Here is a 72089-nt window from a genome sequence, read left to right on the forward strand (position 1 = left end):
GAAAAACAACTTGCAGACTGCATGAAGACCGAGTTCGGGCTTGTAAAGGGAAAGCACAGATATTCTATCTGCTCCATAAAAGACTAGGCAGTGGAGTTTGCAGCACAAATCCTAGCAAGAAAAATAATGTGGAAGTGTCGCACGAATGAAGTTCCCGCGCTGGTCATTTTCATTAGCAGTGTAGTGTGTGAATGGGGTCCAGTATAACTCAGCCCACTATTTATGTAGAGAGTTTTTGGCAAACTTTCACGAGGCGTAGGAGAAGATTCAATCATTACACTATGCGTGGATCTTATTGCTAATCGTTTTGGTGGCATGGAGGCTTCTGAAGGATAGTTAGTTCCCTCCACTGAATGAGGCCCTCCCAGAGGCAACAAAGTTCGCTTCGCTGTGGAAAACAAAAGATGCGGAACAGAGTAAAAAATCCAAGGTATTTTGGGTATTCATGGAGATGAACATCTGCATGGTTGTAAACTAGAGGCCAAGGTTATATCCCACCTTATTCGAGCAGCTAAGAGCCTTCACCAAATTTAAGGTAGACTTTCACAATGTCTGGATTTGTGCGAGGAGAGACCCTCAAAAGGTATGGCACAAGCTGTTTTACTTAGTAGCCGACACAGATATACAGGAGGATGTGGGTGTATGGCTAGCAGAGTGGCACGAGCCTACCCAGTTGGATGTTAGGACAAGCAAAGTAGGAGAGAGCTCCTTTGCGCAGACCTCTGCTATGAAAAAGAAGAAATAAAAATAATAGGTAGTCACTGGGAGAAGGTTGCCTAGTAGAAGAAAAAAGAAGCTATTGCTACGACAGCTGCAGAGAAAGAGTGAGCTATGAAGGAGCACATTGCTAAAGAGCAGATTGAGAAGGAAAAACAAGATACCGAAGCAAGCAACCAATCAGCTTCACAACACACTGATGAACAAGAGATATCTGCGCAGGGAGGCAATGGGGGTGAGGAGGTGTCCACCCCCTTTAAATTCCAGAAGTGCACCCAAGAGACAAAAATAGGTCCGCGAAAGAAGCCAAAATAAGATAAACAATCATAGGTGGACCCTCTTGTTCTCACAGAGGTTGATTTAGATGAGATCGGTGACAAGGTTTACGATAACAAATCTGAGCTATGGTCGCACTTTGAGTAGCAATACATGCAAACACTAGGGAGTGTCCAGAAGGATCTGCAAAAGCTACAGATCCAGGCCGGTTGGATCCAGGCAAGCATTGGGAAAGAGAGCGCAGTGCAAGCGAGCCTGACTCAAGTGAGCGTGAGTGTTCCAGAAGTGGAACGGATGATGGAACTAAGGATCATTCCTTTACCAGAAGGATCCTTATGAGCACATAACCAGGAAGACCGCAAAACACTAGAAAAGATCAAGGCTATTGGGATCAATGTGGTCGTGCTGCCGCTCTAGGTCCTCCATGCATTGCATCATGGGATCTCGGATGAGTTGCAGATCAGGGAGTGATGAGCGCCAGTATTGCAGCAAGGATGCTGCAACTCTTGGGCTACCATCTTTACTTATCAACTCGGGGTCCATACAAACTTAGAGGTGACAGTGTTGTATGCACAAGTAAAAGTGATGGTTCTACCTGTTGTCACTATTCAGCTAGCGAGAGACCACTAGGGTTCCAAGCCAGACTTCTATAGAGTTAGAAGAATCTTGATTCTTTGATGGAAGAAAGGAAAATCTACTCTAAAAGAGTTACTCTACTGTAGTAATGGAAAAAAAACCAACATGTAATGCTAAACCACATCATACCCTAATTAACCATTTAAGAAGCTATGCTAAGCAGAGATGCTAAATCAACAATAAAAAAATGCTACTATCTAAGCTGCAGAAGTAAAAAGCATCAAACAATACTAATGTGCAAGTAACGAAACTAAACTAACTCTGTTTTCACTTTTTTGGTCTTTTTAGGCAAAATCAAGCATGCAAACTAATTGTTCTTGTGGATGTGACAGGTGAATTGAAGGTGTTTGAGGATAGAAGGTTTATGGAGTGGTTGGATGGTGTGGAGGGGTCCTAGGAGGATTTTTTGTGACTTCCTAGAGGTTTCCCATCAATTCGGCCTCAAAACAGGTCGTTTCAGGAAAACCTACAGGATGTACTAGAAACCTACAGGATGATCCTGTAGGAATTACAAGAAACCTACAAGATACAACCGAGAGCTAATTGTGAGGTGTTGGAGGTGTTAGGAAGCTTAGTAAAGGTGTTTTATGGGTGGAATGGAGTGTTAGAAGGTCTAGGAGCACTTAGGAGTCAATATCCAAGATAAGAGATGGCTAGATTCGCTCAATGTGTTTAGGAGAATTTCAATGAAAAATGATGAAAAACTAGTGAGGGTGATGGTGAAACAAGGGATGGCTAAGGTGGATGAAGTGGAAGGTGGCTGTTGGTTGTGAAGTCTTGGTCTCCTCCTGAAGCACCTGCTCTGCTTAAAACATGTGTGTCTTCCAAAAACTATGCAACAAGATACATTTTCATAAACTAGAAAAGCATGAATCAATTGCCTATATTATGCATGAAGAAAGTTGTTGAAGGGAATGAAAGCATGAGTGAGATCTTATTGCAAAAATGGAGATGGAAAAAGATGACAATGAAATCTACCTTGCGACATTAACCAAATACTGAATTAAAGACAACAAACTCCAAAGCTCATAAAAGAACTAGAAATCTGTGTTTTTGGGGCTGCTGGAGGGTCCCTTCCTCAAGTCATGGTCCTAGAGGGAGGAAGTGAGGCCAAGACACCTGCTCACAACCTTGTGGTGATCCTTTTTCTCCTTGCTAACCTGCTACCGAAAGAAGGCACAAATGGAAGCAAACTATCACACAACCAATCTAATCTACACTACTTGTAATGTAGAAGCATCTAATAAGCAAACTAACAACTAAACTATGAATCTACACTAAGCATACATGTACAATAAAGAGGAGCCTAGGCTGCTAGGGTTGGGCCCTAACCCAAGAGCTTTAGCACTCTATGTTAACTCAGTGTTGGCTCAAAACAAAACTCATTCTTATTACCAAAACAACAGATTACATCAAAAGAACTGTCACAAGTCTTGCAGCTCGAAAATAGAGTAGAGTTTTACAATAAAAATCCGAATCCTACTAAGGTCCTAGGCCTCTCTACTTATACATATGAAGTCTCTAATGACTTCCTTAAAATTAGGGAGGCTCGACTCCCAAACTTGAGATAAACTGGTGCTTTGTCTTTTACTTGCTCAGCTTCCTTCTAGTCCTCATGATTTGGCTATTTGCACTCTGAGCTGATGGAGGAATATTCGAATGGAGGGGTAGTAAATGAGGAGGATTTACCTCCTATAATCCCTCTCCCTTGTCCCATTCAATTTTTGACCTTGGTCTTTGCCAAAATTCCTTGCTTTTCTCCTTTAATCTTGCATTAAATTCACATTAGACCACAAAGCAAAATATCCAACTCTAACTCATCTCATAAACAAAATATAATCAAAAGTATGCAATAAGATATGAGAATAGTTGGTTTGACTAAACTAGGAGGTGAATTAAGGCCTGTATAATTACCCAATGATGAGGTTCATCAGGGAGCAGCGTGCCCTTGCAGTCCTCGGTGAGTATAAAGTCAACAATGCACAGATGTACGAGGAGAAGACATAGATGTTGAAGGAGAAAGAGGAGATGCAAACGTGAAACACAAACCTAGAGTCAGTAATTGAACAGGCCTGTCAAACAGTTCTTGAATTACATATCCTACACGATGCACAAGCTGAGATGAAAGACATAAAGTTAGCTGCTGCGGTGTGTGATGCTAAAGAGGAGGTTGGGCGAGTCACTTTTGAGTTCCAGATGAAGATAACCAAACTCTAGCTCAAGCTTCAACCAACTACACCACTAGAAGTTCGAGAATAAAGAGGTGCAACTATAAAAGAATCACTGGGTCAACTAGATGTCGCAGTTCATGTTTGCGACTAGCTATTCAATCAGGCAATGGGATTATGGGATACATTGCAGGAGGACCCTAAGCTGCAATAGTTGAACACAAAGATTTGGGAAGCACAACTTAAATATGATGAAATCAGTACGACTGCGTGGACGTTGGCACTAATCTAGCGCTTCACGCACTTGTAGGAAGGAAAGGTGATTTAGATGCAGATCCAAGAGTTACAGAAAAAGCATTCCCTGCTAAGAGACTAACTTCAGCCTTGGACAGAGGAAGCCAACCAACTTTCACAGAATATTCATGAAAAGTTGAAGGCCATGCAACAGACCCAGCGGACTACGCAACTCGCAGTGGAGGGGCCAACCATAGAGAAATTGGTCCAAGAGGTACAACAAGCAACATAACATAGTACCACAAAGCTTCAAACATTGACCAAGGCATTCAACGATCTCCGCCAGAAAGTGGAACAACCAGTCGAGTGACTCGAGGGTGAGTCACGATCTTTGTGTTGGGGGCTTGTTGGGATGAGGTCCCCAGGGGTAGAATTGAATTAATTTAGTCAATTTTTGTAAAGAATTTTATAAAGAATGTAAAGTCTTCGCAAAATAAAGATGTGAAGTGCGTAGCTAGTCAAGAGTCACAGGGGATTTAGCCCCTTGTTTAGGTAAGTGATAGGCAGTTTTGAAGACTCACCCATGAGCTGGGGGCCATGGTATTATATCAGAAAAAATTATAAATAGTGAGTCATAGAGAGTCTTAGAAATAACTTTTGATAGATAAGAATAGAGAGATGAATGGATGAATGATATTATAAAGGTTTGATTGACAGGAAGGTTTGTTCCTATTAGTAGCGAAGGAAAGGCTCCACAGTTGAGTGCGCGGAAGCCTAGAAGAGTCCACAACTGAGTGCGTGGACCCCTGTAGTTGAGTGCACAGGGTAGTTGAAGTATGTAGTGAAATAATTCTTATTAATAAAGACTAATTTTGGGTTGGAAATATTTGCATCTGTGTTTTATATGTTTATCTTACTTTAAATATTGTTCCCATGAGTTAATGTGTTTCCTCTGTGCGAATAGGGTTAATTGAATATGTTTATGCTTAGTAAAGATATTGAATGATATTCGCGAAGTTGTAGATCTAAACTAAGATAGTTATCGGAAGAGAAGATAGGTCTGCACGACGACAGATCTAGGCCACAGAAACCCTAGAAAGCATGCTTATGTGCGCGAAAGTAGCGAGGCTATATTCTTAGGGTCTGAATAATGCAATTGAAGGGATTTGCAAGGAATTGAAGGTATTTAAGGCCGGTTTTAGGGTTTAAGATCTATCAGAATGTCAAATCTGTGCGGAAGCAGATCTAAGGTAAAAAAACACATCACACTCATCTTTGGATGCAGAAACTTGGTTCTTGCATCCCCCAATACTACTTTGGGTGAGACTGAGACCTGTGGTACGCAGGTTGCTGCTAAAAGGGCCAGCAGTGTAGGGTTTTGTTGGTTGGCGCAACTAACTACGAACTTGGGTCACGAACCCTTAGGCCAAGAACCCTGATCTGTTTTATCTCAACAATTAATTCAAAAAATAGAAAATAATTCTCGCAAATAAATTATGAAATTGTTGTAAGTTAAATATGTTGATATTCTAACCCAATAAATGAATTTGTAGTAAAATAAAAATGAGAAATCAATGACATGAAACAACAAAAATACTTACCCACAACACTTTTCCTTCACTTTTATTAAATCTAGAAAAATATTGGATAAGAACCACAGATAAATTATCAATTGTTCGGGAAACCTATGACATGGTTCTCAAGGAAAATCCACTCAAAAAAAACTTGGCTCATCGCTGTAAAAATTGGTTTTCTCCCAAACTATGCCCCTACACTCTTGTATGGTCTATCTCACTTGCACATGTGATTTATGGCCTCCATCTACTTATGATGTGTGAGTTGTGGCCTCCTCTAAAGTACACATGAGTCACTACCAATAAATCAAACTCCTCCTTGCTATCTCAACCTCCCTCTCTCAATCTTATCCCTCTTAGTTCCTTGTTAATTTCCTCCTTTCCCTCAATCAACTCGATCCAACCTCTTGGGAAAATATCTCACTCAAGTGCTCAATCAATAAATTGTCTTTCACCTCATCATTACGCTTATTTAATGATTTCAATAGGTCAAATATCTAACCCTAAATTATCTCCTAAGTAATCAATGGCTAGGATTAAATCCTAAGATCACTAAAAATCAAATGTTGAAATTATATCATCTAAGTCACTTAAATAAAGTAACTTACCTATCATTAGCCTTAGTCCTCATAGTTATCAATATTAAATTATTAATTTTTTCCTAAGTTAAACTTACGAAAGAAACAAAAAATCACTTACACATTACACAAAAGAGGCAAATCTACGTCTTCTCCGTGCTAAGGAAAAAATCTAGAAGAAGACCTTCTGCAACTACAAAAGTCAACACTTCCTTCTAGCTGAGAATGGATTCTCCACCACCCCTAGTTTGTCCCTACAAAACATGAACTTCCCCTTCATTATAGGCTCAGTGAGAATGTATGCAACCTGCTCCCCTTGAGGTATGTATTGCAATCTCACAACACCTCTCTAGACCATGTCTCTAATGAAGCGACACCTGATCTCTATGTGCTTAGAATTATCATGAAACACTAGATTCTCATAAAGTTTGATGAAAATTTAGTTATCTCAGTGTATCATGGTAGGCCCGATCTCAAGATCAAATAAACTTGTGAGCATATTTCAAAGCCAAATGGCCTCACAACTCACTAGAATCACTTGCCATGTACTTCACCTCTACTGAGTTGTGCCATTGAAAGTTGTTTCATGTTGAACCACTAAACTCAAGCTAAAATAACACCCAAAAGTAGATTTCCTATCTACTGCACTCCCTTCCCAATCAAAATATGCATACCCCTACAGTTGTGCTCCACTAACATTGACACACCTCAATCCAAAATCCATTGTACCAAAAAGGTACCTCAACACATGCTTCATTTCCACCTAATGAACTTGCCTTGGCTCCACCATAATCTAGTTGAGTGTGTTCATTAAAAAGCATATATCTAGCCTAATATTAACTAGATACAGTAAGGACCCATTAAGTTTCCTGTGCAAAGTGGGATCCATAAAATCACTCTTAGAAGCATAAATATTCCTCAAATTAGTGTATACATGGGCCTGCAATCCTCCATCTTGAATATGTTTAGAATTTCAACTGTATAGTTTCCTCGCCCAAGGAAAATCTCTCCTGGATACTGCCACACATCCAATCCTAAAAAGTAGTGCATGAGCCCAATATCCTTCATCTTGAACTCCAAATCAAGGTCCTCCTTGCATATTGTAATGAAACTTTTTGATCCTATCAAGAATATATCATCAACATAAAGGACCAAGATGGGTGAATCACCCTCAACAAGTACATAGTGCAAGTTTGAGTCTACCTCACTCTTGGTGAGGCCCGATCCAAGAAGGTATCCATCTATCTTAGAGTACCTTGTGCAGGATTCTTGCTTAAGTCCTTAAAGGGCCTTATTCAATCTACATACAAGGGACTCCCTCCCATGCACCTCAAATCCCTAAGGTTTCTCAACATACACCTCTTCCTCAATCATCCCATTGAGGAAGGTAGTCTTCACATCCATTTGATATATCCTTCACCCCATCTTTGAAGCAATAGATATGACCACCCTCATAGATGCATATTTATAGATAGATGAAAAAGCCTCATCATAACCCACTCACTCCTTCTATGAGAATCATTTCGCATGAACCTTGCTTTATACTTCTCAAAGCTACCATCTACCTCATGCTTGATCTTCTAGATCCATCAAGAAGTGGCCACTGACTTCCTCTCTGGAATTGGCATTATGTACCACACATCATTCCGCATGATAATCCTCCACCATGGAATCCATCCAAAACTGTTGATATGTTTCCTCCTTAAAATTAGAAGGTTTGGAATTATTGATGTTACTCATCAAGGCCATGTAGCTAGAAAATATAGCTTGTGGTATACTTTTCCTAAACAGCGTACTAGGAGCCTCCACTTGCTCCTCTACATCTCTCAAAGTATGCTTGGTCCATATTGGATTCCCCCTGGTAGAACTAGAAGGAACATCTCACTCCTCCTACTGTACTAAAGGTTATGTCCTTACTGATAGTGTTACTGGTCCCTCCTCAACCTTTATAGCCTCTCACTCCTACTATGTTACCACAACTAGTTAAGTATCATGTGACCTCCTAAAGGTCCTACACTCCTCAAATTTTACATCTTTTTTGATGATGACTCTCATATATGCTAGAATGTAGACCTTGTAGGCCTTTGAGACCTCATTATAACCCATAAACATCACTCTCTCAGAAGAGGGCTCCATCTTATTCCTATTCTTTGATGGAATATGGACATAAATTGGAATACCAAATATAAGAAGGTGGATCACCTTCAGTCTCAATCTTGTAAAAGCCTCCTCAAGAGTATTGATCTCCACTTCCTTGTGAGGAATCTTGTGCTATAGGCATATTGTTGTATTGCAAGCCTCAACCCACAAGAACATAGGAAAGTCTTGATCATGGATCATTGCCTTGCTACTCCAACTATCATCTTATTCTTCCTCTCTGCAACCTCATTTTGTTGAGGGTTGTAATGCATTATGAGTTCTCTCTTGATTCCTACCTCCCTACATAAAACCTTGAATTCATTGGCAATATTATCACCCCTATTGTCTGATCTCAACACCTTGATCTTCTTCCAAGTCTAGTTCTCCATAAGAGATTTAAACTCTTGGAACCAACCAAATATCTCATCCTTTGTCTTCAGGAAGTAAATCCATGTCCTCTTGGAATAGTCATTTATGAAGGTCAAAAAATAACTAAACCATATGATCGACTCCACTAACATAGGACCCCATACATTTGAATGCACCAAGTCCAATACTCCCTTGGACCTAGTCTCACTATGAGGAGAGGTTACCTTGGCATGCTTTCCAATCACACACCTTCCCGCTCCAACTTGATCTCTAGAAAACCAGTGACCATCTCACGCAACAATGGTAAAGCCATATAGTGTAGATGTCCTATCCTCTTGTGACAAATCTCACTCTAGTTGCCATTGTCATGCACCAAGACCTTCACACGTTGTCCTCTAAACAGATATAGGTTTCTCTCCTTGATCCCTATCACAACCCTCACGCTATGAGTTACTCCTCTGGGCCTCACAAAAACTTCATCTCCCATGAAGTCAATCTCAAGTACCCTATCCACCATTGACAATATGAAGAGAAAGTTCTTCTCCAACCTAGGCATGTCTAACACCTCCTTAACTTCCACATGACTCCTCAAGTCCAGCTAGAACTATATGCTCCCAACGCCCTCCATTTCATATATCACATTATCTCCAAGCTCTACATGGATATATTGGTAAAGAGGTCTCAATATCCCATCATATGGAATCTCCACTATCCACAAGCCACACACCATGAGTGATGGTGCTAAAAAAGAAAGAGATCAAAGAAAACACCTTTTCAAACTTCTCAAAAATTTCATACATCTTGGTTTCTTCATTTTCCAAATTTTATTTTCTTCTTTTCCACCTGTCACTTGCATAAAATATTTAAATATAATTATTGATATTTACATCTTAGAAATATTTTCATTAATGTTGTCATTAAAGGAAAGATTTCCCGAGACAATAAAATAAAAATGAATTAATATGAGGAATATTAATTAAAGTATTTGCTAACTCATTTCTTTATTCAAGATTATAGTATTTTTCCTAAAATAATTTAAAAGCCATTAAAACAAAAAATAAGCATTAGAAAAATCCTCAATTTCATTTTGTTAAAAAATCGACAAAAATCCTAGTATCTAGAATGGAACTTTAATATTTTATTTTTCTATAGTCTTTGGCATATGAAATTTTTCCAAATATTTAATTTACAAAATATAGAGCTATTAAGAAATTAAATGAAAATATTAATAAATCCAATCAAATAAAAATTCCAACATCAAATCAATTTGTAATCACACAAAATGGATTTAAATAATAAATATGAGCTATTAAGTTTAACCTTTCCCCCCTTTTCTTTTTTGTAATCTCATGGCATTTTTTTAACAAAATTGTGTATTTTTTCTTTAACCAAATTTTTTAGTCATTTTATTGTTGATTAGGAAAATATAATTCACCAAAAATGTTCTTCATAATCCTAGCTTTCCAACAAGCCATTTTTTTGCTCAATTTGGTCATCTAAAACTCAAGATATAGCCCTTGGAAATTAACACTCAATACTCGTAGATTCCGCCCTAGTTTAATTATGGATCATTGATACGTGGGCTTATATCTCTATCCCACATGCATTGTGAGAAAGCATTATTTATTTTTTATAATGTTTTTGAAATTATTGGTATCTTTTCCTAAAAGACTAGAGTCAACTTCCTAGAAACTTATTAAAGTTCCCTCTATGTTTTAATAGAGATTGTACTCCTCTTTACACACTCAAATTTTCTTACCAACTCAAAATAATGAATCAAAGAATTCATCATATTCATGTGTGGGTGGGCCAAGTGATTAAAATAAAATGACAATTAATGAAAATGGAATTGTAATGATGTTCCACAATATACATCCATTCACACTTGATAAGGAAGGCACATTTCAAGCAAGTATACACATAAAGAAAATAAACGATATGGTCTAGGTATTTCACAGAGCTTTAAAATGATTTAATTCATTTAATAGCATAAAGAGTCATAGGATAAAATTCATGAGAACTCATGCCTAACATAATTCTATGAAACATCACATGTTAAGAACTCCTACAAAATAACTCTCTACGAGAGTCAAAATTAATATTATAGACTTGAAATTTAAGTTTGAACAAGGGTAGCTGCGAGGCAGCGAGTCCCTGCATCATGATAGAACAAGTCAACCAATGGGCTTGATCCATTACTCGGCAGGATATCTCTGTTTCTCGGTTCAAAACAATGTATTCGCCCCGGAATCAAACGTACTTCATGCCTTCTGTATGCTCTTCCGGATAAGACATAACGCTGAGCAGTGGAACTGATTGACCAGCCGGTATTGGTGGTCTGAAAAGGGAAGAACAAGCACTATTGATACTATTTGGTATAGCTTAATCTGAGACCCTTAGCATTTGGTTTCGTACATGAGCTTATACTAGTAATACAGGTGCTGTAAGATCAGTGTTAATACTAGTAATCACCAGTATAAACAGTGTCATATAAGTGTGTTACTTCACCACTTCGATTCCGATATTCAAGCAAGAGCTATAGATTCAATAAGCAGTACAGATTTTATTACTATGATGATTAGGACAGAATATACGTAATGGTTGTTCCACGTCAACCTCTATGAAAGTATAGCCTTGTTTAACCTTATCACTTGTAACTCGATTCAACTAGAAACTGGATACTACTGCTTCTGTTTCCATTGAGTGAAATGTGTAATAGTCGTAATTACTATGAATAAGCTAATGGTGTTTGCATAATATATACACCTGTTTATCACATGCTATTAGGTTGATTACAGGCATTGTTGAATTGATCCTCCTTATTCACGTGTTGTTAATGAGAACCATTGACCTTAGGTCTGCTTAACACACTCTTTGTAATCAATGATGCTTGATGTTATACGATTAGCGTAGATTGAGAGTGTATAAGCACAGTGTATTCCCCTAATTATCACACATAAGCTAATATGGGTAATGAATGCGGTATAACATGTAAAGCTGGAGTCCATTGGTTCAACTCTTATAACCATTGTAATCATAAGCACTAGTCAATAGCTGTAGAGTAACATGGAAACACACCAAAATGGAGAATCACAACAAGGCTTAATACAAATAGATAAACGGAACATAGATCTCACCACAACAGCGAAGAGCAAAAGGTAGGCAAAGCCTTAATGACAAAACTATTGCACATTGCAGTGGAACTGATTCACCAGCCGGTATTCTAAACAATAATTGTCAAGCAATGATCCATGAGCAATTTTGCAAATACCATTCTCCATAAATATGAGGAAAAGTCATTTTATTAGGATTTGGGATGCGTCGGGAGGAAAACAAAGAGCCTAAAATCAAACTAGCCTTAGTCTATTGAGAACAGATAACTGCAAATGTGCAGGACTGTAAGCATAATATGTGCCTGGTAGTTAATGACATTTGAAAATCTTATTTATGACATTTGTTTAATATTGCATGAAAGCACGAGATCACCCCTGTAGTCCATGCTTCAGGTAGGTAGGCATGAATGGTACAACACACAACTGATGATTATATTGGGGCAGAGAGTCATCCTCAATTCAAGACACGAATAATGTGAAAACCGTCGTGAAGCTTACATTAGACTATAACATGTGAAGAATACAAGACAAGCATGAATGCTAACAATTAGGACAGTAGGTTGGCATCCCAGCAGAGACGATAGAAGCATAAAAAATGCAAGTTGTACCACCATGGCGGACGCAAATGCATATTTGAAGTATCAGTCATACACCTGTAACAGAGAAGGAAGCGGGGAATTAAGACGATGCGTAAAATAATGCAAAAATAGGCTTGAGATTCAGAATTTTCTTGGTTTCTTTTTTCTTTGTCTTTCGACTTTTACGATGTCAATAATCAGAAGAGCCATGAGAACAAGTGCTAAGAGAAACAATGCCGCGAGTTGAGTAAGTTGGCTTATGCTAATGGATTCCATGTTATGTGAAGCGGGGAGATGTATGTGAATATCCAGGTGCAGAAGAGGTCAGTTTATAAAAGAGTTCAACGTGTTTGTAAGCTGGTTTTAAGTGTGAATGGAGCTGAAATATTTGAAGCTCGAATTGCGGGGGATATAATTCAATATGAGGAGCATTTATTGGAGCAGGGGAGTACTTAATGGTCGGCATAAAACGAAAAGCTTACGGTAAGTGAGCAATGGGTGCAATTAAGTGATCTATGTGACATGGGGAGCAAATGGCATATGGAGTGATGTATGTGGCGGCGGGGCAATCTTGGTGGTAGATTGGGTCCATCTAGGTGCAGAAGTAAGTACATATACAGATTGATTTGGAATGGACCTGAAATACTTGATGCAGGCCAGTATTTAATGATCAACATAAAACGAAAAGCTTATGTTAAGTGAGCGATCGGTGCAATTAAGTGATTGATGTGACATGGGGAGCAAATGGCATATCGAATGATGGATGTGGCGGAATTGATGTGACATGGGGAGCAAATGGCATATGGAATGATGGATGTGGCGGCAAAAGTAAATGCGAAATTAGGTGGCTTGTGTTTCACAATCTAATTTTGGCCAGTGTGCCCACAAGAGGAGCATTTTAACCAGCCAAATTTGTTGAGGATAGCCCCTTTGAGCCTGTTGAGTAAGGCAGAACATATGTCACAACTAGTCTTGAGTCTCGCAGAAATTTTCTGTTTGGCTTGCCTAAATCTGAATACAACAGAAACGAAAACAAAAATCCATCTGGCTGTCCACTGATAGCCACAAAGAACGAAAATCTCTTCTGTTTTCAACATTGCAAACGAAAGATTCTACCGAAGACTCTATACCCTGATGTCTGTTGATTCCATGGAAGTGCCATCAACAATTTCGCATATACTAAAAGTACCAGCTGAGAGCTCCAGTGCTTCTTTACATAGTTTACTCCAACACTTCTTAGATAGATGATCTGCCTGGGACAAAGTGGAGGATTTAAGGATGGGCTCTAAACAAGGAACCATGACCTTAGCTAAGATCTTATATATAGTATTGCAACAAGATATAGGTTTGAAATCCTCAAAAGGGCAACCAACCTGTTTCTTTAAAATGAGAGCGATGGAGAAGAAGTTATAATGGACAAGGTCTCACTTAGAATAATTCGAGAGAAAAAGAAAACATTAGCCATAACTGCAATGTAATTTTTTCCTAAGTAGCTCAGTTCATTCTAGCTTCAATACAATGTAAGCTAATTTACTAAATTGTTTTCCCCACATGATCTTCAGCAGCCGCTTTTAGATAAAACCCCACAACCAAAGTGGCTTTCTAATAATGGCCATATCAACATGGAACAAAATCCTCAACATGAGATATGCCATATTAATCAGTTGACTCCATATTCCAGAGCCAATGTTTGGAGCCTGATGAAATTCCATTGGCTCAACCCCTTGTTTGCCATGGGATACAAGAAGACTTTAGAGGTTGATGATGTACCAAATATTGCAGGCAAGGATACTGCTGAAGAGTCATATCGAGTACTTGAAACCAACTGGTGCTGCCAAAAGGTCGAGACAAATATACAGAACCCATCAATGCTAAAGGCCATTTTGTCATCTGTTTGGAAGGGAATGATAATCAATGCTTTGTTTGTAGCCATATTTAGCTGTGCAACATATATAGGTCCATATCTGATAAACTTGTTCGTAGAGTACTTGGGAGGAACAGAGCATTTTTCCTATGAAGGCTATGTGCTGGCCTCTGTTTTCTTTGGTGCAAAGATGATTGAGTCATTGGCCCAGAGACAATGGTATTTTGGAGCCCAGCAGCTTGGGATGCGGGTTAGATCAGGCCTCACAGCTCTTGTATATAGAAAGGGCTTGCGTCTGTCTAACAGATCTAGACAGAAGCATACTGTTGGTGAAATCATAAATTATATGAGTGTGGATGTGGAACGCATTGGAGCTTTTGCCTGGTACATGCATGATATCTGGCTTCTCCCTCTACAAGTCCTCCTTGCATTAGTAATTCTATACAAGAATCTTGGCATGGCATCTATTGCAGGGCTTGTAGCCACAGTTGGAGTCATGGTGGGCAATACACCTTTTGCTAAACTATAAGAGAAATATCAGGGTAAGATAATGTAGGCAAAAGATAGACGCATGAAGGCTACCTCGGAGATTTTAAAGAGCATGAGGTTACTGAAACTGCAAGCTTGGGAAACCATATATCTACGTAGGCTCCAAGAGCTGAGAAGGGTTGAACAGGGCTATCTACGAACCTTCGTGTCTGCTATTACATTTGGTACCTGCTTGCTAATGGGGGTTCCATTGACTGCAGGTAAAGTGCTTTCTGCCTTAGAAACTTTCCAAATCCTTCAGGAACCTATATATAATCTTCCGGAACTGGTTTCCATGATTGCTCAATGTAAAGTGTCATTAAACCGAATAGCTACTTTTGTTCAGGAAGAAGAGCTGCAATGCAATGCATTTGCAGGCAAGGATATTGGAGCTTTTGCCTGGTACATGCATGATATCAGCAGGGCTTGTAGCCACAGTTGAAGTCATGGTGGGCAATACACAATTGGAGTCATGGTGGGCAATACACCTTTTGCTAAACTACAAGAGAAATATCAGGGTAAGATAATGTAGGCAAAAGATAGACGCATGAAGGCTACCTCGGAGATTTTAAAGAGTATGAGGTTACTGAAACTGCAAGCTTGGGAAACCATATATCTACGTAGGCTCCAAGAGCTGAGAAGGGTTGAACAGGGCAGGCACTGTGAAGGTCAGTGGTACCATAGCTTATGTTCCATAGTCTCCATGGATTCAAAGTGGGAAAATTGAAGATAACATCTTATTCAGGAACAAGATGAATAAAACCAGGTATGAAGGTGTACTTGAAGCATGTGTTCTCAAGAAAGACCTAGAATTGTTTTCTCATGGGGATCAAACAGAGATTGGTGAAAGAGGCATCAATTCGAGTGGTGGACAAAAGCAAAGGCTGCAGCTTGCTCGAGCAATCTACCAGGATGCAGGTATCTATCTTCTCGATGACCCTTTTAGTGTTGTTGATGCACATACAAGGACTCAGCTCTTTAAAGTACTGCTTCTTACGATCTCCAATTTAGAAAGATTTAATGAATTTGTAGACTGTCAAAGTGAACTTTTATTTGAATGTATAGTCCAATGCCTCCTTAACTGACCATATAATATAACAGGAGTGCCTGCCTGGAGTTCTGGCATCAAAGACAGTGGTATATGTCACACATCAAGTTGAATTTTTATCTGTATCTGACCAACGATGACAAATAGAATCCCTTTTCCGTATTTGACTGATAGGACTCATCACAAGTAAAATTAGCTTCCTATCCACTAGGCTTCTCAGCCTCACAACAGGATCTGTCTAAGCTGTTTGGATTTACTATTAATATACAACAAGATACACAAGAACATTGAGCAATTCCATGATCATAATTTCCATATCTCCTTGTTTTGTTCACCATTATAAAAGAAATGAAGAGTTACAATTGAAAACAACCTTATTCTTTCAGAAGTTTCAAAAATTACCTGAAACTCAAAAGAGACCCTTCAGTACTGAAAATTTATCTTGACAAATATGAAAAGTTAAAATAAAGTTTAATGCGATAATAATTCTTTAAAAGTGTCATAGAGTCCTTAAAACTGGAAAACTACTGTAGTCACTGGACAATCCCATCAATATTTTTCTTGTACTACAATGGACTAAATTCAGCTTGATGAATGTAGCAAAATCAAAGGCTCCATTGTAGTCACATGAGAAACAAGGCCATGCAACAAACTGAACTTCCTTGATGTGAATCCGACCTTTATGACAGGTAACAAACTTCAGCAATGGTCAGCAAGTTCCCCGGGGGCTATCTCAGTGACTGTAACCCATGGCAAACATAACCTTCTTCACAGGCCTCAAAATATCAGGTTCAAAACTTGTAAGATTGATTCAAAACTTGGAGATGTATAGTTCAACCATGGTATATTAAAAATTCTTAATAGCAACTGTGGCATTGAACACAAATGCAAATCAAAAGTGATTCAGGTTTTTTTCCTGGCATGACTGCGACAGTGCCTCTACCCTGCACGTAAATGTACCATAAATGTTGTCAAGGAAGTAATGTATCTGACCTAAAAATAGAAGTTTGCATGCTCGTCCTGACAAAAACTGAAAATTATCATGCAAACAGAAAAAGTATTCAGACAACTGGTGGTAGAGTAGCTATTTGCTTTGGTCACTTATATTTAAAATTGCTATGCACACACTGTGACATTGTGCTGTAGTAGTTATTCATAACTGTACTAATAAAAGTTTCCCTAATTTTTAGGTAGTCTAATAGGAACAACTCTACACCCACTAGGGTTTGAACCTGGGCTCTTTGCATAACATCCCCCAATCCCAACTACTAAACCACAGCCCTCACAGATAAAGGGCACAAACAGAAGCAACACGCATTTTTTGTTTTTCCTGAGCTGATTTCACAACAAACTACTATCAGACCTGTCAATTGTCCAAATTCCGTGGCAATTTGTAGTATACAATATCATCTATGTCATTTGAAATGAATTATTATTGTTGAAATGAATTATTATTGAAAATTTAAAGTAGACATTGTAAACTTTACTCTTCAGCAGTCCCGAACTCAGATGGCAAAAACCTCTGTATCATCATGTAAAATACCATACCATACCCAACCCAACCCAACCGGATATCAAATTTTCCATTCATTAAAATATGGTAAGGAGATTATATTATCTATCAAGCAAACAAATCCAATGCATAGCTGTTTCAGAGCAGCTCTTGATACCTTAATAGTGCCAACCTCTTTGATAGCATTGATAATACTATACTGATCTGCTACCTGCGCTGCGCCTACTGTGGAGATCACTACATCCACCAACTTAATTGCCTTCAGTAGGCTTGGGTAATCGTCCAGAGATCCCTGTAGAAAATTGAATTTTCTAATGTGAAACTGATCATAGGATTAAATTTTGGTCATCATAACATGATTACTTGATAGAATAGCAGTGGGTTTGGAAACAATTAAGAGATTAATGAGATTACCTGGACTAGAGATATTCCTGAGGCCTTGAAGGACTCGAGGAGCTGGGCTTTCTCAGGATTAGAAGCCGTGGATTCTCTGACCAGAACAAATGTGGGATGGCCACTAGCAATACTGGCTTTCGCAATATAGCGACCAATGGAACCTGTTGCACCAATTATCAGAATCCTGCTGCTCGCCATATCGTTTTCCGATCAAAGGATTTTACTTTTGTGAGAATGCCAAGGTTGTGTGCTATTAATAGGCAGAGTGGCCTGTAACAATTTTGTTTTGAAAAGAAATTTTAGGAAATTTAGATTACAACAATTAATTCTCCAATTCAGAGTCAGATAAATTACTCCGGCAAGCTCTCAATCCAGTGGCAAGAAATGAAACTCCGATGTGTTTTGCAACCTTCTGTCTGACTAGCTACATGAGACATACAGAATAGAGGAGGCATCTGAAATGTGCATTTTTATCGTTTTCAACGTCTAGTTAATGCTTAAGCACCATTGTTGAATGCGATCAGTACGCTTCAATTTACAACACACAGCCTGCAAAAACAACAGAGCACACAGTTAAGAAATTAAATACTAAAATGTTGAAAAAACAGCCAAAATCAGTCCTTCAAGAGGAACCCAAACAACGGAGAAAGGGCTGACACACTTCTGTTATTTGAAGAATATTTATCAACCAGCAGCACAATGGAGAAATTAAAGTTGCAGAGAAAAAGTTTGAATCGTTAAAAGCGAAGGGCGAGAAAAAGTTTGAATCGTTAAAAGCAAAGGTTGAACGTAACAAAAGTTTGAATCGTTAAAAGCAATGGTTGAACATAACAAGCGACGTGGTTCAACATAACGTTTCATAATGCATGATTGAAACGTGGCTGAAGAGCAGGACAACCGTGACAGGTACCAGTGGCAGCTTGTATCATACACCTCCGCGGATCGATCCCATCGTAGGAGTTGTGAGCTTGTGTCCTGTAGGAGTCGTGGAGCTTGGGAGGAAAACTCCATGGGCCTTTCCCCACTACCCTCGCTTCCTCAAGATTCAACCTGGGATTTCTTCAATCCATTTACCTCGCGCTCACTCTCGCTCGATAGTCTTTATACATACAATGGTCAGATGAGATTGAGTCAAGTTTTCGATGAAGATGCATCAGGGAGATGAATCAGGTGAGGGAAGAAGAAGGGATCCCAGATTTGGAAGAAGAGGATCAACAAACGAGCAAGAATGAAGGTGAGAGAAATGAAATTCAGGTAGATCCTTCAAATGGCTGTGTTTTATATATCCTTTAAAGGGTACTTAGTAGGTCTTTCCCTAGCCACCTACCTTCTATCCGTAATCGTTGAAGACGGATTCCTCCTCTGTTCTTTGCTTGCCTCGCTTGCTACCTTACTCGTGCGCGCTCGTTAGCTTGTTCTATTGCCCCTTACCCCTTGTCCCACCTGCCCTCTGCTCTAGTGATATCCCAGTCCTATAGCTTATGTGGTGCTGTGCCTTTTCCGTCCCGCATTTCCTGCCCTTGCTTTGGCCTAACGCTTTAGTGCTAGCTGATTCATCTGTCTGTATCGCTGCATTAAGGTGAGTTATTATAGGAGATTCTCGTTATCTATTTATTGCATCATAGTGCTTGGGCTCCGGTAGCATGAGTCGGGGTTTTCCAAAACCCTATTCTGCAATCTCTGCAATACGTTTTTTCAATAAAACCAGGATGCATTGTTGCAGAGGAATGAAACTGCCTTTGAGCATGAACAAACATGGCCTACAGGGGGAGAATAAGGTCTGAGACAAGCAGTGAAAATTCAACCCAACTAGGACTGCCAAGGAGCGTAGCCACTCGCCCAGAAGGAGAGGAGCGAACCAGATTCAGGAATCAGATGAGCGGGGTTTTGCACAGAGAGGTGTTGATACTTGAGTCAGGGTTTTCCAAAACCCTATTCTGGCAGATCTCGTTCCGGTATGTGCCCACCTCCATAGTATGTTTACACCTAACCTGGATATAGTCCAGCGAGTCTCGTTCCAGTATGTGAAGCCCACCTTACTATAGGAATTATCTAATGATTGACTGGGTAATGATCGCGGTACAGGCATCTCCCCAAGTGCATGCTATCGAACTGCCTCATTACCATAGCAGGAGTTATAGATCTCCCACACTCCTATCCCCGAAATGCCTCTAAACTGCCCCATTCACTGGCACCTGATCTGGGTCTTCTCACGCTATCCCCCTTTGAGGACTGCCTATTAACTGCCCCATTCACCGGCATAGTCTTATCCTTCTTATTTTCCCTAGATTACTACCTATGAACTGTCCCAAGTTCATCGTAGGAATTAGAGTCTCTTTCCAAACCCTTTCCCATCAGTGAATGGGATGCATTGTTGCAGAAGAATGAAACTGCCTTTCAGCGTGAACAAACAAGGCCTACACAGGGAGAATACCCAACTAGGACTGCCAAGGAGTGTAGCCACTCGGCTAGAGGGAGACGAGCGAACCAGATTCAGGAATCAGATGAACGGGGTTTTGCACAGAGAGGTGTTGATATTGGGGACTCTGCTGAGCGGGTAGGCGGACACCTCCCGCCATGCACAGACACCTGCACAACAGCCGTTAAGATCAAACCTTTAGCATATGGTGGACACCTGCACAACAACAACCTTAGCATATGCCTGTTCGGATATAATACGAATTAACATTAAGAATTAACCAATTAATGTTAGCATTAACAGCAAACCGCTCACGGTCAGGCATAATGAACTGGGCCTAAATAGCAATTTAGGCTATGGTCGGGTCTCTTCCGCCTCGGGAAGAGGCCAAATAAGATGGCGAAGGAATAGATGGGCGCACATCAACGCAAGGTCAATTCCGAACTTTATAATAAAACTGCAAATAACATACTAAAAAACTGCAAATTAATGCTAACTCACAGATCTTCGATTACTATAGTCCCTGCCTAATGCCAAATGGCAGGGACTAATAAAGAAAGTACCTAAAGCGCTAAATAAAATTCCTAATAATTAAATGGAACTTGAATACATTTGTTCCTAAGATATTGGGATGCGACCCTTGTGGACCAATAAGTAATATAGTAACTTGGAATAAAATAAGGGAATGCAGTCAAAGATCAACTTTATAACTATATAATACAATTCATAAAGCTCAATGATTTAAGACTAAGAAGAAAAGAATGGGAAACTACTTCAAATAAAATATAAAGCACTCACAAAATTGCAGAAAGATGACTAGTGGAATGGATTCACTCTCTCTTTTGACAACATCAAAGGTAGAAGTATATATTGACATTGTATGTCCATTAATGTAATTATTTAGACATTTAATCAAAATTAACAATTTCATTCAACAAGCCTTTAAGTGGTGACGGGGAAAATTTTAGGGGAAAAATTTTGCAAATGGGCTATTTTTTGGACATTTTATGAAAAAAATATTTGCCAATTTGGTTAAAAAATCTCCCATCTTTTACATATATATTATTAAATAGATGATATTCGCCAAAAATCTACCAATTTTAATAGTAAATTATATGTTTTTTTATTGAATATTCGCCTACATTTTATACGCATGAATTTTCAAACTAGAATAGCCATCTACAATACTATATATAAGAAAATATTTAAATCCTTAAAAAATACCTAAATTAAGCCATTCTTCAGGATACTCCTTCATAAGTAGAACAATTATATATTGTTTTACCCTTAATACAATATTTCTTCAATTTATTTTGAATCTACGCATATTTGTTTAATGGTTGAAAATTGGTCTTTATTGTCGTTGGCAAATGTAACTAACCATTTCTTAATATTTTCCTCTAGGAAATCTATTAGGCTACTGAACTCATTACCCCAATATGTTTCGATGGTTTTCAAGTCCTCTTCCAGCTAGTACTTTGGGATCAACATGGAGTCTCTAACTATTCGTGGGCCTTCTAGATCTTGGAAAACCTTAATTGCTTTGAATAAGTCATTACTCCACTCATTGATCTTTGTACACTCAACAATAACATCTTTTAATATTTGGATTATAGTATGCCATCCTGCATTGATCTACTTAATACACTTCTTAGTTGGAAGCCCTTGTTCAATTTTCTAAAAATCACCAAGAGTAGCAATTTTGGTAATGCATGTCATTAGATCATAAAATGTTGATCATGTTATAGGGATGTCTACAACTAATCATTAAAAGAATAAATCCTTCGAGAGATATTTCTTAAGTACAAGCATATAAACCATGCTTCTTCAATTATATTAGTAACTTATTTATGTTTTCTATAACATAAGTTTTGACTTCATTTAGTAGTTCAATTCTCTTCATAATTATGTTGGGCACCTGATTGTGACTAGTGGTGTTAGTTCTAGAGCTACAATAGCTCAAGTGGGTGTGAATAAAGGTTTGAGACTCAAGGATTTTTTAAGCTCGCTAATTTTCCATTGTATTCATATGATTTTAGTTTTTTACTTTGTAATAGAATAAGAAAAGGAATTCCATATGGTCATATGTAATTTCATAAGTCCAAAAGATCCCACTCCTAATATATCTACCTCAAAAATTCTTTCTTTTGTTACATCTTTGTTCTTAACATGCACTTTTTCAATTTATAGTTTTTTCCTAGCTTTATCATAATGGGTATTATGCACGATTAATGGTTTCTCCTAAAATATAGTTGGCTCTTTTGTAGCCAATTCTTCCACCAAATTTTGACTTTCTTCCAAGTGTAATGCTACGATGTTAGGGATTATAACACTATCTACTTCCATATCAATGGGTCTTTTAAACGTTGTGATCCCTTTTTATTAGAAATTTTGTTACTCTTTGAGGAAGTAACAACAACATAAGATTTTTCCAAACTAACATGATTAGGTGGAACTTCACCATCATCTCCATTATACTTTCATTCATTACTCTCTTCTCTTGTTGTAGTTGTCTTTGGTCTTTTAAGTGCTAAGGAGGAAATCCAACTAGTTAGTTGAGTTGATGAGAATTGTACGTTTGAAAGGTTCTTCCATATATATATATATATATATATATATATATAGTCTCCTAAATTAGTATTGATTTGTGTGACTCAATCATTATGTGTAAAATTTCCCCTCTTATTCTCTTGACATGTCTACTTCATCATCCCTAGTTTTCTCTGCAATTTTAGTAAAAAAGTTACCATATCTTATTGATGATAAATGTTAAGAAAATAATCCCTCAAGATCAAAACCTCAGGCAAGACCAACCTATTTAAAATTAAAGGGTTACCACATCTCAAATACCTTTGCTAAATGTGAAAAATTTTGCACAACAATTTCTATAATCTTGAATAGTAATGAAATAATCATTTTCGTCTTTTTCCTGTCAAATAGAATTGACCAAGAGAAATAGTGTCTACATACTTCTATAGAAATAAATTTGTCACAAATATACATAAGGAATAATAGGGGACATCCTTGATACCCATAAAATCTTATATATGTATGAATGTCTTCTTGTACATGTACTCCTTTTCCCCTTAGAAAATATTATGATTGTTGAATCAACCTCTACGATTCAAATCCAGTTAATATATATCTAAATTTTGTGATATATTTATCTTGGATGAGATACAAGTGAAATTATGCTTTATAGCACTACAAGAAAAAAGGTCATTGGTGAGGGTCATTTATGTGATGCACCTTTAAGGTCTATCACCAATGTCGTATATGGTGACGGTCTTTAAAAAACGTTTTTGTAAGTGTATATAGTGATGGTCCTTTAAGGTTTGTCACCAAATCCATTGTAAATGACACTTTTGGTGAGGATCATTAAAGGCCCATCACTAATTCTCTCTTTGGTGACACTTTTGGTGAGGGTCGTTAAAGGCCCATCACTAATTCTCTCTTTGGTGACACTTCTACTGATGATCTTTTATTGACCCTTACCAATGCTCTTTTTGGTTACTTTTGGTGACGATCAAAAAATTTTCATCACCATTGATCATTCCAATGATTTTTTGATGACGCTTCATGCCTGTGACGAACCTTGAAGGTCTGTCACCAATGTCGCATATGGTGATGGTCTTTAAAAAAACGTTGTTGTAATTGTATATAGTGATGGTCCTTTAAGGTTGGTCACCAAAGCCATTTTCAATGACACTTTTGGTGAGGGTCGTTAAAGGCCCGTCACTAATTCTCTCTTTGGTGACACTTTTGGTGAGGGTCATTAAAGGCTCATCATTAATTCTCTCTTTGGTGAAACTTCTAGTGATGATATTTTATTGACCCTATCTAATGCTCTTTTTGGTTACGGTAAAAAAATGTTCGTTATCATTGATCATTCCAAAGAGTTTTTGACGACGCTATGTACTTGTTACTATATTTTTTGTTAAAAGATAATGATTTAAGACCATTGTTGTGGAGTCTTTTTTATTATGTGTCCAAGTTCATAGTGGTTATAGTCAGTCAATTTGTTAAGAATTAATTAGTGTGTATAATTTCCCTCAAGTCATAAGAATATAGTTTTCCTATGAGTCAACAAATAATTCATCTCTATTAGGTTTATTATCTAGCAAATTTCCTTTAAATAAAGTTCCACTAGTGTGAGTAGGAACTATATTATTTAATACATAATCAAGCTCTATCAATTCTATTAATGAGAGAGACCTAGCATTCCTCAACACTCATGGCACACCTTAACATTCTTTGGAACAGTACACTAACATTCCTTGGCACCTCGCATGTCTTGGAACATCTTTGTACCTAGAAAATCTTGCCATGAGTAGGACGCCTAAGCACATGTTGGCATGCCCTAGCATAGCATAGCACTCCCCTATCATGTGTTGGCATGCCCTGTAATCCCTAGCATGCCCTAGAACACCTTGGCATAATATTGCATTCACAAACATTAGCACTTGGCACACATTGGCACTTGGCATGTATTGGAACATATTATTAGTGTGCCTAGAATTCCCCTTTTGAAAAAGATAAAGTCCCAACTTATTAACCCACTTATGTGTTCATTTACTTAAATTTTAGCTTGGTTATTCCTTTTGTTGCCTTGCAACTCCTTGACGCATATTGACATACTCTGGCACCCTGCACATCCTAGCATGTTTTAGCACCTAGCATGCCTTGGCACTATTTGGCACATGTTAGCACACCCCAGAACTACCTAGCACACTCTAGCACTTCTTGACATGCCTTGATATTCCCTAGCATGCCTTACCTGTGCATAGCATACCTTGTCACTCCCTCCTTGGCATGACAACTAGCACTCATTGACACTCCCCGACACACCCTCATATTCATTCACTTCCATGCATTTTGACCTAGTGCTCCCTTGTGTTTTCCTACTACTCCCTAACACTCCTCAACATGCATTGGCACTCTCTAGCACACCTTAGCACCCTTTGATATGATCTGCCACTTCATAGCATGCATCACACTCCCTGACGCACATTGGCACTTGGCACATGTTGGCAATTGGCAAGTCTTAGCATGTTTGGCATGCGTTGAGATGACTTGGTATGCTTTGGCATGGTTTAATATTAAAGTTATTTGAGATTAATTATTGGAAACTAGATGAGAAGAAACGGAGGAAGATTTGGCACTTATAATGCATTGACACTTGGCACTTGGCACCTATTGGCACCTAGTGTTGGTGTGCTTAGCATGCCCCTCATGGAAAAGGTAACTTGATGACTTATTAACCCTATTATGTTCTCATTTCCTTGTAGCTTAACTTGCTTGCCTTGAAAGTCCCTAGCATGCATTGTCACACCCTTGTACATCTTGGCATGCCTTAGCACTTGGCACATCTTAGCTTGTTTGACATGTCTTCATACTATCTGGCACATGTTACCATGCCCTAGAATTCCCTAACACACCTTGGCTATCATGACCTCACAACTAGCATTACATTTTTCCATGACTTGGAAATCTTACATTCACTAGAACACCTTGGCACTCCCTAGTTGTCATGCCCTTTGTTATCCTCCACAATGTCTCAGGCTGATGAGGAGATCGATGGAGTTAACCACATACCAAGCTTTTAGTTTGGTAGCTAGCCCTACCAAACCGGAGAGGGCTCTCTCTATGAAATCACAACCAAGAGATGACTGGAATGTCAAGGATTTTAGGCTAGATAGTTAGGCTTGGGTGGGTTTTGGAAAATTTAGGGTTAATTTGTTGTTGGATAAGGGAGAAAAACTAGGTAGCTAGGTCAAAGGATTAAAGGGTTACAACAACAAATATATAAAGGAGTAAGGTAGCATTACTTTTGTGATGGATCTTAGGGTTTTTCAGTGTAGTGTAGTGTTTAGAAGAAGCAAAAGGTATTAATGAACATGAGACATGAATTCATTAAGCAAGAAAGAAAGTAAAAAATAATGAATTTTCCATAAAAACAGAGATTTATGCAAAGAATTCTGTTTATAAACTGTAAGGAAAACCACTGAAGAATTGATGAATGGAAAGAGAAGATGAATATATTTCATATAAATCTATAACAAAGAAAAAAAAACATCACAAACTTATTGCACATGAATTCCTAGATAATAGCTGCAAATTGTGTCCTTTGATTTCTAGAAAATGTCCAAGTACAAGATATAATAGTTCTCTCCTCTGAAATCCAACCCGTTCTATGACTGAAAAAATGATACATAAAGACCAAAACAATATCTCCCCACTCTCAGGGGTCAAATCCATGACTCTAGGAACTGTTCCATGAGGTGTTCTAACAAAACCCTAATGTCTAGGGAAGTTAAAAATTTGGCTGAGATATGGCCATTCTCTACTGTGCACTTTTCTCAAAGATAAATCTATGCATAAAACAGAACTAAGAAAAACACCTAAATTAAGAAAAGTGAGCATCTAAGTCAAACTATAAAAGCATACTAAATATGGCTCTATCTAAGTTTGGGAAACACTAAACAAGCATGATTGCATAGAACAACCACAAGATGCCTAAAATCGATGCACTTCTTTCGTCGCTGCTACACCCTCATAGGAAAACTATAATCTACAACATGTATCCCAAGGCTGCATACATCTACTAAAGGTGCAGACTGAAAGGATCTACTGAGATGAAGTACTGTTGAAGGAGAAACACCTTCAAAACAATAGATAGAGTCTAATGTGCATTCAACCCATCTGCACACAAGCCAAGGTTGCTAATGGGTACACTTCTCCCCTAAATTGAAACTGCAGTGTATTGCTGCTCTACTGAAGGAGAAACACCTTCAGAGTAACACGATAAAACTCTAACAAATATTGTCACTGTGGTATCGGTTGTAGAAGATCTCATCAATATAGGTAACAACTTCGATAATTGAAAAACCAAAAGGCGAGCTACATAGATCATTTGAAATGATAGATTTGGGCATACTTTATTATTTTTTAGGAGTGTTAGTATAGAAAATGCAAGGTAGCCTATTGCATCTTTATGTCACAGACCAAGGATGCGAATAAATATGGAAAATATTAAATAGCATGGTACAAGTCGATTGCTGGTTATTTCGAAACAAGAATGGAGTTCTCCTTGTGCAGATTCTAATCTAGTGGGTATAGATTTAAATAAGAAATTTATAGTTATGGGGTTGGAATTGTCTCATGATTCATGGCAAGTCCCAAAGTTGTTCACTAGAAAGAAGTAGAGCAAGTTGTTAGGTTTATGAATGGGAATACCCTATTCGTAGGGAGATAACTTCAAATTAGTCGAGCATATTATTTCTTGTCTTCTTGCATGTGTGTGCTTTGAAAATCTAACCACCTCCAAAGACTCAAGAACAGCTCTAGTAAAGTTTATAGGTGTGAAGCACTTCTGAGAAAACCCATCACTTAATGACAATTGAGCGAGGAATGTGTCGAAGGATTCAATCTTGCACTCAAAAGGACCCATTTTTGGTTGAGATATGGCCATTCTCCCAAGGTTGATAATGATGCTACATAACAACACCTCATGCAGATATTTCAAAGCATGTTAAATGGAAAATCTATGTGAGTGAAGCAACTCACTCATGAATTCATTAAGGTTCTATGCACATCATACATATACAGATGGATGTTTATAATGGAACAATAATGATTCAACTGTCAGATTCCATGTCAAGTTCAACAACATATTGAACTTCAAATCAAAGTTTCCAAAGATTTTCATTTTCATTATTCAAAAACATTTTCCAATAGCTTTGCAATATGGAATTTCTTTCCCAAATTCCAGAAATCAATTCATCATGTCGTGATACATTATTTCAGGCTTCATAAGCCATCTCCCTCTGATTTAGATCATTAGAGGCTCATCACCTGTCACGAGTAGATCATCAGGATATAAAACCAAGACCATAATCAATATCAAAGCCATACCTTGGAACTCATCATCCTAACTTCATAAGATAACTGTCAAATCTAGACATATCTGGATTGTAATTCTCTAAGCATAATTCCTTGCTAAGGAAACATTATCATCCTTACATAACTCAATGTTGTACCATCAACAACAAAGTCAACCAATAAGATTTTATAAGCCAAATCACGACCATTATCAAAGACATCATTATCATAGTATTAATACTTTCAACCAGGATACTGGTGGAGCTCATATCAAATCATGACTTCATCATGCCAACAAGTCATGCATTATCAATCCGAACTTGATTAAGTCATTCTCATAATCATAATACAATTCATCCTATCACTAGGTGCAAATGCATACATCAAGGATGAGTCATGCAGGTTCGATTTTTCATGCCAAATCATAACTATCATTTTTTCAACCATTGTGCTAAGAACAAGGAGGCCAATTTCTGAATACCGACATAAGTCATAGTGTCCACATAGCATTGACATTAGGGAAAATAAACAATCATCAAATCAGATTACTAGAGATCATGTCAATTCCAAATTTCTATCGTAGATAGTCTATAATCAAAGCACATCTCAATTATCAATTCAAAGTTATTGTGAAGCATCATGAAAAAACACTTTTCATATATACCACTAATGCCAAATCATGCCAACCTCTTGTGGCACAAGCATAGTGACATATCTATATGTATGTCATGGTCACCTGCAAACACAAGTTCAATTTGTGTGTTCATGTTATGGAAAACATTCAACCATTTCCTGCTAGCAGATCTTGATATTATCTGTAATACATATGTGGTACTAACATATTCTAGGTGACCATCTGATTTCATGCACAATACTTCATTATATAATCAACAATTTAACTCAACAACTTCAGAAATCAGTTAACAGTGGAAAAATATGTCAGGGACATCATGATTTAGAGTTCAGATAGCTTTAGAAAGCTTCAGATGATGGTCAACAATAGTCAAACCCTGGTTTCTCTCTTTAGGTTAGCATGAGAGCGACTTTAGCTGCCTGGACGTTGTCTAGGCCTTAGCATGAGTGCATCCAGGGATGGAATCTCCTAGATCTGTGACTGCATCAAGAGTAGAAACCCTAATTTCTGTAAGGGCTTCAAATATAAGACTCTGCTGCAGATCAATACTATCAGATGCACATAAATTATACTTCAGCAACATAGAATACAAATAATAGTATGAGTAATAGTCTTGAAAAGATATTCTCCCTCTGATTGGGGATCTACTTCATATATCTTCATTCATGTCATCAGTCTGTCTCTACTAGAGTCATACAACAACAGATATGTTAGATCATAAACATATGGCTACGAACATCAATATTTCATCAAAGGTTAGAATCAAAGCAACATATAGATCTCAAAGATTATGAACACAATAACACTTTTTATCAAGTCACTCCATCAATTTAGGACATTCAGTTTAACCATATGTTGTCAAGACAAGGCCATAGGTAGTAAGAGATATGGAATATCAATCTTACACTTATACCTCTCACATAAATTTTATCATGCTTTTCATGACCAATGAGATCAAATTAGGTCTTTCAATAAAGCTTTATCAAAACAACAAGAGTGTCAATCGCTCTTTCCATATGCTTTCATCAGGCTTATCACAAGCATTACCAACAGACTCATGTATAGGAGTCAATGAACTATCCTTTTATATGAAATCCATCATGACAAGTATCAAGAGTATCATTTTCTAGAGCCAAGGTGCTATCCTTCTTTATAGGATCAAGATATCCAACAGATAGATCATATCTTTTTAGCCAAACATCAAGTGTATCAATGTATCAACATTAGATAGCCTCATAGGATTCGAGAAGATAAAAAATTCAACACTAGGAGAAACATTTCATTATAAGAGACATAGATCCAAGTCACTTTCATATACATGTATGAGACATTAAAGAAAGAGGCATTCTCATCATACCTTAAGGCTAACCGAGCCAATAGCTGAAACACGACATACCATGCATACCTTGTGGTATTCAAATACATATTTTGAGCTAGGCATTTCTTTTTCTAAAAATTTGTTTGGAGTGTCACAGAATTGGTGGAATTCTCAAATTCACGACATTGTAAATTGTGTAGGACATTTGTTACTTTTGTTATAGAGGCTAAGGTTTGCAAGGATAATATAGGGTTTGTAGGGTCTTAGGGGAAAAGAAGCATCAATTTCTATCTCTTTGATATACCAAAGAGTTTCTGATAATAATACTTGGCCAAATCTTCCATGGCACTAACTAAGGAGGACAAATAATACCCTTAGTTATGCTTATAATCGATTCCTTGGTATGCAATATTGATCTCCTTGGATTCTTTTCTTGATGTATTATAACAATATGGTTGATAGGATTATGTTATGTTATTTTCAAGTGTTCTTCAAGGTCCTCCACTCTCCTTAAGGACATGCAGAAGACAAATCTATATACAAATGTTGTTTGATGGGATATTACATTACTTCAGGGTACACCAACAAAGGTTAAAAGGGTGTCCAACCAAGTGATGCCAACAAGATGGATGATATGATTATGTTATGTTGGTTTCTAGTGTTCCTAGGGGGCTTCCAATTTTCCTAAGGATATGTGGAAGACAACTTCATATACAAGTGTTTTCCTATATGATATTATGCAAAGGGGTACAAATAAAGGTTAGAAAGGTGTCCAACCAAGTCATGTCACTTGTAGTTTCTAAGTGTATTTTTCCCCAATCACCGATTTACCTATTAAACAACAACGCCATGATATTTGGAGACATCAAAACACATACCTGTTCTTTTCTAAAATAAGATTTCATTGCATTTCTTTCACAAAAATCAAAACACTTCAACATGAACAACAATCCAGGAAGAATGAAACTCTGTGGCCTAAGGAAGATGTTTTCCTAACAAGATTGCATTCCATCTAATATCAGCAAGGGTCACTGGTAACACAAACTTTGCCGAGGCCCATGTAGATTTGGCAAGGGACAAAACTAGAATACATGTTTTATGGTTTTAACTCATCTGCAATGGCAACACTATGAGTTATAAACTCTCAAGTATATTAATATTATATTTACAAGTATATTCCCCATCATTAATGATCATACAAAAAGGACCCTTTATGGCCTTACCATTGACTTTCATAAGGTTCACCAAAGGAAGACCTAGGTTTTTTTTTTGGACATAATAATTTGTTTAAATCACACTCAAGGATAAGGTTAAAATTAAGCCACATGCAATACATATTAGGTTCATGTTTCTTTAACATTATAAAATAACCCCATTTTCAATCTCACCGCTAATATTTAGGTAATTGAAATATTAACATAAAAATGAGATCAATTGAATCAATTTATGAACTTGTTCCAAGGTAATATTATTAGGGTTAGCTAACATGTATGTAAGCTTAAACCACTACCATTGAAGCCAAACACTTAAATGCCAATTTAGGTACACAATAACATTTATTTGAAATGAACAATAGCTAATGATTGGGTTGTAAAAGATTTTAGTGGAAATCAAGTGATATTGGTTTATCCAAGATTAAGTGAAAGTCTTGGTGCCAATTGATTCCTTCAAAATTCTAGTGGAAGTCATAACATTGGATATAGTTTCGCTATGATCAAAATTCCAATAAGATTTTCACCAAAATACCAATGGGGTTTTGAGTCTCTTAATTAAATAAAAAAATAACCTTAAATCATACGAAGTAAATGAAAAATATGTCATACTTCCAAGAGGATGAACTTTTTCAATATAATATTTATTTCACATAACTTTTAAGTAGGATACAAAGTTAATGAAATGCATCATCTTCTTCGATAAATTTTAATCAAAACTTAATTAAATTCAGTTGTACATTATTGGATGAATTTTGTCTTTATGTGTTTTAGTAGTGGATTCATTATTTGGGAAACATCATTTTAGCTAACCAAACTTAAAAAAATCGATAACTAATACCTTAGGGTCATGTGAAAACCCAAGTGACCGAGGGAAAAGACATTTTCCTCACCAAAATCTTAAACCCTCATACTCATTTCTGTCGATCTAAAGTTCATCTTTGAGAAAAATCCTATCCTGGAAAAATGTCGAGAAAGGTTCCTCCCAGAGCTTGGATTAGCATCGTCATCTTCAATGGATTTCTTGATTCTCATCCCGAAGCTTCCTTACAGTACTCTTTGAGTACTCTGTGTGCCCTGAATGTGCCCTCCTTTTCCCTACTCTCAGCCACTGTTGTCTTCTCCTCATCTTTGCCACCTATTTCTCCTTTTACTTGCTCTCAACCACAACTGTCTTCTCCTCCTGTTCACCACCTATTTCTTATTGGTCTCTGGCTTCATCTACTATATCATCATCAACAGGCATCAGGAGCGCATATGATCCTATCACATGGAACGGTGGTCTCCCTCCGGAAGAGTGAACGGGCAATATATTATTGAAGGGCTCTCATTGGGATTATGTTCTTGCTCTGTGGGGTGGGGATACTTTTGCTGGACTTGGCCCTGTACAAACAAAGAGCGAGGAACTTCAAGGTCTCTTTTGTGGCGACGAGGGTTTCTTCTTTGGCGACCATTTATATAATGGGTATGTTATTCATTCGCATCAAAATTTTGTTTTATTTGCCTTAATCCGAGTTTTCAATGGCAGATCTAAATTTTCTTAGGTGCATTGCTGTTTTAGTAAAACATTTGTACTATTATTTTGATTTTATGTTCCAGACTATGAAACCTCTTCATCCCTCACCTTGTTCTTATTCGTTGGTCGACCTTCCTCTATTATGTAGGTTTTATTATGAGATTGGGGAATTATAATAATCGAGAAGTGCTGGCCCCAACAAATATTCTCTCAATTTCTCTAAATGTGTTCAGAGTTTGCTTTTCTAGTTGAAGCCGCACCCACCAGATACATATGTGCTCACCTGTGCCGGATGGGCTTTCCTCCTTGGGAAGGTTTCTCGTGTCAACTCCAAACTCAAAGATAGATACTATTATTTTGATTTTATGTTTTTTTATTCCAACCTGAATAAACCAACTATCTTTTATTAATATGCAAACGATAGTTACATTTCTGTAGATAGGCATCTCTTAACATTCATTGTACATCCCTCTCTTGAGAAACTTTCTTCAAAGTCCTTCTCTGTAACATGAGTAGAGAGACCAGTCACATAAATGGTATTTATGGGATTATCAACTTCATCATTTCCCCCCCATTTCCTGACAGGACTACAGGATCTAGATCTTGACCACATTATCTGCTTCATCATTTCCCCTCCATTTCTTGACAGGACTATGGGATCTGCACCTTGACCGCATCCGACGAGGTGAAGGTGACGGAGAATACCTCCTCCGGGGCGAGTCTGCCATGTTTCAAATCCTCGCATGGATCAAATCCTTTTAGAACAAATGCACCCTCTACACTCAAATTGCCAACGATCTTCAAAGAGTTGGCAAGGCAAACTGCCTACAGTTTCATTGCACATTAGGGTGAGTCCACCATGTTTCAAATCCTTTCTAGAACAAATGCACCCTCTACACTCAAATTTCCAGTGATATTCAAAGAGTTGGCAATGAAAACTGCTTGCACTTTCATTGTACATTAGGGCGAGTCCTCCACGTTTCAAATCTTTGCACAGATCAAATCCTTTCCAGAACAAATGCACCCTCTACACTCAAATTCCTAGCAATCTTCAAATATTTGGCAATGCCAATTGCCTGCACTTTCATTGTACATCATAATGTGTCTATTGTGAAGTATTATTCTTCTGGATCCAGATATCTTATTCACTGTAGATCAATTTTTCCAAAAACAAAAAACAAAACTCCCAACAGCTTCTAAAACTTTCTTCCCTGATTTGATTGCCGAAAGGAAAACAGAGTTGTGTTCCCTGATCTGATTGCCAAAGTGAAAATATAGTTGACTCAGCTACTTTGAAAAAAAATAAACAAAAATGTTACTGGCCGATTTTACTCATTCTATCCTTCAAAATATCTATTCATCCAAAAGAGCCATGATGATAGCCAGGAAAAATCCCTCACATTTTGTAGCAGTTCGAGTAGCTCAATTCAGAGCCTTAGCCCTATCCCAAAAGGTAACAACACTAACCTTAAACAACTCTTTGTGTATTTTAACTCATTGATTAAACATTCTATTTCCAAGAGTGTTTAGATTCCCCGTGATGTCTTTGTATTTCTTTCATGAAAGACAAATGAGATCCTTGCATTCTTCTGTTAAACTCAGAAGATTCCAATAATTTGTTCTCTATTTGAAAAATCATGTTCTTTGTTTTGTTATTAATGTCTAGGTCATTTTGTTTTGTTATTAATGTCTAGGTCATTTTAAAGCACAAGGAAATATTACCATATCTCTGTCATCTTCAATCATTGCTACTCCACCAGTTTCCTGCTACTCCAATAGTTACCTGGATTTCCTTTCGAGATCCATAATTATTTATTCAATTTTTGGAGATTGATAATACTTTATTCAATACAGATGTTTAGGAAAAACCTAGTATGTATTTTGTGAAGTTACAATCTTGATGTCAGATTTTGTAAGTTTAGGTAAATGGTTGGAGACCATAATTCTGAAATTAGCTACAACGTCTCTGTAATTTTGAGGCTTAAGCTTTGTATCATCAGATCTGCCAGTTACAAATTTTGAGGTCCTTCAAGTGTATCACTTTATAAATTGATGAGATTTCTACGGGTTACAAATTTTGAGGTCCTTCAAGTGTATCACTTTATCAATTGATGAGATTTCTTAGCTAAACCAGGTTTATATGTAATTTTTTTTCTAAATTGTGTTCTAATTTAAGGCATGCAAGGATAACATATTGATTGTGCATATCTTATTCCACCTATTAATCCTTTTTTGAAAATCGATGTAATTACTATTCTAGGAAATTTCAATTATTACTTTAATTTTTTTTTGGCATGTTTGGAGTCTAAAAACTATTTGTTTGGGCAGATCTTACCCAAAATTTTGGTAATTCTAAAACGCTAATCATATAATCAATAATTTCTCACTTGATTTCAACATGGAACATTCACAACTAATCAATTATTACTTTAATTTATTTTCGCAAGTTTGAAGTCTAAAAATTATTTGTTTGGGCAAATCTTACCCAACATTTTGGTAATTCTAAAATTTTAATCATATAATCAATAATTTCTCACTTGATTTCAACATGGAACATTCACAACTAATATATCAAGCACATATCAAGCCTACTGTTGTCAACTATTCATTTTGGAATCACCATCGTATTCTGTGGTGATTTCTTGCTTTGAAACAATCATTTTCTATTAATTTTTTAAATAAAGAATGCCATTCTCCTTTAGGATTAAGGTTTATTGGTTGGAGATTGTTGTTCTAACTAATTTATATAGGAATTTTTTGTGATTTTCACTATGTACTATGATTGTTGTCTAGTATAATAATCAATTCATCCTGTGAATTGGGTCTATCTCAAGTGGTTAAGAAGAAATTGTTATTCACCTCAACCTCAACCATTTTCAATCCTTGTGATGTGTTCACTCTTCATGAGCCAGTGGTTGATTGAGACTCTTTATGATCCGTGAGGATTATCCCTTTCTTGTTCATTGGCTAGAGGATGGGTGGCTTCAGGACGGGGTTCTAATTTACATGTAAAAAAATAAACATCTCATTTTGCATAGCTTACTACTAGAACATGTCTTGTTATAACCTTCAATGAGATGCAGTTTCAAAGTAATATGTTATTCTCTTGTTTTTTCATGTAGGTAGAATTTTTTTTTCCCTTGGAAAAAAAAAATCCAATAATTTTATATTGATAATAAGGTTACATCCATATATGCTAGTAGGAAATCCTGAAGGCCAAGTAGCCTAAAAAAATATTTGTCCAGAAGAGTCCAGATCTACAAAAGCTTAAAAGCATTTGTAGCCATGTCATTTGTCAAGTGACCACCCTCTCAAAAGGATACATCTGTTCTCCTATTATCGATATAGACTCATTGTCCACAATCCAAAATTTAATCATTTAACTTCCCCTATTTATATCATTTACATCACTGTTATAGTCAAAATGATCATATAGAACTGCTGAAAACACTGATAAGATCATTTGTCATATTTGAGAAAAAAGAGTAGAGAGAGTAACAAGATTATTTAGTGACAAGTGTCATGAATAAATTTTGTTCGCTGGCCTTCCTTCGAAGTTGTGACTTTCAATGAGGTTGGGTCCATTTCCAAGTCAACTTTGGACAATGTACCTGCTTCTTGATTCCTATTCTTGGTCAAAGGAAACATAAAAATAGAAGGTAAGTTGTATGTTTTGAAAAAGAGGCTGCAAGTGGTAGCTCAAAATTTTAGAGGCTCTTTTAAGCCAATTTATGACTGGATTTGAGTCCCCATACACATGAAGGTAGGAAATCTTGTATTCTCGAGCTAAGCTGAAACAAAAGTTTTAGAGACATTAAGTCTACATAGTTGTTTGAGGTAGGATTGATACAAGCTAAAAAGGATATGGGTCCCTCATACTCTTTTTGTCTCAGTCCGTAAACCTTTTTGTGCAAAGCCTATTTTTTTTATGAAGAGGTTTTAATCTGTAAAAGTATAAAAGTAAAGAACAACCTTTAAGTGTTGAACTTATGCATTTGGATTGATCCCAACAATGTTATAGTTGGAGATGAACTTTTGCATCAATGGGATTTTAGTTCAGAACATTTTGTAGAAGGTGGAGGCAAGAGAGGTGGTAAACCAATGGTTCAACAAGATGAGGATTTGTGCTCATCCATTAAGAATATTTGTGGTTATAATGAAACTTCACGCATTGATCAACTTGTTTTTTATTGTGCACCCTTTTGCATGGCCATTACCCTCTTCACCAATAGTACAACACCAACTCCATCACTTACTTGGCTTAAATTTCCTTTGTGAGATTGAAACAGAACATAGACATAACTGACACAGACTAAATACTCAACATCCAGTGCTTTACAATGGCAAAACATCTAGCATGTTGTAACTTTTTTATAAAATCAACAACATAGAAAACATTCATAGCATGTAATTGGGAAAGAAACTCTATATTAGCAATGGTGCTTCCCCCCTTCTTAAATTCATGTCTGAGTTTCCCTAAATCATAAAGAGAAATATTTGGATGAAATCCATCATCAACATATATCGTCATGGGCTTCTCATCTCCAGTTTTAGAATCAACAATCTTCAACACAAAAATAAGAAACACATTAAGTACCATTGCGGAAACTCTCCAGCGCCTCCAACTTTGGAAATCACAGAACATGGGTGTTCTGTACCTTTTCTTTAATTGGGATGATCTCATATTTGAACTTCCCTGCAACTATTGCTACTGTTGTGCGCCTATGAGATTAAACCTTAAAAACAATTCTAGGAATTAATATTCAATTCCCATTCCTTACCTTCGTTGACTAATTCATATGAACTGCACCAACATTGAATTCACTCAAATAAAAAGATTAAAATAGCATCCATATACCACTGCTTGACCCTGGTCTTGACGTGAAACTCCATAGTGCTTAACTACATTTTCTGAGATGATAACCATGGGTAAAAGACAATCTTGTGCTCTTCTGAAAAATCCAACATATTGCAAGGGGCAACAAAAGCCATGAGTGCCTTTCACACAAATATTTAATGAAGTACTTATATATCTATCCTTGTGTAGGTGTGTGTCTCTATGTGTGTGTGTGTGTGTGTGTGACTAAATATGAAGGTGATAGTAAGCTATATTAAATACATAGAAGAGTATGGACAAATAATCAAATTGAAACTATTGACAAAATTAAAAGCCTTAGGTTTACAATATCATTAAATTTTATTGATGCCTACCTTTGAATTGACAGAACCTTCCCACACCATAGGATTGATATTCATTGACTCCACTCCTTAATCGATGCCTGAAGCAAACAAATTGAAATCATAAACTTATCTAAATTCAAACCTACTATGATAATCCAGTGGTAACAAACATATATTGACATACCAATGTCATAAAACCCAACTTTAATTGCAGCTGAAACATCTGCAATTGCTTGTAGGCTTGAAGAGCATTGTTTATTGACAGTCCTGAAAGGTACTATCTTCAGAGAGATGACATGGTAAGCAACATGTAGTTGTCACAAAAAATTAGGCATCCAACAAGAAAATAATTCATTTGACACAGGAAATGGTAGGATATACACCTGGGAATCCAGCATAAAAAGCAACCATCCTGCACTCATTGGAACATTGAGAGCCAGGTGCAAGAACAATGCCCACTACAATATCACTAAGTAAGTCCAGTCTTGTCAATCAATGCTTGTAGGAAGCTAGAGAACATTCAGAGACAGATTTGTGCACTCATGCTTCATGGACCATAATGGTTAGGGGGGGATTTTTCAAACTGCATAAAAAAATCATTAATCAATTTATCGATGTAACCACTAATCCATACCTTCAAAACAAGAGAAAGAAAGTCATCGACAAGAGTACGCTTAAGTCCTCCACATTTAGACTTGCAAATAGGGGGTGTAATAAGCTTTGTAGAAGTGAAAATTAGATAAAGAAAGGCTAGGTGTTGATGAGCTAATCAACAAGAATTAAGAAAACTCTGAACTCAATCAACCACATATGATAAAATGAAAAGTGTTGGAAGAGATTTCCTAAAAAAACATCAATTAAGCTAGAAAAAATGGAAACTTATGCAAAAATGACAACATCATCCCCAAACTCAACAACTCTTTCATAGGTAGCACACTCTCCAGTAGCACATACCGAAGCCTGGTCAAAAGAAAATAATGATCGATACTTATATTCTAGCTAGAAGATCCATGTGTTAAATATACTCAACATAGTCTTGACTCTCTTCTAATGTAAAGAAGATAAAATAAATTTTTAATAATATATTTATGGCAAAACCAAATTAACAATTACCCAAAACAAGGGTACAACAAATCTAGTTAAGGGGATTCAATTGTTAGGATTCATCTTGACTCAAGAATGATAGTCTATAGCTAGTGTTTTTGGGCCCATGGTATTATGCCAGATATATTTGGATGGAAAGAAGCCTATAAATAGACTTATTAGTCTCCATTGCAATGTGCCAAAGGTTGAGCAAATGTGGGCTCCCTGACCATGAGTTGTAAGGGGCCACGGGTTAATCAAGTGTGGGCTCCCCACCCATTATAAGGGGCCAAGGGTTTACCAGTTTGTCCAGGCTTTCGTGGAATTTTGTTAGCTAGGTTATCCCAAGGTAATATTGGGGGATACTAGAGCCAGGCCTTTGCATCCAGAAGGCTATGTGATTTGGTTTAAGGTGCTTTCTATAGTTCTAGTTCCGATTCGACCTTCGCAAAACCTTATTCATGAAACATATATGATTTTCAGTTTAAACAAAGTTATAATCTTCGCGTAACTATCTAATCATGCATAAAATAACATCTAACAATTGATCCAGATCTTCACGGAGCAATTAAGATAAAATATAGATAAATATCATTCAGATGTGTGTAAATACAGAAAATACATAGTGCATAAAAATAGACACAGTTTTGCTTCAAATATCTTTCTATTACTTCAGGTCTTCCTTTACAACTTTTCCAGACCCTGCGCACACAACTACAGGGGCCTATGCACTCAGTTACAGACTTACCAATGTCTCCGCGCACTCAGCTACAAGAGCCTTCCCATTCACCTAAAACAAAGAAAGAGATCAAGTTAGTTTCTTCTCTTAGACTTGCTAAGATATCCCTTTATATATCCTTCTCTATTACAATACCATGGTCTACAAACTGATGAAATTCTAGATGGGTGACTTTCCATATCCAGAATCTTTCCTCGTAAGCAAGGTTTCTTATGTGAGTTTGAAGGTTCCATCCTGATCCTGAACCCCGCTCAACATAGTCCTTTCAATTCTCCCCTACTTATTAGATTAGGCCCAGATAAAAGTGGTTTATGCTAGCCTGCAGGTCTAGTTCAATCCGCTATTGTTTGCTTGAAATCTAGAAATTGTTGAAAAGAAAAAGCTCATGATAAATTACGTATTTCTTTATTAATAAAAACGAAATCATTTGAAGAGCTGAAACTTTTCAATAGGGGTGAAAGGATGTAGTGGGTGTACACTGCTTTGGCCGGAGATGCTGGGTTCAGGTCAAGAACTTTCTCTAGCACAACCTGGCATGTGGAGTGTGGGCACACCATAATAGAACACTGAACACTTCTTTGATCGATCATGTTGGTTCTCTATTTTAGATAAATCTACATTCATACTTACTTACTCGAAATAAAAAATCCAAAGAGAAATATATATATATATGCAGGCACGTCTTCGAAATGGATAGGCATGTGACATGGGGCGTTTTAACTTATTATAGTAGAAACTCCAAGGCGGAATGGATAGGTTTATTTGCATAGTAGTTTCTGGTCCTCCCATTCACTTCCGCTATTTGCCTTTCCTGCAGTTTCAAAAGGATTTTGAATTTATTAGACCTGTAAGTCTGCTTGCTCTTATATCTTAGTAGTTGCCAATTCTTATTCTACTTAGTGATCTCAATGATCTCTTGAGCACTCACTTTCCCATCTTCTTGAATAATATGATCTAGTAGAACTAGATTAGAAGAAACTTGCACAGTTAGCGGCTCCCGGTTATTTAAAACAACCTCAATCACAGGTTTCACACAATAAAATTGACTTTTCAGGGGGGGGGGGAGGGTATGTTCTTACTTACCTGCATATGCTCTAAACCATGGTTTGGCCACTAAGTTTTACCATCCAACTTGGCTGGGATGGAATGCCCTGCTCACATAATCTTAGTTGGAAATGTTTGAAATGTCCAAAATGGATAGGGTCGTAAACATTATCCCCTACTTGTTGTCGGGGATTGGAAAAAAGGCAGGAATTTGGGATCAATTTGGATATGATGGAAATGCACCATATCCCTCGAATGAACAAGTCTTGTCTACAAAGGAAGTTCAAATGTGTTTATTGGTCAGTGTCAGTTTAAGCCATTTCAGGACATAGAAGCCAACCCACAGGAACATGAGAGAGCACTACAACATTCGTAGCTAATCCTCTCAAATAAAGAAGTTTTATTTCTAACTCATCCAGGTTGGCTTGGTATGCCACACGTACTTCCAATAATCCCCAAGCCCAGTTCTTCTTCAAAGTTACCTATTCTAGATCCCATGTTCCCAGGAAGCAGGTTGTGTTTTGTGTGTCACTTGTTGACGTTAATAATAAGGAGGTTGTAGACGAGTTTAAGACCCATGGGATTAAGTACTTTCCATATGGACTTACATAAGGTATTATAGCTTTGTCCATGCACTAAGTTCATATAGGTGTTCAAGCCTTAGAGTGAAAGCCATTTTTGTTAGTTTGGTTGGTTCTAAACATCAAGTAGTAAATAACACCCATCATCATAATTCTCCTAACTTCTTCTCCACCCATTCAAAGTTTATGAGTAGAGAATTCCCCTTTCAAGCCAACATACCCACAACATACCTATTGATAGAGGTTGGAGTAGTATCTATCCCATTTCACTGCATGAAAGACGCTTAGATCAACAAGGACTCCTGCTGGCTGGGACTAACTACTATGATCTGATTAGAAATATCTATTATATTATTAACTAGGCTAGCTTCGATATAGGTGCATTTTATCCTTTTTACACTAATAGATATAGGGTATATTAGCTATAGATGTAATTATTTTATTCAATATTTCCACACCTCTTGTCATTTCTTATAGCCAGTAAGAAAACAACCACTTTGTCCCTCAAGCAAGAGAGAAAACCCATGCCATAAAGAGAGTAAGTACGACAAGGTGTGCCATGCAGCAATTGATAATGATGGGTAGGGGCTATATATTTAAGAAAAGTGCACAACATGCAGATCCATAATTATATTCAATTTGCAAGGAAATATTGGAAATGGATTCAAATATTCTAGACTTGGATCTACTAGGACTCATGTTTCTGACAAAAGTTGAAGAATTGTGTTCCCAAAAGGTTATGGAACTTTATCAAGCAAACAGAGACTAACTAAATATCAAAATTTCATCCACATTGTAAACAAGATTCCTTTCTTTCATGCATAGATAGTGGGAAAATGAAAATATCAATTAGCTTAAAACCCTAAAATGATAAATATTTTACTTAAAATCATTTAAAATAAGATCATTCAAAAAAAAATCTCATAATTATCACTTACCTCACTTAAATTTTGTTGAAAAAACATAATCTCATAATTATCCTTATGACTAGTTGGAAATTTTTCAAATAATCAAACAAAAACATCAGTGTGTCTAGCTACCCAATAAAAACTCCCACTCTTGTGTGCACTAGCATTATCATTTAGATTTATTTATTTTGTATTTTTTCTTTCCCAGTTCTATGATTCAATATATCTTAAAAGTTATAGAGATCTAGTCATTTTTATAGGCCATTGAGTTGGGATGACTAAAATTAGTAGATTATTGGGAATGGGTCCCCTCGGGGTCAATTTTGGGGTTAAAAACCCAAGTTTTGGGGCAGAAGTCCTGAATTTGTATAAAGAAATGTAAAGTCTCCGCATTTTATGGTAGTAGAGCGCGAAGATATCTAAAGTCAAAAAGGGTTTTCCACCCTTAGTCTAGATGGGTTGTGTCTGTTTTGGAGATTTGGCCTTGGTCCGTGAACCATGGGATTGTATAAAAAGGAGGTCTTAAGAGGAGTCTAGGGGAGAGTAGAAGAAAAGGGAGATAGAAGTACTTGATGAGTCTATAAAAAGCTATGAGTGAGAGTCTTGGCATAGGAATAGGCTCTACAGCTGAGTGTGCAGACACTTAGGGTAGAAGTTCGTAGCTGAGTGCACGGACCCCTGCAACTGTGTGCGCAAGGCAGATAGAGTCTATATTGGGAATCTAAATCATCAATAAAGAGAAGTATTCTGAAATTACTGTGTACTTTCCATCTATGTATGCGTTATTTTACTTCTGTTACAAATGTTGCAATTATGCTGTGTTGAATACTGGGGTTATGAATTAATACTATATTGATGCACGAATCAATGTACTTCACTTTGTCATATGAACGCACATAAGAATATATGTTTACGCAAAGATAACTGTAATACATGTTAAATTTAACCAATACTTAAGCTAATCTGGGTAGACACAGAAGTAACACTAATTACAGAAGTGTGTAAGCACCTAATCTATCTATTTATGATCCGTGAAGGATGGTCAAAGACTTTTGCGGAGGCTCCAAAGACAAATAAGAGAGTTACATTGATAAGACCTAAAGGGCTTATTGATCTGTGTGAAGGTAGAGCAAAGGTCTAAACACCGACATCACAACCATCTCAGGGTGCAGAAACTTGGTTCCAGCATCCCCCCATACTGCTTCGGGTGAGACTTCAGTCCGCGCTCTATGGATTGATGCCGAAAGGGCTAGTAGTGTAGGGATTTTCTTGGCTAATTAACATTGAACCTAGGTCAGGGCCCATCAAGCCAACAAATGGTTCCATTTCTGGGACCGGGATCTGCATAATGATATGTGTGATATCGTATCATTGGAATCCAATTAAGAAAGAGATAGAAAACTGGTTTGATAGAAAAATCCATGAATTTGGAGTAGAAGAGAACAAGAATCTGCAATTAACAAAAGAACAGTGGTTGGACAGATATATGTACACAGAAATACACAAAATCTTCTTCTGTTCCTTCCTAGTTGAGTTATACGAGTGGATCATGAAGTTGGCAGACAGCCAAGGAAGGTGGAAGCTTGACAATCCGATTGTTTGGACACCGGAGTTAGTACAGAGATTGGAAGCCTCTGAAGATAAGATCACGCGCGCTGTCGACCATTGACTCGATCACATCATAGGAGGATTTGTGACAGAGTTCACGGTCAATACTTCTGTCAGTTACAACGAAGCAGAGCGCCGCTTCTTTAAAGGACCGCGAGGTAAGTATTTGAAGTCACTAAATACTTGGATTAAGATGCTCTTGTGTGAAAAGAGGGTCATGTGGTTACCTTGATGTTTGGAGCTATGTGAAGTGGAAGGTCTTTTAGGGACGGAGGAAGAAAAGGTCCTGAGTATAGCCCGCTGATCGAGCCTCCTTTGAGTAACGACGAAGGAGAAGTGCAGTCTTCTCCACTGAGCGTTGTTCAGTTGATAAGACAAGGGTTCCTGTGAATACCTACACCACCTCCATCCTCGTCCCATCCATCCACACTACCTCCATCCTTACCCCCACCTCTCACCCCATCGCCCACACCGCCCCCACCTCCACCACTGTTCAACATGGCGAACTTCGTAAATCTACACGTATTCAAGGGCATGGGAAATGAAGATCCAGATCAGTTTTGGTTCATCGTGAAGGCTGTATGGGAAGCTCAGGGTATCACAGATGACCAAATGAAGAAATCCACGCTGGTTAGTGCTTTGCAGGACCGTGCACTAACGTGGTACATTAAGTACAGTACTGATAACCCAACATCCGCGTTTGCAGATATCCAGGCTGCCTTGAATAGAGAATTCAGTAGACCAAAGTCTCAAGCACAATCAATTATGGGATTCAAGGAGATCATGATGAAGCCTGAGGAGATGCCTTGGGATTTGGATCAAAGATTGAAGTGTACGATCCATGTAGCCAACATGAACCTAATTGATGGGAAGCACCGCGAATGGTTTGTGGCCTCGCTTCTACCCCACCTAAGGGTTGCCATATCACAACAAAAGATTGGGACCCGGGTAGAAGCTCTGGAAATCACGATGAGACTGCATGAGACACCAATGTAGGATGCTAATCTGGGGGTTTTAGCAGATTCATGTGCAGTTGCAAAACCTTTGCCTCGAAATACAAAGTCTGAAGAAGGACAAAGCAGCTTGGCCAGAGGTGCAAAAATAAGTTTGGTGCCTAAAATGCAAAGGTCAGGGGTATGACAAGGATCACTGTCTAGTCTTTGCAAACTATGTTGCAGTAGGGGGACCAATGCCTCTATGGTTGGAGGCTGTGGCAGGGCCAAGTGCAGGGCCCACGCTATGGTGTGTTATATGCCAGGTGGCAGGGAAACGTGCGAATGACAATTTCCATTTGCTACAGAAATTTGTACAAACACCACAACAACTCTTCTGCAATTTTTGTCAATCGGTAGGTCATGACGAGCGCAATTTCCATAGTTACAAATTAATGATGGACAGGACACCTGCATACAGGGTGTAGGTAGAAATTTGGCCTCCAAACCAAGGAGTTGGGGGAGCACGAGGTGAGTATCAGGGGTGCGGCCAAGGCCGAGGTGGAGGGGGGCCTAGCAGAGGCCGAGGGCAGCTTATTTGTTACAATTGTGGAGGACAAGGACACTACACGAGGGATTGTTTGAATCCGAGGTGACTGTCATGCTGCTACTATACTCAATTTGACCATGCGACTGAGGATTGCCCTATATTGTTGGCTAAGATTCACAAAAATGGGGCGCAGCCTCCGCAGCTGATGTAGAACCTCTAGATGATGAGGGCTGAGCCTCGCGAGGAAGACCCTAAGGTAAACATTATTCTGCGAAGCAGAACCATGACTAGGGAGGATAAAGGGAAGCATCCTGGAAAAGGTGAATGGGTCCACGAAGCACCAGAAAAGGAGGCTCGGTTTGATTTTCAGCACATGAAAGAAACATATATAAAAGCAAAGAAAAGATTTGTTGAGGCCTCTACCTCAGGGAGTTAGGAGAAAACAGTTGAAGAAATGGACCCATCCATGATTACCACATTCTTGGAGAGCTGCATGAAATTTCTCCGCGATAGTAAGGCTGTGAAGGGCCTGCAGGAATTGATCAATCGGTGCGCTAGCAAGGACAACACTATTGGCAAACTACATGTAGTCAGAAAGCTTGGTAAGCATAAGGCAAGGACTGGGCGTGAGATGAGACTCACAACGCAGATGGGGGAATACGAAATGGACCAAGTTATCTTGGATCTGGGGTTCGACGTGAATGTTTTTCCAAAGAAAACATGGGAAAGAATGGGGAGACCTGCACTCCAATGGTCTCCGATCTAGTTAAGGATGGAGAATCAACAAAAAATTATCCTGATGGGGAGGCTGCAAGGGGTGATAGTTGACATCGAAGGCACGAGTGCACTGGTGAATTTTAAGGTAATAGAGATTGTGGATGATAGCAATCCCTACCCTGCACTCCTTGGAATCGATTAGGCCACTAACATGAATGAGGTAATCAACCTAAAGAAGCGAAAAATGATATTTGAAAAGAAGTCACTCCACGTAGTGGTGCTGCTGGATCCTGCAGAAGGACCACACTATACAGAACCAGTTCGTGATTATGAAAGTGATGACGACTTGGACCAGATTTACAAGATAACGACATGAGACCAGGATTGGGTAAATATGACAGCAGATGGGCATATCGCATGGGACCATGAGAACTCCTGCACATCAGATTCAGACGAAGAATTAGAGCACTGGAAGAACCAACTGCATGAAGTATCTACATTGTGTTGTAATATGATGACCAAGTCATTGCAATGCGTGTCATCAGAAGTAAGGAATCTGCCTCACTATGATGGGCTAATAGATGTTGATCGCTTTTTGGATGCATTTGAGAGAGAAGTGCTAGAGAAGTATCACATCCAGGCCTTGGACTGGGTACTACGCGCTACGCCTGCAAGATGGTGGGTTACACACATGGATAATTTCAGTGATTGGCGCGACTATAGGAGGATGATGAGAATATGTTTTGGACAGCCAAAAGTGCAGATGACAGACAAGTATGATGGAAGGGATGATCCGCGTGATCACTTGGCCAAATGGACTAAGGCTTATGGAGTGAAGCCCGAACCTGAATGGGTGCATCTGTTTTGTCATACCCTGAATGTCATACCAATGAATTGGTACTTGGAAACAGAGCTCTGCCATGGCACTGAAGAAGGGGACATCTTGCACAAGGGGTTTATAATGATGTTCATCTTTGAGGATGGGTTTGACTGTATTGACGCGGCACTAAAGTAGTGATCTTTAGGATACCTCAGGATCCTTTGGACCTGATTCAACCTGATTGGACTACCCAGCTGAACCATGCGCTGGAATGCTATAACATGAATGCTAAAGAAGAAGACGAGGATCCCAAAAAGATTAACATTCCAAAAACCAAGGATCACTGCGAGGTTGAAAGTCCATAGATAGAGGATCCAGACATAACTGCGTCACTGAAAACTAGGAAGGTCAACATTGGCACAGAGGCGAAGCCGAAATTTGCAAAGATTGGGAACTATTGGGACGATGCGACAATAGACAAGGTCGCTGAGCTCCTCCGCAAATATCAGGATTTGTTCCCCATAAAGTTTTTTGATCTGAAGGGAATAATAGGAGACCTGGGTGTCATGAAGATCACCCTAAAACTAGACGCGAAACCTGTAAAACAAATACCTTACCACCTTAAATCAAAGTATAGGAAAGGGTCTATGCTAAGTTAGATATGATGCTCACGACAGGAATTATTGAACCAGTGGAAGAATCTGATTGGGTAAGCCCGATAGTGGTTCCGGAAAAGAAACAGAAAGAAGAAATAAGGAAATGTATGGATCTCCAGAAATTGAATGACGCTTGTGTGCATGATCCTTTCCCGACCCCGTTCACTGATGAGGTCTTGGATAATGTAGGCGGCCAAGAAGCATACTCTTTCATTGATGGGTTCTCTGGGTACCATCAGATAGAAATTGTGCCTGAGGATAGAAGCAAGACGACCTTCATGACTGAATGGGGATATATTCAGTACACCGTCATGCCTTTTGGGTTGAATAATTCTCCAGCAATCTTTTTTTGAATATTCATTGCAGCATTCAAAGACTTCATTCATAAATTTATGGAGGCATACTTTGACGATTGGATAGTGTTTGGATTGGTCAAGCGCCATGTGGCAAGTCTGCGCTTGATGTTAGATACATGTCGGAGATACCAGATCGCGCTCAATCTGAAGAAGTGTTTGTTTTGTGTCCCTTTTGGGATCCTGCTGGGTCATGTGGTATGTAGACAAGGATTGATGGTAGACCCCACGAAGATCGCGATGATAATCAACTTGGAGGAACCGAGGAATGTGAAACAATTGCATGCAACTCTAGGGCATACCGAATAATATAGGAAGTTCATCAAGAGCTATGCCCAGATCACCACACCTATGGAGAAATTTTTGAAAAAGGATGCTACGTTCTGTTGGAATGATGAATGTCAGAAGAGCTTGGATGTGCTAAAAGAGAAAATGGTATCGCGCCGATTCTAGTCTTCCTGAACTGGAAGAAGGAATTTCATGTGCACGTGGACGCATCATGTATTACGCTGGGGGTCGTGTTGACACAGGCTAGTGAGGGAGAACTGGATCACCCTATAGCGTTCGCAAGTAGGAAGCTGTCTAAAGCAGAGAAAAATTATTCCACGAAAGAGTGCAAAGGATTAGCAATGGTGTACGCGCTCCAGAAGTTCAGGCACTATTTGTTGGGTGGACACTTTAAGATGTATACAGATCATTCCACATTGAAGTACTTGGTCAAAAAGCCTATGTTGGGGGGGAAATATGTAGGTGGCTGCTGTTGTTCCAGGAGTACGAATTTGAAGATATTGTGAAGCCAAGATGACTGAATGCAGGACCTGATCATTTGTCGTGCATTGAAATGAGAGAGGAACCTACTAATTTGGAGGAAGGGCTACCTGATGTGCAACTCTTTGCAGTACGTGTCGCGAATATTCACTTTGAAGATATCATCCACTTCTTGATGACAGGATCGGCTCCAGAATTTTATACAAGTCAATAGAAGAAGGAACTAGTAGTGCGTGCGATAGAATTTTTTATCATTGTAGGGCACTTGTACAAAATGGGGTCAGACAAAATATTGTGATGTTATGTGCCTGACTTTGAATGAAGCAACATCCTCGCTGAGGCTCATGGAGGAGATGCAAGAGGACATTATGCAGGGAAAACAACAGAATGGAAGGTTCTACGTGTTGGGTTGTGGTGGCCAACCCTGCATAAGGATTCAAAAGCATATTTTAGGGCATGTGACGCATGTCAAAGGACTAGTAGGCCATTGTGGGGGGATGAACTACCTCTGATACTGCAGGTGACCTTACGACCATTCGAGAAATTTGCGATTGAATTTGTGGGTCCAATTTAGCCTCAAGGAAAGAAGATGGGTGCACAGTACATCATCACCGCAATTGAGTACTTGACCAGGTGGGCAGAGGTGCAGCCTGTGAAGGACTATATAGGCGTGATAGTAGCAAAGTTTATTTTTGAATATGTGTTGACAATATTTGGCTTGATCCAAATTTAAACAGGAACGAAATAAAATACAGAGATAACCATATACACAAAGATGCAGCAGAAATAATACTTCATTTCATTAATGGAAAATACTGAAATATGCTTACAACCAAAATAGAAATAAACTAGCTAGGGCGATGGTAGCTTATCTCTAAGAAGAGATGTGGCGGCTACATGCCTCTGAACTATGTTACAATGAGGCTCGAAGGCCTATTTATTGTTGAGAAACAATGGAAAACCCTTCACATTCCAAACCCTAACCCTAGAAGATGAAACACCAAATTGTGGGCCCCGTTTTTGGGTAAGTTGGTACATCAACTTCCCGGGGTCACGAATTGGTCATATTATCTCCGTTTGATGCGCATGATAGCCCGTTGGAAAGATCTCTCCGAGGAATATGACAGAAATGACGATTTTTTGACAAAAAATCACTAGCAGTAGATTTCCCAAAAAATGTCGTTTAGGGCCTCAAAACAGCTCCGGAAGTTTAGGACCCGAAAAACTGCTAAAAATAGTAAACTGCGCTATAATTAAGGAAACTGAAAAACTGAAAGAGACAGTTGTGGGGGTCCAGATGGGATAGGTCGGTGGCCACCAACATCCACTTGGATCATGGCTGTCCAAAGATCTTGATGAGCGATTGCAGTACGCACTTTCTTAACAAAACAATCAGGGTGTTGACAGAAGAATTTTAGGTGTATCATCAGAAAAGTATGCCTTATCATTCGTGGGCTACTGGGACGGTGGAAGCATTCAATAAGATACTGGAGAGTGCACTAACGAAGGTCTGCAATGCTCAGAGAAATAACTGGGATGTGCGCGTACCCTCGATGCTATGGGCTTATAGAACGACTTGCAAGAAGGTGACTGGGAAAATGCCTTTCAGACTCATGTATGGCATAGAAGCTGTGATGCCAATGGAATACATTGTACCTAGTCTGTACATAGCAGAACTCACAAGAATGTCAGACCGCAGAGCCTTGGAAAAAAGGCTCTCGCAGTTAGCAGAGCTTGAGGAGGACCGATTTATAGCTGGATTTCATCAACAAGTTCAAAAGGAGAGCAATAAGGCATGGCACGATCGGCACATCAAACTACACACCTTCAAGGTAAATGATCTGGTCTTGTTATATGACAGTAAATTTGATAAATTTCCAAGGAAATTTAGGATGCATTAGCTAGGGCCATATGTCATCAAGGAGATTACCGATGGTGGAGCAGTTCAACTGGTTAAATTGAATGGAGAACCCTTCCCAGGGAAGGTGAATGGCAGCCAATTGAAGCCATACACCAGTGATCCAGCTAGGTGACTATATGAGGGAAGCACAATCTTAGTGCTCCAGGTAGCTGAAAGGAAGCGCGGGACTATAAAATACACTTCCTAGGTCGGAGAGCTGCACAAACAGGGAACTGCGCAGAACAAAGATATGTCACAAAGCCCATAGAAGCGCGTAGGGAGCTGCGCTACCAAGGGAAAAACCATGCAGGATAGCTAGAAAGTGACGATTAAAGTCACTGTTCATGATTTGACAATGAAAAAATAGCCAAAGGAAGTGGGGGGCGGCATTTAAGTCGGAATTTATGGACCAGATCTTTGAAAATCTTCCGCCAACCTAACATTAATGAACCGATTTTGGGGGGAATGGTCGATTTGAATTTGAAAGTACCTATAAATTGCAGGTGGCTGCCCAGCGAAAAACACTTGGCATTTTGAGAATTGAGTTGTTGAGCTCTCAGGCGCACATGAACCATGAAACCTTTGAAGTTTTGCTAGCAAGTTCCATATTTGATACATTGCCACAGGCGACACAAGAGTTGTTTCATAGGATCATGTCGACACCCACAGAAGCTATGAGCGTTGAAGAAGTGAGGGAGTTGTTCCAGAGGTGACAATGGCAGAAGCGCATAAGCACCTAATCTCTCTATTTAGGGTTCGCGAAGGACCACCAGATACTTTCATGGAGGCTCCAAGGACAAATAAGAGAAGTACATTGAGGGCTTATCGATCTGCAAGAAGGAAGAGAAAAGGTCTAAACACCGACATCACAACGATCTCAAGGTGCGGAAACTTGGTTCCTACATCCCCCCATATTACTTCGGTTGAGACTTCAGTCCACGCTCTGTGGATTGATGCCAAAAGGGCCAGTAGTGTAAGGATTTTCTTGGCTACTTAATGTTGAACCTGGGTTAGGGCCCATCAAGCCAACATAGATACCACCCTCAAAACATTCAAAAGCTTCAACAGGTCGACAATGGTTCCACTAAAGATGCCCTAAATTTAGTATGATATAATCCTTAGGTAACCAATCTCAGACACATCGTTGCTTAATTTATGTTGTTTGAAGTTTATTGAGTTTGAGTTTTATCATGAAACTACTAGAAGCATACTAGCATGGGTGAGTTGATTATCTTGATAACATTGTTATGGTTTGATCTAGTCCTTGAAAGGAACTTATAGTTGATGGTCAAAATTTCACATTCCTTTCATTTTTTATCTTTACATATAACAAATATCTTTATGTTATAGCCTCTAGCTAGATATATACCGTAATTGCCACTCAGAAGTTGGATGCCATCATTGTGGAGCTTGAGCTTACTCAACTTACCTTTGTTTGAGTTGAAAATGTCATTAGATCTCATTATATCGTCTATTGCAGAGAATGAATCCAATTTACCTTTGTTTTAGTTAAAAATGTGATTAGATCTTGCTATATCATCTTTTGTAGAGAATGAATCCAATTTCTCAGAGTCCATTTGCTTGAGGTATAACAAAGCTACTTTAATTCATTAAACTTACTTTTCATATTATGTTGGCTTATTATGATTCTGCAGGCCACATTTGCATTGGAAAAGGGGCATATTTAATGAAGTGTGGAAGGAGAGGGAAGCTTCAATTCCGTCCTTTCAAACTTTCTAAGGTATGTAATAAAATTTTAAAAAAATTCTCCATAGAATGTTGTGCTTTAACTTTTTCTTTTGATAATGGATTATTTATGTGATCTCCCCTCTCTCACACACAACTAGAGTCCAGACATACATGGTTTTTTGGGATATGTGGACAATGGACAGATTTAGGCTAGCCATTTATCTAGAAATTTACACTGTAGGAGATCAGGAATTTACAGTTGAATATTTCCTTGCCACTAAAGTAGAGTTGCAGAGTCAGACTCCTATTTGTCAGGAATATACCTCACTTTTAAATCAATTCATTGCTGACTATGTATAGACCTTCCATGGGAGGGAAAAGAGTGATCAATACCATTGCTTAATCTTTTTAAAGACCAATTAAAGATTCCAAATGTGTATAAATTAGTGGCTCCTTGAAGAATCCCAAGAGTGGCGCTATTGTAGCAACAACAAATTCATTTATTTTGAGTTCTTCATTAGCGCATTGATAGTATATTGTTTATTCCATACAATACCTCAACAATGTATGATCGAATTACAGTTAAGCCTATCATAATATTTTGACATACCCTCTTTTAGAGGGAAACTAGAGCGTTTGTCAAGCTTGCACGTCACAATTGTATCATGCAGAGTTTACCTGGGACAAGTTTTGTGGATCTAAGTAGCAAGATATCTATTGGAATTCGAGAGGCAGCAATACTACAAAGTGGGAAAGTGGTTTCACAATTAACCTGGCTTTCACATTATTGTTGGAGTCAGTTTGTTGGCAAGATGCTGGATACCCCAACTTCCTTTTTATGACTGAGTGCAAGATTGAATTATTCGACATATTCCTCACTTAATTGTCATTAAATGATGGGTTTTCTCAGAAGTGCTTCACACCTATAAACCTTACTAGATTTGTTCTTGGGTATTTGGAGGTGGTTAGATTTTCAAAGAACACATGTACAATAAGACGAGAAATAATATGCCCGACTAATTTGAAGTTATCTCCTTGTGAATAGGGTGTTCCCATTCAAAAACTTGATGACTCGCTCTACTTCTTTCTGGTGAACAACTTTGGGACTTGCCATGAATCCCGAGACAATTCCAACCCCTTAACTATCAATTTCTTATTTAAATCTATACCCACTAGATTAGAATCTGCACAAGGAGAACTCCATTCTTGTTTCTAAAGAACCTGCCATCGACTTGTACCATGCTATTTAATATTTTCTATATTTATTCGTGTCTTGGTCTGTGGCATAAAGATGCAACGGGCTACCTTGCATTTTCTATACTAACACTCCTAAAAAATAATAAAGTATGCCCAAATCTATCATTTCAAATGATCTATGTAGCTCACCTTCTGGTTTTTCAAATATCGAAGTTGTTACCTATATTGATGAGATCTTCTACAACTGATACCACAGTGACAATATATGTTAGATTTTTATCTGTGTTGCTCTGAAGGTGTTTCTCCTTCAGTAGAGCAGTAATACACCACAGTTTCCATATAGGGGAGAAGTGTACCCAGTAGCAACCTTGGCCTGTGTGCATATGGGTTGAATGCACATTAGACTCTATCTACTGTTTTGAAGGTGTTTCTCCTTCAACAATACTTCATCTCAGTAGATCCTTTTGGTCTGCACCTTTAGTAGATGCATGTAGCCTTGGGATACATGTTGTAGATTATAGTTTTCTTGTGAGGGTGTAGCAATGATGAAAGAAGTGCATCGATTTTAGGCATCTTGTGGTTGTTGTATGCAAGCATGTTTGTTTAGTGTTTCCCAAACTTAGATAGAGCCATATTTAGTATGCTTTTATAGTTTGACTTAGATGCTCACTTTCCTTAATTTATGTGTTTTCCTTAGTTCTGTTTTATGCACAGATTTATCTTTAAGAAAAGTGCATAGTAGAGAAGGGTTCTATATTTTGAGCAGGGGACACACTTCTAGGTAGGAGGTACTCTATTCTAGGAAGCTTTTTCCATGCAGGCTAGGTGCTCTATCCGAGAATCCCAAGAGTGGCGCTATTGTAGCAATAATAAATTCGTTTATTTTGAGTTCTTCATTAGTGCATTGATAATATATTGTTTATTCCATGCAATACCTCAATAGTGTATGATCAAATTACAATTAAGCTTGTCATAATATTTTGACTTACCCTCTTTTAGAGGGAAACTAGAGTGTGTGTCAAGCTTGCACGTCATAATTGTATCATGCAGAGTTTACCTGGCACAATTTTTATGGATCTAGGCAACCAGATACCTGTTGGAATTCAAGAGGAAACAATACTACAAAGTGGGAAAAAGGTTTTGCAGTTAGCCTGCCTTTCAAATTATGGTTGGAGTCGGTTTGTTGGCAAGATGCTAGATACCCCAAATTCCTTTTTATGACTGATTGCAAGATTGAATCCTTCGACATATTCCTTGCTCAATTGTCATTAAGTGATGGGTTTTCTCAGAAGTGCTTCACATCTATAAACTTTACCAGATCTGTTATTGAGTCTTTGGATGTGGTTATATTTTCAAAGCACACACGTACAAGAAGATGAAAAATAATATGCACAACTAATTTCAAGTTATCTTCCTGCGAATAGGGTGTTCCCTTCCATAAATGTGATGACTCGATTTTCTTCTTTCTAGTAAACAAATTTGGGACTTTTCATGAATTGTGAGACAATTCCAACCCCATAACTATTAGTTTTTTATTTAAAGTTATACCCACTAGATTAGAACCCACGCAAGGATAATTCCATTCCCGTTTCAAAAGAACCTGCAATCGACTTATACCATGCTATTTAATATTTTATGTATTTCTTCAAATCCTTGGCCCGTGACATAAAGATGCAACAAGCTACCTTCCATTTTCTATACTAAAACTCCTAAACAATAATAAAGTATGCCCAAATCTATCATTTCAAATGATCTATGCAGCTCACCTTTTGGTTTTTCAATTATTGAATTGGTTACCTATATTGATGAGATCATCTACAACCGAGGCCACAGTGAAAATATCTGTTAGAGTTTTATCCATGTTGCACTAAAGGTGTCTTTTCTTCAGCAACACTACAATACATTGCAGTTTCCATTCAGCGAAGAAGTGTACCTAGTAGCAGCCATGGTCTATGTGCAAATGGGTTGAATTCACAGTAGGCTTTATTTGTTGTTTTGAAGGTGTTTCTCCTTCAATGGTACTTCATCTCAATAGATCCTTTCAATCTACACCTTTAGCAGATGCATACAACCTTGAGGTACATGCTACAGATTCCAGTTTTGCTATGAGGTTATAGCAACGATGAAAGAAGTGCATCGATTTTAGGCATCTTATGGTTGTTGTATGCAAGCATGCTTTTCTAGTGTTTCCCAAACTTATATAGGGCCATATTTAGTGTACTTTTATTGTTTGACTTAGATGCTCACTTTTCTTAATTTAGGTGTTTTTCTTAGTACTATTTTATGCATAGATTTATCTTTAAGAAAAGTTCACAGTAGAGAAGGGTTCTATATTTTGAGCAGGGGATACTCTTCTAGGTAGGAGGTACTGTATTCTAGGGAGCTTCTGTCATGCATGTTAGGTGCTTTATTGTAGACAGAGTTCCAAGTCCCTGTCTCCTTGATAGAGTCCCTTCCAGACAAGACACCGGTGGAAAGAGTTCCAGGTCCCTAAATTTTCCAAAAACCCACCTGAGCCTAGCTATCTAGCCTAAAATCCTTTACATTCCTGTCATCTCTTGACTGTGATTTCATAGAGAGAGCCCTCTCTAGTTTGGTAGGGCTAGCCACCAAACTAAAATCTTGGTCTATGGTTACCTCCGTCGATCTCCTCATCATCCTGGGACATTGTGGAGGATAACATAGGGCATGAAAACTAGGGAGCACCAAGGTGTTCTAGTGAATGTAAGGTTCCCAAGTCATGGAAAAATGTAATGCTAGTTGTGAGGTCATGACTACCAAGGTGTGTTAGGGAATGCTAGGGCATGCTAACATGTGCCAGATAGTATGAAGACATGTCAAACAAGCTAAGTTGTGCCAAGTACTAAGGCATGGCAAGATGTACAAGGGTTCCAAGTCCCTACCTCCTCTTCTTCCATATGCTATCCACTTATGACATTTAATTTGCAATATTTGCTGCATTTTCTAGTTATAGGTCATTTATAGGTTATAAATGTCTTCAAAGTTTCACTTCTAATTGAGTATTCAATTGAACATATTGATTCTCTTATACATAACTATTTTCCCTCTACCCACTTTTCATAACTTTAATAACCATTAGGTAGGGACCTGCAGCTTCGATGTTGCTTTGCTTGTTTAGTAAAATATTGCCGAGACTTTAATTTATTGAAAGTTGTAGAATTTACAATTTATGAAGTTTCAAGGTCTATTTTTTAAAAGTATAATTCTTTAAAGGGTGTTAGCTCAATGGAAGAGCACCTGCTTTACAAGCAGGAGGTTGGTGGTTCGATTCCATCGTGCCCTGACATACATATGGAATGACAATGCTCAATTTTTAGTGACGAAGGCTCTTTTGACCATCACCAATGAGTTTTGGTGACATTTTTTGACCCTCACCAAAAATATGAAATGGTGACGATCAATGAACGCCACCATATATACACATCAATAGTGATGACCCTCAAAGGTCTACAACCATAAATCATTGTTGTTGATATGAAATGGTGACAATCACTGTCTATTATTATAGTCATTATTCGTGACAGACCTTGAATGTCACCACAACACCTATAATTCTGGAAATGCAGCTTTTGGTGACGATCAATAAACGTCACCATATATATGAACCAATAGTGACAGCCATTAAAGATCCATCACAATAAATCTTTTTTGTTCATATGAAATGGTGATGGTCACTATCTATCATTGTAATCAATATTCATGTTGGACCTTGAATCTCACCATAACACCTATACTTTTGGCGACACCACCTTTGGTGACATTCTATTTTTGGTGACTAAGGCTATGGTCCGTCACCATTGCTCATATGCAATGGTGACAATCACTATCCATCATTATAAATCATTATTGGTAACGAACTTTGAATGTCACTACAACACCTATACTTTTGGCGATGCCACCTTTGGTGACATTCAATTTTTGGTGATGGAGGCTATGGTCCATCACCATTTCTCATATGAAATGGTGATGGTCGCTATCCGTCATTATAAATCATTATTGACAATAGACTTTGTATGTCACTATAACACCTATACTTTTGGTAACGCCACCTTTGGTGACGTTCAGTTTTTGGTGACGAATGCTCTTTTAACCATCACCAATGACCTTATGGTGACATTTTTTGCCCCTCACTAATGTCCTTTTTTCTTGTAGTGTAGATTCGCAAAATGGGATACATACTTGCATTGGTTCTATTTCAGGATTCATATTACTCTTCAGAGGTAGGTCGTTGAAAAAATTACAATAAACTATCACTATCACCAAATAAGTTGTCATGAAGAATATTTGATTCTTAAAATATTTAGCCAACTAAAGGGAAATTTCATTGCAAATTACCTCAACCTAATCAAATATAATATTGTTCTTGAAATAAAAATACAAGATATATAAGACTAAACTGGGTATGTGGTATGTTGAATTGCATCCCATTATATGCAAACAACTAAGAGAAGTGTTTGTAGGACTTTTCTAGCAGTAAGATATCAATAGATGAAAGGCTTGTTGGGATGTGCACTAATTGAACCATGGATTATCTAATAACATTCACACCCCTACTTTGAAATTTGAGGAAAGCATTTATTTCAAATACTTTAAGTTGAGTGTTTAGGTTTGATAGCTTCAACAAGATTTTGGAGTTAGAAGGACTGAGTTCTTTCCTTGCAAAGCAACTTTAATAATTATGATCTTAAAATCAAAATGATGGGCACAACAAAAAATAATTTCTCTGAAATCAAATTCCTTAGGAACACATCCAATATTATCAAGGCTTGTAATCCAAATTATATTGTTAAGCTTCTTCTCGTGCATCAAATTCAAATAACATCGATATGTTATTGACCAATGGAAGTTTTAATCTTTTTCAGTGGGCGAATTAATTACCTCCCCACAAAATAAATCCTCCTTTTGTTTACTTTCCATATTGTTTTATTCCTTCAAGGCACTTTGATATACATGATAGTTCACGTGTTATATTAAGGAGCTCTTAGGTGTTTAAAATATCAATTTTCAAATATCATTTATTAATACATCACTTCATCATGTACCACCTTTATCGGGACATGCGAGAATCATAATTGGGAGTTAATATTCTAGGAAAAGTCTTTCAAGGAATTAGGGGAGACTTGATTCACATAATTCCATATAACCGCCTTTTACCTTAAAGTTCAAACTTTCTTAAATGAGCTTTGAATTAGCCTAAGAAAGAGAAAAATGGGCGTTTTTGTGAATTTCACTAAATGTTTTTTTTGTAAGCTTGGTAGGACTACATCTTCATCATGTCCAAATTCTCACCCCGATTAGAGGGGTAGCACAAGATTTGAACCCAAGACTTCTGGTTCGGTGAGACTTCATTTCCATGGTCATTGCCAATTGAGCTAACCCAAGTGGACGAATTTCACTAAATATAGCCTATATGTGGAAAGACCAATTTTTGAAGAGTAAATGATATCATAGCCCGAAACATTCATTTTTGTGGAGAAAAGGTTATGGAGTTCCTTTTGCACAATAACAAAAAATGGTTAAGAGTAATGCAAAAACAATTGTATGTGGAAATGTAGAGTGAAAAATGTGTGGAGTGTGGAGTTCTTGTTCAGGTGATTTTTTTTTGCATAAGGTTTCAAAAATATAACTATGGAATATTTTTAGGAGAATAGAGAAGTATGAGTTGTTTGTGAGATTAATGAAAAATGATGATGGGTTACGAATGGTTTGGGTAATCCATGAAAACACATCAACAAATTCCCAGAATAATTTTTATGTGAAGCTATGGTAAGTATAAAATGCGGAGTTTGCACTAATTTTTTTTGCACATGCACAATGAGGATCCAACATATCCAATATTTGTTATCTGGGAAAAATCAAATGTCATGCAATGTGAAACACCCAGATACCTCCAGAAAATCTAGATATATGGAATCCTTAAATGTCATACAATGTGAAAATTTCATGATCCAAATATTCAATAAATATGAGATCAAGAAATAAATAAGAATAAAAAAATAAAAACTAAATGAAAATATAAAAAAAAATTCAAAGTAAATAAAATAAAGAAAAAATAAAATCAGAGACATCTAGATCTAGATATATCTAGGATCTCGAACATACATGATACATCCATATCCATATATATCCAAAGACAAAATGTATCCTATAACAAATGTATCTAGGACATCTAGCATCTAGGACACTTGAAAAATCTTGCAATGAGAGAGGTTTGAATTTAGATATCCAATAACCTACCAAGTCACCACGATAGATCATCTATCACATCAATTTCTATGTTAACATGTTCATTACAATCATTTGTCACATGGATCTAGGGGGCATGTCATCTACCACATCACTAGAACATGGTAGGAGTACAAACTCCCAAGGGCCATAACTTTTGAAATGAGAAAATTTTTATGATGATGACTTCAAAATTAGGAAATGATGAAACTAAGAGAAATAATTTTTTTATAAACTATTTAGTGTATTAAAGTTAAATTTCACATCAATCTATGACACATTACAAATAAAAGGATATAAAAACTTACATATCCAATCCAAAACAAAACAAGCAAAACTAGGAAAAATAAAAGGCCAATAATAATTATCATATTAAAAATAGTAAACATAAAAAAGCAATCGACAATAAGATTAAAATGTAAGATAAAATTAATAAGTAAAAGAAAAATAAATTTGAAACATAAAGAAAAGTTAACATTGAATAGGAAATGTGAAAATAAACAATGGATCCCTATGACATAAAATTATGAAACGAAACTTCCCAAACATCCAATTCTAAAAACCAAAGGTAGACAACTAATATATAGTAAAACTCACATGATTAGGAAAAAAAAAAAATGGGGGAAGGGGAGGGGGGTGTTTTTCTCACTTATCTAAGAAAAATAAAAGGGGTGGTCATTGTGCCCACAATAGTACTATATTATATAAGGGTGGAGGGGAGATATTGAGGAAACTTTAATAAGTTTTCCCCAATATCACCCCCCTCAAAAAACAATTATACCCACACCCACCCCCATATATACCCATATACTATATGAGGGTGGGGGAGATATTGGGGAAACATTTGAAAATGGGGTTCGAATGGGGTGGGATACTAAAAATAATTATTAAGTTTTTCCCAATATTTTCCACCGAACCTCCAACCTCATATATTATATACAATATATAAGGACACAAGGGGTAGATAATGAGTAAAACATGCATCCACCTCCATCTTCATGTATTAAAGTTTTCTCATTATGCTGACCCCCTTACCACCCTTATATATTAAAATTTTCCCACTATCTCCCACCCACCTTGACGCCCATATATTATATGAAGCTGGGAGGGTAACATGGAGGAGATACTAAGGATATAGTATCTTCGCACCCCCACCATTATACATTATTTTTTTCCTAATATATTTTCCCCACCCCCACACCCATATACTATATAAAGCAAAACAGGTGAAACATATACTGAACAAAACTTAATAAGTTCATCTAGTATATTCCTAAACCCCCCTCTCCCCCCCCCCCCCCCCCCCCCAAACTCATATTAAAATTTTCCAAATACCTCCCATCACCCTCCTATAATATCTCTTCCTCCCCTCCCCACTGCTCTCATATATGAGGGTGAACATTAGGAGTTAAGATATTATGGAAAATAAGGTTTTCCCCATATCTCGCTACCCCACATCCTCACCCTCATATTAAAGTTTTCCAAGTATCTTCCCACCCCACACCCCCACACTCATATTAAAATTTCCAAGTATCTCTCCCATCCACACCTCCTACCTCATATATTATTCTATCCTCCACCACCACCCTTATATAATATAAGGGTGTGGATTACAGGGGTAAAATTATTATGCAAAACTATGGAATACCTATTAATTTTTCCCTTATATCTCCCCTCCACACCACAACCCTCATATATTAAGTTTCCTTTCATATCCACCCCTTACCCTTATATAATTTATGAGGATGTGGCAAGAGGGAGGTGTGCGAATATTAAGGTATACTTACCAAGTTTTCCTTAATATCTCCTCACATGGGCTGGGGTAAACTTTCCATAATATTTCTACTCTTACTCTCACCCATATATATGAGGGTTGAGGTGTGATGAGCCCCAAAAATGGATAATTATATGGGCTCATTTAGCCTCCTAATTTGACTTAATCCACCATTCTCATTAGTTTATTGCATGTTTTTTTATTATATTTATGCTAATAGAGTGAATTGGGTTAGTCATTATGCCAACAAGTCTAATGGGTGCTTTGTGCAGTTTTTTGGTCAATTTTGAGACAAAATCAAAGGTTTTAATGAGCACTTGGCAGCCAAATTCATGGAAGAACAAGGGAGCGGATTTGTAGAAAGGTGTCCCCTTCATTTATGGGCCCTTACCTTGAGTTCTCCACCACCAGCTCGAAGTTCAAGGGCCACCAAATCGATTATCACAAGGGTAGCCAAGCAAGGGCTAGTAAAGGTGCTGTTAACTACAAGTTTTGGCAGCCGTGTTCCTAAAGTTTAGGAGGGTTGTTGGGGTCCTCAATTTGTATAAATAAGAAGGCTTAGGGCCTCATTTCAGTTAGTCACTTTGTAGGAAGAAGTTAGCTAGTTTGTAGTTCAATTTTAGTCATTTTTTAGGCAGTAGGTTAGCTTTGCATTTCAGCACATTTTCAAGCTTTTCCTTGTGGACAATTTTTTATGTAACTATTGTTTCTTGCTTAATAAAGATGAATCCAGCTTTGCACCAGCTCTAATCTCTCTTAGGAGGCTATAGCTCTTGGGGTTGGGCCCAACCCAAGTGCCCAGTACTTCCTTTGTTTACTTTTATGTGTTTTTGTTGCATTCTTAGAATAAAATCTGCTATTTAGATTTAAATCTTGTTTTATTATTTAGGTTGCTTTTGATGATTAAAAAGGCTTTTTATGTTCAGATTGAGTTGATAGGTTATTAACAGGGAAGATATCCAGAAAAGGCCATCAAGGACCTCTGATCTCACCTCTCCCTCAGTGGGATCATGAGCTGGGACAAAGGAGACCTTGCTGCCAACAAAAACACTGTCATTGCCTCACCATGCAATCATTAGTGTTCAATTTTTATTTGCAGAAGTTGGTTACATGTTCAGATTCTTGATTGCTTCATTGCATAGTTATTATACATGGTTTCATTGTGAATAAACTTCTGTTCATTCTCTTTACTGTTAGCTAGATTAGATTAGGTTAACGTAACTAGGTCTCTGATTTTCCAAGTCTTTGTTGGTTCAGTTCGAGAAAAACTTGCAGAGCACCTGTACCACTTCTCTATCTACCCATACTCCATCAACCCCATCTGCTCTAACCCAAACTCGGATTCTTGCCTCACGTTTGCCACATTCACTCACATAACCCTAATTTTTGTGCAACATTGCTCCACTCCTCCTTGAACAAATCCAGCCATCCTCATCTCTTCTTAGTTCCTTCCACCAAGTCCTGGACCTCCTCATGCCCTTATCCTACCTCCATACTCACTTCTTCACCTTTCTCTCTCCATCCACCCTCCAAAATCCCATTTCTGAACATCCTGTAGAAAACACAGAACATCCTATAGAACCCCTGTAGACTTCCTGTAGAAGCTCACGGAAGCAGTTTCTTGATAGCCAAACTCAGTGAAACTCTTTGGAAGGGTGCTAGGGACCCCTTAGGCCCCCTTCTAACCTTTCCAACCTCCTGCAAGCATTTCATTTCGCCAATCCACCTCTGCACAGTCAAAAACTAGTCAAAGCACATGCATGATAATTCTGACAACTTATTCAAAAATACAAAAAGATGTTTTTTTCAGATGTTACTGTAGAAGTAGCTTAGAAAAATGCAATTTACCTTCCTAGAAGTCAATGGCATCTCTTTCAGTAGCTTGCATCCTCTTTCTTGGATCAGTAGGGCTAGCTACTAAAATTAGGGTTTGCTAGGTTTTGCGTTTCCTTTCAGCTTTCCAGATTCTTTCTGCAAGTAGATTAACCTTCTTTGAGTTAGCTTTCATCCATCAGTTAAAAATCTTCTTCTAAGAGCTCATAGAAGTTGGCTTAAGCTCCTAGCGGACTTGTGCCAGCTGATCAAGTGACAGCCGCAGCAAGAGCTAGTACTTGTGCATACAGTACCGTCGCTTCCAAGTTTGTTACGAACTACCAGGTTGATAAAATTAAAGAAGGGAGTTCCAGGAGTTGCAATATTATTGCTGCAATACTGGGGCTCACCATTTTTTTGGCACCGTTGCCAGGGAAGCGTCAGAGTATTGGTGATTGCTGCTTTTCTTCTATTTTCTACTACAACCTTCTGCTAAGTAGTTTAATTCATTTCCATTCTGCAATTTCATTTCCGCAAAAGTAGAGTAGACATATCCTGCTTTCATAGACTATCATTTCAATTCTGCAAGCGTAGATTAGCATTTCAATTCCACAATTTCAATTCTGCAAGCGTAGCCTAGCATTTCATTCCTACAATTTCATTTCAGCAAAATAGATTAGTCCTTTCCTGCTTTCATTTCAATTCCACATTTTCATTTCAGCAAGATAGATTTTAGTTAGTTGCAGTTCAATCTATTTCATTTTTGTAGGTACAAGCAGAAAAAAGCAAAAATCAACCAAAAAGATTTCCTTTCATGCCTTGTAGGAGTAGAGATAATTCAGAAAAATGATTGCACAACACCCCCACTGCTTCACACAACCAACCTTCTCTCTTCTTCAATGGCTGTGATTAAAGAACCCTTAGGTGGACCGCAAGACATATTTTAAGAACCTCAAGGGAAGAAGAAGAAGAAAACATTCCTCTAGACAAAATATGGCCAAATAGAAATGTTGGGTGCACTAGAAAGCATCCTAGGAATGAATGTCCATTACACTCCATAGAAGTGTGTTTTGTTTGTGAAAAAGACCATCCTACAGATCAGTGCCCTTCCTTACCCAAAATCAAAGCTGCATATCAGAGGGCAAAAGAAGCTACTGAACCACTCTATTATCTGAACCAAAGGAGGCCACATGGACCCATACCTTACCAACAAGGAATGCAAGGGACCTCCCAGACCTATTACGACCCCTATCCAGCCACTTCCATGCCTTCTTCGGGTCCCCCTGCTCTTCCTTCCTGGTCCACACCCCCTCCTTGGTGGGATCCATCTCCATATTATGCCCAACCAGCTGCTCATTCATTTCACTCTTATGCTCAGCCACAGCCTCAGTGGAATGCACCTCATCAAGGGTGGAGGCCCCAGTACAACTCTCCTCCCACTCCTTTGCCTCCACCACCTGCTCAACCGCAACCATCGCCTCCTCCTCCACCAAGGTAGCCCCAAATTCCTGCCCAACCACAACCCCATCCACATCCATCTCAAATATACACCCCCACTCAACTACCCGTACCACCATTTCCAAATCCACACATTGGAGTAGCTCAACTCCATTACAATGTTGAAGCACAACATGTCCAAACAACTCCTCTTGAGCTCCAAGATATTCACCATAGCTCAGGAAGAGTATTGGAGAAAAGAGATTATATTGACAGCACTGAAGGATCACATCCAACAAAAGAAGATTCAAGAGAGGAGATCAAAGAACCATGGGCTGCACTTGATGAAGAGAAGACATCAGAATCAGAGATTAAGAGAGTTCCCTCATGGTTACCATCAAATCCTCCATGTATTCAAGAGAGAAATCAGCAAAAAGAGGAAGATGAGAAGGTCATGATAGAAGGTGACATGAAGAATGATCCAGATCAGCAAGGGGACCAAGGATATCAGAGCTATATTGAGATATGGTTCCAGACATTCATTAAGTTGCAGCAGTACTCTCTTCCTCAGCTATGTTTGATCCCTTCAAAGTCAAATCATTTGGTCTCAGAAATCCGGATAGCTGTCAAAGCATGCATTTTAAGCCTCCACATCATTTTGTCTCTAATCTCGATGTGCACATGGCTCCATTAGCAGTATTATTATACTTGAAAATGATTTTTTTTTTCAAGTAGGGTAGGGTAGAAAAAAAAAAAATGAAAATAAGAGAAAAATAAAAATCCAAGGTGAAAACCTCCTCGGAGGCGCCTTAGATTAGCTCATTGATTGAAATCCTCCATGAGGCGGTCAATGGGTTGGAAAAAAAGAGAATAAGATCCCTGGGTGAAAACCTCCCTTGGAGGCGCCCAGGGCAGGCAATTAGGGTGAAAACCTCCATGGGGCGCCTTAGTTGTTTTCGAAAAAAGAAAAAAAAACAAGAAAAAAACATGCCTAATCTCTGTGGAATAATTGCAGGTTGCAGGGAATACATTGCAGGCAAGGAGGGTCACGCAAAACAAGGATAGGGGTCCATACCAAGCTACAGGACATCCTTACAGACACTCCCTCCATGGCCACTCGCTTTTCCTAGTATTTGATCACATTCAGGTCGAGATTCCACCTTCTACAGGAAGTTCTGGGCTTTCTGCAGGAAGTTCTGTATTTCTACAGGAAACATCCCATAGGACCTTCAGGCGAGCCAAAATCGATTTTGGAGGGGAATTTGAATGTTGGAATCTATTTTTTAGGCCTGCAACCACCCCTGTTTCCACCCATCACCATATGGCACCCTGTTCCATCTCTTTACACCTCTGTCACCCACCTGGTTATGTGTTCCTGCACAGTCATACAAGAAACCCTGTTTTCCTCAGATTGACAGCCAGAATTTTTAATGACAAGTCAAGAAACGAAGTCTCGCACACTCTACCTATCCAAGCTCCATCTAGACTCTGCATCAATGAATTCCAAGTCTGCATTATAGCCCAAGGCCATTTTTCTTACCATGCAAAAAACTGCAGAATGCTTGGAAGCAAAAATACATAGTGCTGAATTTTTTTTTTTTCCCTAGCTTGAAAACCATGCATCCATTTGCAAAATTGTTACATGGGGAGTTGTATAGGGATGATGGCAACATGCCCGAGCAATTTCAGCCAATTCCGGTGCGCGGTTTCCAAGAAATCATCCCCCATCACATTCAGCCATTTTTTCATTTTCTCCATATCCGTGCATCTGTTTCAAAACTTGTTTCATGGGGAGATGCATATAGGTGATAGTAACCTACCCAAGCAATTTCAGTCGATTCCAATGCACATTTTTCGAGAAATCGACCTCTGTAATCTTCAACCATTTTCAGTCTTTCTCGAAATTTGTGCATCCATTGATCGCAATTTTTCTATGGGAGGTGCACAATGATGATAGAAACATGCTCAAAAAGTTTCAGATTGATCCGGTCTATCATTCAGGAGCAATGGAGAAAATAAGTCGCTGCCTTGTAAAAATTCAACATCAGCAGCTTGAGGGTGCAAGTCTGAACGTGGAAACAAATTCCTGCAGCTTAGATCTGGCCAGAGGACACCTGCATAAGGAAAACAACCATGAATCAGCAACCAAGCCATCATGCAACCACAAAAACAAATGCATGCAACAAATGAAAGGCCACAGCACCTCACAACAACCACGCTCGACTTCTAGGTACGTGAATAAACTTGTTCCTCTAATTGCATGAATGTAATTTAAAAACAGCATGAAAGAATGAAATGGTGGGATTCAGCCAAAAAGCTAGCCAGTTCGATTGCACTCATCCAGGGATCACCAGCGCACGTGTGTAGTCATTCACGGGAAATTAAAAAAAAAAGACAGTGGTAGAGATTTTGAACTCCAGCGCAACTAATGGTAAGGGATTCCAGGCAGAAAACATCCAGTCCCATGATGACACTGCAGTCTGCATGTGGCCACGTACACCTGGCCACCTCACTCCCTCACCATGAATCACGCCGAAATTAAATGATGCTCGGCTGAAACTCTCACCACTCTTTGTTCAACTGCGGTCACAACTGAAGCACGCGTCCACCACGTCCAGATCAGTTAACCAGTGGTCCTCTGCAAGATTCCTGCCTGATTTCTCGAGATTTCTGTCGTTTTTTAAAAAATCTCCCGCCTATCGGGCTCTACAGGAAGCGTCGTTTCGTTCTACAGGAAGGCTTCTATAGGAAACGCAGAAAACAACCATGTAGAAAGAAAACCTGGGATTTTCAGTGAAGTTCAAGCTCAAAATGAGGTAGGATCGAGGAAACTTCTTTGTGCATGATTTGTTGGTGCAAAATGGTGAATTGAACACGACATTAAATTGAAAAATGAGAGTAAAAATTCTGCCTGTGCATTGAGAACAGTGGAAGTCTGCCTGCATGATTCACTGAGTTTACCCATTTTTTTCTTTTGCATCCGAAATCTCCTCATCAGTTTTAAAAAAGAAAATAAAAAAATTCCCTTGCAAGGAAGACATGCAGCAGTAGAGACCAACCTGTGTGTGTGGAAAAACCTGAATTTACATATCTATCAATGTGTTGAAAAAAACCAATGTCCTTATGCTCTGCTCTGTAAAAATTTCTTTCATAAACAGATAGACCAATTCTAGGTGACAGCAGTTTTAACACAAGGGAATTACTGCCATTTGATGTTGTAAGGAGCACATGAAGAATTCCTTATTTGGTCTTAGAAAAAGAAGAAAATTCAGCTATCCCCTGTCACAATGAAACGACTGTTTTCTTGAACATTTTCTTTCCTGGTTCAAACACAAACTCAACACCATGCAAACTAAAAAAAATTGAGAAGAACATTGATGAGGGAGCACAGGACATTCAAGCAGAGGGCAAAACAGAGGAAGAACAAAAGGAAAAAGAGGAATTTGACATGACCGCTGAGCATGAGACAGAAAAGGAGACAACAACAAAAACAGAGAGGGTGAAAAAGGAAAAAGGTTGGGAAGAAAAAGGCCAAGAAAGCCCAAATGAAAGTTGTCACAACCAAGGCAACCACACAAAAATTAAAAGGAAAGACACATCCAGCCAAACAGACCGAAACAGTTGACACCGGGCTTTCTACAGGAAGCATGAAAACAGTTTCTACAGGAAGCATGAAAACAGAGTAGCAAAAGGAGAAATCACCTGATATTTTGGCTAGGGAGGTAGCAGCTGTGCTGGCTACCTTAAGCACATCTCCAAAACAAAAAGGGAAGCGAAAAAGGGAGCCTTCCATGTACTTTAAGGCAAGAAGGAGCACGTTGATAAAAGCTGGCAGACCCCAGCCACAGTCAAAGGAGAAAATTGTCATTAATAACACAATAGCTAAACAAAAGGAGGAGTCTCATTCAAAGATAACCATCACCTATGAATGAGGAAGCTAAAAACCTTCACTTGGAGAGAGAGAATTCAGATGATGGACTCAAAGACAGCTCTACAGGAAGCTGAGACAGTTCTACAAGAAGCTGAGAATTCTCTACAAGAAACTCAGGCTAAGCTAAGAGAGACCAAGAAATTGGAGGAAAAGGCGGCCAAACAATCACAGGAAGAAGGAAAGACAAGGAAACATCTGATGAACAACAAAGAGAGGACAAGCTGCCAGCTGAGGTTGAGGCGCTAACAAAACTGCTACAAGAAAGGGAGCACAGGCAGCGGGAAGAAGTAGAGAGAAAAGCATGGTTTCATGACCAAGAAGAGGACATCACTTCAGAAGCTTGGCATGACAGGGAGGCCACCACAGCCATCAAATATGGAGAGATAGATTAGTTGCTCAGAGGGTGAGCAACACTTTCAGTAGAGGGGTGATGATGAGCCCCAAAAATGGATAATTATATAGGCTCATTTAGCCTCCTAATTCGACTTAATCCACCATTCTCATTAGTTTATTGCATGTTTTTTATTATATTTATGCTAATAGAGTGAATTGGGTTAGTCATTATGCCAACAAGTCTAATGGGTGCTTTGTGCAGTTTTTTGGTCAATTTTGAGACAAAATCAAAGGTTTTAATGAGCACTTGGCAGCCAAATTCGTGGAAGAACAAGGGAGAGGATTTGTAGGAAGGTGTCCCCTTCATTTATGGGCCCTTACCTTGAGTTCTCCACTATCAGCTCGGAGTTCAAGGGCCACCAAATCGATTATCACAAGGGCAACCGAGCAAGGGCTAGTAAAGGTGTTGTTAACTACAAGTTTTGGCAGCCGAGTTCCTAAAGTTTAGGAGGCTTGTTGGGGTCCTCAATTTGTATATATAAGAATGCTTAGGGCCTCATTTCAATTAGTCACTTTGTAGGCAGAAGTTAGCTAGTTTGTAGTTCGATTTTAGTCATCTTTTAGGCAGTAGGTTAGCTTTGCATTTCAGCACATTTTCAAGCTTTTCCTTGTGGACAGTTTTTGATGTAACTATTATTTCTTGCTCAATAAAGATGAATCCAGCTTTGCACCAGCTCTAATCTCTCTTAGAAGGCTGTAGCTCTTGGGGTTGGGCCCAACCCAAGTGCCCAGTACTTCCTTTGTTTACTTTTATGTGTTTTTGCTGCATTCTTAGAATAAAATCTGCTACTTAGATTTAAATCTTGTTTTTTTATTTAGGTTTCTTTTGATGATTAAAAAGGCTTTTTGTGTTCAGATTGATTTGATAGGTTATTAACAGGGAAGATATCCAAAAAAGGCCATCAAGGACCTCTGATCTCACCTCTCCCTCAGTGGGATCATGAGCTGGGACAAAGGAGACCTTGTTGCCAACAGAAACACTATCATTGCCTCACCATGCAATCATTAGTGTTCGATTTTTATTTGCAGAAGTTGGTTATATGTTCAGATTCTTGATTGCTTCGTTGCATAGTTATTATACATGGTTTCATTGTGAATAAACTTATGTTCATTCTCTTTACTGTTAGCTAGATCAGATTAGGTTAATGTAACTAGGTCTCTGATTTTCCAAGTCTTTGTTGGTTTAGTTGGAGAGAAAACTTACAGAGCACCTGTACCACTTCTCTATCTGCCCATACTCCATCAACCCCATCTTCTCTAACCCAAACTCAGATTCTTGCCTCACGTTTGCCACATTCGCTCACATAACCCTAATTTTTGTGCAACATTGCTCCACTCCTCCTTGAACAAATCTAGCCATCCTCATCTCTTCTCAATTCCATCCACCAAGTCTTGGACCTCCTCAAGCCCTTATCCTACCTACATACTCACTTCTTCACCTTTCTCTCTCCATCCACCCTCCAAAATCCCATTTCTGAACATCTTATAGAAAACACAAAACATCCTGTAGAACCCCTGCAGACTTCCTGTAGAAGCTCACGGAAGCAGTTTCTTGATAGCCAAACTCAGTGAAACTCTCTGGAAGGGTGCTAGGGACCCCTTAGGCCCCCTTCTAACCTTCCCAACCTCCTGCAAGCATTTCATTTTGCCAATCCAACTCTGCACAGTCAAAACCCAGTCAAAGCACATGCTTGATAATTCTGACAACTTATTCAAAAATACAAAAAGATGTTTTTTTTCAGATGTTACTATAGAAGTAGCTTAGACACATGCATTTTACCTTCCTAGAAGTCAATGGCATCTCTTTCAGTAGCTTGCATCCTCTTTCTTGGATTAGTAGGGCTAGCTGGTAAAATTAGGGTTTGCTAGGTTTTGCGTTTCTTTTAAGCTTTCCAGATTCTTTCTGCAAGTAGATTAGCCTTCTTTGAGTTAGCTTTCATCCATCAGTTAAAAAGCTTCTTCTAAGCGCTCATAGAAGTTGGCTTAAGCTCCTAGCGGACTTGTGCCAGCTGATCAAGTGACAGCTGCAGCAAGAGCTAGTACTTGTGCATACAGCGTCGTCGCTTCCAAGTTTGTTACGAACTACCAGGTTGATAAAATTAAAGAAGGGAGTTCCAGGAGTTGCAGCATTATTGCTGCAATACTGGGGCTCACCAAGGTGGAGTGATCTAGATTTAAACAGGAACACAACAAATTACAGAGATAACCATAAACACAGAGATGCAGCAGAAATAATACTTCATTTCATTAATGTAAAATACTGGAATATGCTTACAAACATAAATGGAAATAAACCAGCTAGGGCAATGGTAGCTTATTTTTTAGAAGAGATGTGGTGGCTACATGCCTCTGAACTCTGTTACAAGGAGGCTTGAAGGCCTATTTATTGTTGAGAAATAATGGAAAACCCTTAACATCCCAAAACCTAACCCTAGAAGATGAAATGCCAAATTGTTGGCCCCATTTTGGTAAATTGGTACATCAATTTCCCGGGGTCGTAACTTTGGCATACGATCTTCGTTTGACACATACATCTCGTTAGAAGGATCTATCTGAGCACTACAACTTTGGGAAGAGCAACATCGGTCCATGGACCCAGGTTGCTCCCAAATTTCTCAAAAAATGTCGTTTAGGGCCTCAAAACGACTCTGGAAGTTCAGGACCCGAAAAACTCCTAAAAATAGTAAATTGTGCTACAATTACGGAAACTGAAAAACTAAAAGAGACAGTTGTGGGGGTCCCAGTGGGATAGGTGGGTGGCCACCAACATCCACTTGGATCATTCCTCCCCCCTTGGGAAGCAATGGTCCCCATTGCGTTGAGTTCCTCCACCTGTTGAACTTGGTCTACAATCTCTGATGTGTCCAGTAATGGTGGGAAGCATGGTCGCCAATGGTCCACATTGAAGACTTGGTGTAGGCGAAGGAATGGAGGAATGTTGTGCTCCAAATAATTGTTCCCCATAGCCTTGGTACTATTGTAAGGACCATGTTGGAGTTGTCTGAGCTTCTGATGGGCTCTTGTAAGGCATTCTTTCTACAGATGCTACCAAACTTTATT

The 72089-nt window shown here is 38.3% G+C and overlaps 3 pseudogenes across 1 annotated transcript; 1 reads left to right on the plus strand and 2 right to left on the minus strand.

Annotated features, from left to right (window-relative positions):
- The first annotated feature begins 14004 nt into the window (after positions 1-14004).
- Positions 14005-15216, plus strand: LOC149159395 (ABC transporter C family member 5 pseudogene; annotated as a pseudogene).
- A 2089-nt stretch (positions 15217-17305) lies between these two features.
- LOC149159396 (phenylcoumaran benzylic ether reductase IRL1 pseudogene) lies at positions 17306-18274 on the minus strand (annotated as a pseudogene). Its single transcript, XR_016261275.1, has 3 exons — positions 17750-18274; positions 17493-17627; positions 17306-17344 (listed from the first exon to the last, which is right to left on the minus strand). The product of XR_016261275.1 is annotated as a phenylcoumaran benzylic ether reductase IRL1 pseudogene (transcript).
- An 18623-nt stretch (positions 18275-36897) lies between these two features.
- Positions 36898-44354, minus strand: LOC149159397 (3-ketoacyl-CoA thiolase 2, peroxisomal-like; annotated as a pseudogene).
- Between the last annotated feature and the right edge of the window lie 27735 nt (positions 44355-72089).

This window comes from Pinus tabuliformis, chromosome 5_2 (assembly GCF_031772625.1).
Source record: "Pinus tabuliformis cultivar Carrire ecotype Pingquan chromosome 5_2, CPIR1, whole genome shotgun sequence".
Lineage (NCBI taxonomy): Eukaryota > Viridiplantae > Streptophyta > Pinopsida > Pinales > Pinaceae > Pinus > Pinus tabuliformis.